Genomic DNA, 72,089 nt, shown 5'->3' with positions numbered 1-72,089 from the left:
AAATTGTTAATTATCTACTTGCAGCGTATGCCCTAGCCATTCACTTTTGTCATTATTGCAATAGGATTCCTATTTAAAATTTCCACCGTCACCCCCATTACCACCTTAGGATCATTCTCATCATTCTCTTATTCCTAATTTAGGTCCCATCACAGTCATTTAATTAGGTCAGCCCTCATTAGTACTTAACAATTCAGTCCACTCCTTTCTTAGTCACATGTTTCCTCCCATTTTGTCCTTTATTTAGCACAATTAGAACATTCAAGAACTTTTTAATTTCTTATTTTTCTTATGATAGTTATAGGGTTATCTTTAGCTTACTAATCTTTTCCAAGTCGATTCTTACATAGATTTTTAGAGTTTTGCTTTGAATGTGTTAATTAGTTATTCTATTTGCTTATTTTTAGTGTTTTCTCGTGATAGATCAATTAATTTCTTTCATTTTTTAGCCCAAAAATAATAAAATCTTCATTAGAACATTAGTGAATAGAGGCCGGTTTAACCAGACATGTGTGAGGTGCCTAACACCTTCCCACACTATACCTTGGTCCCTAGACCATAAGAATCTCATCCACATTGGGCAATGAGTCACCAAGAAAACAAAAATGTTTTTCAAGAAAATCTTGGGTTTTCCTAAATTCCTACATCTAAAAAGTTTAGGTGGCGACTCCACCCACTCCATACTCCATATCGTGCCCCTTTGGGTCGGGTAACCACACGGACCAACACACTATCAGCCCTACATATTTAATTTGTTAAATTTTTGTTTATTTTCTAATATGATTATGAATCATAATTGAGAATTATCAGATCATAATGTATGTGGATCGATGCATGTTTTGGACACCAAACCCTAGGCTGATTTGACCTAATTTTGGTCAAACTTGCATGGGCCGAACCTATGGTTGGTTGGGAATTGATAACAGCCCCTTGGATCATTGATTAAGTGATCCATGATGGATCTAAGCCAGGGGTTTGATGGACCATTACATGGACCAATTGGGCCCATGCTTGTAACACCTAATTGGAATTAGATTAAAGCTAGATAAGCCCATTTCAGCATAGGTAACTATATGGGTCAAATTGCCTTTTGTAGTTGGACTCATACCGAGATAAATATTATTAGATAATTGGATCCATTTATGGGTTGATCATGTGTTAAGCTAAATGGATTTGGGTTTTACAACATTTAATTTGATTTTGGTCAATTATGTATGTGATGTGCTATGTGAATGTGATTCGTGTATGGGCCATAAGTGCTTGGCACATGAAAAGACTAATCTGGCTCTTCAAGCCCATCATGACTGAATTCACATCATTGCTACGATGTCTATGGATCATTGAATGATCTCAATTTTATGGGCCCTTCTCTTGTTTCCTCTCAAAAGAGGAACCTTGCGTGAATCCTAGTCCTTTTACGGTCTATTCAAATATGACTTTATGAAAGTCAATGGGAGCCACTATGGTAAGACCTAAAGCTGACCTAGGGACTGATATATTTGTTCCCTCATGAATAATATAAGTGCTATAAGATAGTGAATATCATAAGATGATATCTCTAAAGGCCTTCTGTCATTAGCATTAAAATGGGCTAAATTAGTGGTCAGAGATGCACCATAAAATTGGGCTATCCATTTCAGTAAGACAGTTAGTTAGATTGCTTCATGAGATGATATGCGCATCATAGACTAGTGGGAAGGGCCTATTCTAAAATTAAAGACTCTCTTGTAGTACCTTGGGGCTCTTGATATGATGGGTCAACACTTATATGATAATGAACCTTGTCTAATAGAGGCCAAAGGGAAAGGTCATGAGATATGAGTGGATTCACGATCCTTCACAGAAAGTGATGGGGTTATGCAATTGAAACATTTGACCCTATGCATCTATGTGATTTTCCACATTTCTAGAGATATAAATAATATCTCCATCCCTGAGATAGATGGAAATCTCAAAGATGAACATATGTAAATGAAACGTAGATAAAAGTTCTTTCTATGGTATGTAACAAGAAACAATAATAAGGTTGTGGATTAATTTACTCATACAATTTGTCAGAAATTTTACACAAATAGTTTGTTAAATTGTTAGATGACAACAAACTCAAGGGATCAAACTATATAGACCGGTTTTGTAACTTTAACTTAGTACTCACATCCGATAAATAGAACAAAATTGCCACTAACCCAGCACCAGAATGAACAAGCCTCACTGGACAACTTTATCTGATAAATAGAACAAACTTGGTACTCACAAACACAAGAGAAAAACTCTCTTGCCCGATGTTACATCATTGCCTCACTAGACAACTTGGCCATATAAACAAATGTAACTGAAACAACATCGAAACACATCCCCATGAAAAGAACATGAGAAATGATTAATCCTACATGCCTATGGCACTACCGACTTGGCCATACAAATAAATATCGTATCACAAGATTGGTGAAGGATGATCCTCTAGATTTTCTCACAGTAGAAGATCTACCAACCTGTGAATCTTGCCTTAAAGTAGATGGCAAAGATGCCATTTACAGGTAAGTTTGAAAGAAGTACGTCCACACATGACCTTATATCAAAGCCCTTCAATTAGATTATATCAAAGCCCTTCAATTAGATTGAGGAGGCTCTCTGACAAATTCAGGGACTACCTTAGGACAGCAAGATTATATCACAGTTCTCTCTTCCTGTTACACCACAATTAAACAATATGTTAGAGAGAAGAAATCAAACTTTATTAGATATGGTCCAATCACTCCTCGTCCATCCAAAGTTACCTATATCCTTTTGGGGAGACGGATTAGAGACTGCGATTTACGTGCTGAACTGGGTTCCAACCAAGTCAGATTATAAGACACCATATGAGCTTTGGACTAGAAAGAAACTAAGTGTCAAACATTTGAAAATATGGGATTTCCAACACACGTCAAAAAGATAAGTGTAAACAAATTGGAATAAAAAACTAGACACTACCTATTTGTGGGCTACCTTAAAGACTCTATTGGATATTTTTTTTTATGACCCATGAGAACAAAAGGTTTTTGTTAGTTGAAATGCCCACTTCTTAGAAGAGGGTTACATCCTAAGCAATCATCGTCAGGAAGTCATTATTGATGAGGAGGGCTCAAGGGTAGTGGGAGATAGTCTACAATTTCTAGATAGCAATACCCAGCGCGGAAGATCTAGTCGGATATCTAAACCTCCTATACATTTTGGCTATGATCAAGAAAGTTACTTGATGGAAGCAATGGACAACGAGAAAGATCCCATGACTTATATGGAAGATGTGTTAGATATAGACTCCTTGAAGTGGGTATATGCCATGAAAGTCAAGATTAACTCAATGAAATCCAACGGAGTCTGGACTCTTGTTGACCCGCCCCATGGGGTGAATATAATTGGTTGCAAGTAATGAAGAAATGAAGGGAAGGGAGATCCATCATATGGATGGCCAATTCATGCAGGGTGGCTGGGCGAAATTTTGAAAATTTGTTTTCTTCCTTCTAGGAATCATATTCCCAGTTTTAGAAAAACTACATTTTTCAAGAATCGTTCTTGAAACAAACTGGACCAAATCTGGAACCAAAATAAAGGGAGGGATATACATGATATAGAATCTACAAATGTAGCTCCCAAAGTAGGTGTTCACGCCCAAAAAGGGTACCAAATCCTGTCTCCACTGAATATGGCATAGCTTGAGATGAAGCAGGATCAACAATGTAGTCCTTTAGCAAGAACTGCAATCCTTCAACAAAGATTAAGCAAGGGAGGTGAGCATGAATTCAGACGTGCTTTTTCTTGCAAAATCTGAATCAAGATCCAATCTTGATTAGTCCAAGAATGGAGATCGAATAGGGTATATGGCAGCAAGAGCAGAAGGAGAGGGGGAACTAAAAGTAGTGTGTAACTTTTTAACAATTCGCCCTCCTCTATTTAAATAGAACTTAAAGAGCTTATCTCCTAATCTGATTAGGAGTTTCCTAATCCAAATATCTATTTGGATCTTGATTCTTTAAGTGGATAAGACTTATGCTCTTATTCTTATCTGCTGATCCTAACCCATATTTATACCTAGATTCGCCCATACTGATTAATCATATTAATCTTGGGCCCTATGCCCATCAAGTAAGTGGGCTCACTTCCTTTTCAATTGTTGGCTAGCTTGGCTCTCTTTGTATGGCGTGGGACCCTAACATTGATCTTCACAAAATCTATATAGGTTAAGCCTAGCCTCTATTATAAGGCTTGGCCAAATTCACTACTGAATACAGTGAACCCCTGAACCCATTAGTATGGGCTCTTAACATGCCCATCATTTACACTAAATGGTCATTGAATCCAGCTACCTTATGAAGGCTCAAGGACAATGGTCTTAAGTGAGATTAGCCCATCAGGTATATATGCCCTAAATGGTCTTACACTTAACCTCTAAGCCCATAATGATCAAACACTTCCCGACAAGAGAGGACCTCTCCCTTGGCTACAAGGTACAGTGTCGCACTCTCTGCTCAGGATGGATCCCGAGAATTAAAACCTTTGCAAACCTTTGTCAAAGAAACAATATATATATATATATATATATATATATATATATATATATATATATATATATTGCAAAACAAATCTCAAATAAGTTTGAAATCAACTACCGACAGTATAAGTTTTCATTAGAGAGAATGTTGTCCCCGATCATTCACTTTGTTCGATAAAGGGGTTGATTTTGTCACTATGATCACCCACTCTGGTGAATTCTCAAATTGCCCCAACATACCCTGGTTTTGACCCCCGCTAAAGATCTTATTGATTGGCATATCAAAGATAGCCCAATCCAACACCTAGTGCAATACCATAATCGAGTCTAGGGGTTTCGTGTAACTTTTTAGTTTTGCCCATCTGCGTCCATTGTCCAGGGCATAACTGGAAAATGGTCCAGTTCAGAGTTTCAAGCAAACCCACACTACATATGCCTCGGATCTAACCATAGCAGCTGAGACAAGCTGCCCCAATTGACTTGGCAACACATTAGTGTCAGCCTTGGCAGGATAAACCTCCCCACGTCTATCCAATGGTTGTGTACATTCTAAACTAACACGAGTCTCATAAGTGTCCAGTTTAAGGGTAATTACACAGAAACATACCAGATATAACTTGAATCAATTGTGTACTTTTTTTCATTTACATTAAATGTCAAATGTACATCAATTTGATTGGTGCTAAGGGCATACACTGTCTAACAACTCCCACTTGCACTTAGGTTCAATCGGGTACAAGCCGAAGTCCCATACTATCCACGTGTTTCTTAAACACTTTCTATATTAATGGCTTAGTCAGTGGGTCTGCCACATTCTCCGATGATGCTACCTCTGAATCTGGACGTCTCCTCTAACAACAATCTCCCGTAGATTCAGTGTTGTCACACAACAGTAGAATGGGTGGTATGGTAGGACTCCAAATTCTAGGATGAGCAACTTCATTCATTAGGCAGCCTCACTTACGACAATGTGCTTGGCCTGGGTCATGGACTATTTTTCTTACTTCATAGGACACCAACATGAAGATGTAACTAGATGTAGACTTTCTATCATTTGGGTCTGACTAGAAGTTGGCATCGGTATACCCTAGGATCTGTAGTGAACTACCATCGAATACCAGATACAACTCTTTTGTCTTTCGAAGGTATTTGAGTATGTTCTTTACAGTTGTCCAATGCTTCTATCCTGGGTTTGATTGGTATCTACTTACCACACTCACAACCTGAGAATGTCTGGCCAAGTGCACAACATGGCATACTTGATGCTCCCTATGGCTAAGGCATAAGGAACCTCTCTCATGCCTTCAATCTCCTTGGGAGTCTTGGGAGACATACCCTTGGAGAGAGTGACTCCATGTCTGAAAGGGACAAATCCCTTCTTGGAGTTCTCCATGCTGTATCTTTTGATAATCTTATCAATGTAAGTAGACTGGGATAATCCTATTATCCTTTTCGATCTATCTCTATAGAGTCGAAGTCCCAAGATATAGGAGGCTTCTCCAAGATCTTTCATAGAGAATTATTGTGAAAGCCATACCTTCGTTGTAGTTAACTTTCCAACATCTTTCCCAATGAGTAGAATGTCATCTACATACAGAACCAAGAACGTAACCTTATCTTCCACTGCCTTCCTGTAAACACAGGGCTCATCTAGATTTTGCTCAAAGTCAAACTGTTTGATGGTAGAGTCAAATCGGATGTTCCAACTTCTAGAAGGTTGCTTAAGTCCATAGATGGATCGTTTGAGTTTACACACCATGTGTTCTGACTTGCAGCAATGAAACCTTGTGGTTACTGCATGTAGATATCTTTAGTAATATCTCCATTTAGGAACATGGTTTTGACATCCATTTCCCATATCTCATAGTCATAGTGTGCTGCTACAGCTAGTAGGATCCTTATGGATTTAAGCATGGCCACAAGCGAAAATGTTTCCTCATAATCGGTTTTCTCTTTCTGAGTGTACCCCTTCGCTACAAGACGAGCTTTATAGGTCTCAATCTTCCCATCAGGGCCCTTCTTCCTCTTGTAGATCTATTTGCAACCAATTGCTTTCACCCCAAGGGGTAGGTCTACGAGAGTCCAAACCATGTTGGTTTCCATCGAGTCCATCTCGGATTTCATGGCATTGAGTCCAACATAGCTTTCATATAAGTCATGGGATCTTCCTTACTGATCGTTGCTTTCATCAAGTAACTTTCTTGATCATAGCCATAATGAGCTGGAGGCCTAGAAACCTAGGCAGATATTCTAGGTTGGGTATTATCTAGATCCTGTGGGACATCTCTCACTACACCTAAGCTCTCCTTATCAAGAATAGGCATTTCGATTGCAAAACACCTTTTGCTCTTTAGAGTCATAGAATAGGTAACCTACAGAGCTTTTGGGGTAACCTACAAATAGGCAACGACTTGTCTTGGATTCCAATTTGTCAGCACTTGTTCTTTTAACATGTGCTGAACAACCCCAAATCTTCAAGTGTCTCATACTTGGTTTCATACCGGTCCAAAGCTCATACGGAGTTTTAGGATTGGATTTGGTTGGAACCCGGTTCAGCATGTCGTAAACCACTTCGGAACACCAGTTTAATTATTTGTAATTTTTTTCATTTCTCAAACAACTACTAATGTAGTAAATGGGTGAGAACGGGTCGTATCCACAGGGAAGCAAGTGAAAAATTAATATATACTTAGATCCGGACAAGAGAATGCAATCGGGAATGGCAGAAAATATGAAAATAAAATCTATTATTGCTGAAATTAAATGTTTTGAATTTAAATAAGACAATAAATAAAATCAGAATTTAATAAAGTATGGGAATCAACAAGGGAAAAAAAAATAAAAAAAATGATCCAGAATCCGGATCCGGTAGCAGTAGCTACAGATCGGCCAGACAACTTATAGAAACCCCTCCTGACAAGAACTGGGCGTTTGTCCTTTCTACAACCCTCGAACCCCTCGAGACACCTTAGCCTTGAACTGGGCGAATTCAGATATACAAAATAGAGAAATGAACATGAATTAAATCTAAAAGATTCTAGAAATAAAAATAATAGAAAAGAAAATAAAGAAAAAAAAAGAATGGTTGATCAGATCCAGTGGTGGTAGTTGCAGAATGGTTGAACAACTTGTAGGAACCTCTCCTGACAAGATCTGGGTGTCCTCCCCTTCTACAACCCTTGAACTCCTCAAGAAACCTTACCCTTGTTAACTGGGTGAATTGATCAACCCCTTCTACAGGGCCCCTGGGACCCTTTTTATAGAGAAGGGTGGACACAACTGGGAATAGGGAGAAAGATGGGTAGCAGTAGTTGAGATTTAGTAAAGTTAGGGACACCCTAGGGTTTCTAATGGATGGCTAAGATGGTTTTGGGGTGATCCTATGGCTGAAAATAAAAGGAGAGGGTGCCCAATATTATGTAGGGCTGAGATTTGGGCACCCAGAAATGGAGGGTGTAGATTAGAACATCTAGGGTTGAAGGGTTAAGATTAAAAGAATAGGTGGTGCCCTATATTGAATGGTTGGGATATAAGATGGAGGGAGTGGCTGAGATTTGGTGGTGAGGGGCTGAGATTAAAAGAGGTGGAAGGTGGAGATTAAACACCTAGGGGCGGCTAGGGTTTGCTAAAAGTGAAAAGATTAGGTTAAAAAGGCTCCCTAGGATTTGCTAAGGAGAGGAGAGCATGGTAATACAATAGGATGGGCGCCAACTGGGTTTAGCAGATAGGAGGCGCCCTCCTGTTCTCAGTTCTTTACAAAAACACCCCATCTCTTAGCTGGTTTTCACACCAGCTTCGCAAAAACTGCACTTCAGCCTAGAAAACTTCCCAATTTTCTACATAATTTGCACAAAGACCCTCAGAGGTCACATAATTGATTTTAACTGGGAAAAGGGTACACTTTGACTAATCTAAAGCCAAAAATACCCCTGAATTGATGCCCTTAAGGCATCAAAATGCAGGGTTATCAATATGGATATAGGTAGTTCCAAGTGAGCGAGAAGTGAACGGACCATATCCAATAGAGTCTGATTTCTCCTATTCGATACACCATTTAATTATGGTGTAGCAAGTGGAACTAACTGTGATACAATCCCATTGTCCATTAAGTAGTCCCTGAATTCGTCGGAGAGATATTCACCTCCTCGATCTGATCGAAGGGCCTTGATCTGTCTCCCCAACTATTTCTCAACTTCTTGTCTGAACTCTTTGAACTTTTCAAAGGATTCAGACTTATGTCTCATTAGGTACACGTAACATTACTGAGAGAAATCATCGGTAAATGTTATAAAGTAAACGTGCTAGTTGCATGTCCTAACATTCATGGGACCACATACATCAGTATGTATTAGGTCAAGTGTGCCCGTAGATCTTTCAGGCTTTCCCGTAAATGGCCGTTTCATCATCTTACCCTGAAGGCAAGGTTCACAGGTTGGAACATCTTTTGCAGTTAGAAAATCCAAAGGACGATCCTTTACCAACCTTGTGATACGATCTATATTGATGTGGTCAAGTTGGTAATGCCACAGGCACGTGGGATTAACCATATCATGTGATCTTTTCTTGGGGATAATTTCCGACGTAGTTTTGGTTATGTTTGTTTCTAGAGTAGGATGGAGGACATAGAGACCATTCCTAAGTTCTCCGTAAGTGGGGAATTTGTTATTTAGTTTAATAGTAATCATATTACTAAACAAAATAGAATGACCATCCATTCACAATTTTGAAATAGAAATTAAATTTCTTCTCAAAGTAGGTACATAAAGACAATCTTTAAGTGTAACAATTCCTTCTCTGAAAAATAAATATACATGCATGAGTTGAAGTCCCTAGAGTCAATACACTAGGATGTAGAAGTGACCAACAAATTGGTTTCTATGACAAAAGAATCGAAATTACCTTCTTTCTTCTTGGTCTCTAAATACTGAGGACAATTCCTCTTCCAGTGACTAGTCTGTGTGCAGAAATGACATGCATCCGATGCCTTGTCCTTTTTATTTTTTATTTTTTAAGTTGCCAGCTTTCTTCTAAGGTTTCTTCTTTGCCTTCCTTTTTTTCTTGCCTGACTTGCCATCTTCAACAAGCACAGCTATCAGCCTGTCCTTCTTTATTAGTTCTTCAACCTTTTACAACATATTGTTGAGTTCCTGAAGGCTAACCTTTAGCTTATTCATGTTATAGTTCATGATAAACTGATTGAAGAAGGGAGGTAGAGAGTTTAAGATGGCATCAATTTTGGAGTCATCATCTAGCCCAGAGCCGAGAGCCTCCAGTTCATTAATGTAGCCCATCATCTTAAGACAATGGTCATGAACTTGTTGGTTCTCAGACTATCCATGATATCCTTGGACACTTTGATCTTATTGATTTTTCTCTGTATTGGAATGTCTATGGAGGCTATGATATAAAACCGGGAAAGAGAGTTCTCTCCCATTCTTAATATTCCTTCTTATGGGCCTCGGAAGCCCTATCACCCAGATGTTCCGGTGCAGGGTTTTTGGCTACCTTGTCCAATTTCTCGGATGTTAGAACCAGCATAAGGTTATGAAACTAGTCAGCGTAATTAGGTCCCTTAAGCTTGTTATCTTCCAATAGTTTGGTGAATTGTCCGTTTGCCATTTCTGATAAAAGGAAACATATTAGTCCACGACCTAAAATGATTCATGTTATTTACATAGAAAGGGCTTTTATCTATGTTTCATTTCCATTTCTTATGTCTGAGATTTCCCTCCCATCTCAGTGACGGAGACGCTGTGATGTCTCTAGAAATGTGGGAAATCACATAGGTGCATGGAGCCAACTGTTTCAGCTGCAAAACCCCACCACTTTCTGTGAATGATCATATCCGTTCATCTTATGAGCTTTTCCTTTGGCCTTTGTTAGACAAGGTTCATTGCCATTTTAGGTTAAACCTTTCTGTCCAGTAAGTTCTTTCCCGTTATATTGTGAACCCCAAGGTATAGTGAGAGAGTCTTCCATTTTAGGATAGGCCCCTCCCACATCGGTCTATGACACCCCTATCATCTCATGAAGCAATCCAACAAACTGGACCAACAAATGGATAGCCCAATTTTATGGTGCATCTCCTCATTGCTATTATAGCCCATCTTCATGCTAATGACAGAAGGCCTTTAGAGAATTTATCATATGAATTTCCCTATCACATGCACTTATAAAACTGGAGGGAACAAGTTGAAATGTCCCTAGATCTGATTTAGGTCAAACCAAAGTGCCTTCCACTGACTTTCATAAAGTCAGATTCAAATGGGCCCAAAACGGGCTAAGCTTCCGCACGGTTCCTCTTGGGGAGTAAGTTGATCTGGAGCCCATTGCGAAGGGAGATCATCCAATGATCTTTAGGGCACCATGGCAATGATGTGCATTCATCCATGGTGTTCATAAAGAGCCACTAACGATTAAACATGGGGCAAGTACTTATGGCCCATGTACGAATCACATTCAACACATCACATACATCCACATGCACATAATTGATCCAATCAATTAAATAAACTGTAAAACCCTAATTAATTCAAGTTAACACATTACCAGACCGTTAAGGCCCATGTATTATCAAATAATATCATCTAGGTATATGGCCTGAACTGCAAAAAGCAGTTCAATCCATATAATTGTTATGATGTAAATGGGTTGATTCTACTTTAACTTAGAAAAATAGGGTTTTAAAGGGGTGGGCCGAATTGCATCATGTGATGGGCCACCAAACCTCTGGCCCATAACCGAATTTGGGTCACCTAAAACGTGAGCCATGGGTCAGAGAATGGACCCCATTGAACCATAGGTTTGGTCCAACCAATTTGGACCAAACTAGGTCAAATTTGGCCTAGGGTTTGGTGTCCAATACATGATGTAATTATCAAGACTATGATCTGAAATTAATTGCAGCTGAAATCGACAATCAAGAACAACAAGTAAACATAATCATGGGGCTGTAAGTGTGATGATCTGGACAAGCTGCAGACCTGCAAGAAAAGAGTTAATCGCAGATAACATAAAGGTTTTCTGCAAATCGCAGATTGCAGATTTCTTTTTTGCAAAATTTCTTCTTCTCCTTTGCGTACTCTAGCAGGTCTTTCAATGTAAAAAAAAAAATAGAAAACCCAAATTTTCTATTAACATCAGATTGAATCCTATACATTTTGTCTAAAAAAAAATTATTTACAGACCAAAATAATTGAATAAAGAATGTAGGGTGCACAGATCTTTACGCCATAAAATAATTTGATCTCCATCACACAAACAACCCAGATATAACATGAATCAGTTATGTACTTTTATTCATTTACAATAAATGTCAATTGTACATTAATCTGATTAGAGTTAAGGGCATACACTATCTAACAAGAAGGGCCCTGATGGATTGGTTGAAACTTATAAAGCTCGGCTTGTTGCAAAATGTTACACTTAGAAAGAAGGAATTGATTATGAGGAGACCTTCTCCCCTGTGGCCATGCTTAAATCCATTAGGATACTTTTGGCTATAGCTGCATAGTACAATTTTGAGATCTTGGGGAAGCCTCTTACATCATTGGACTTAAACTCCATAGAGATAGATTGAAGAGGTTAATTTGATTGTCCCTATAGGTACATAGTGGTCACTCAAACCATCAGAGCACAAAGGGTGTCAAAATGAAATTTGGCCAATGCAAATCTGCGATGAACTTTAGACACGTGCAGGTCTGCAATGAGTTTTAAAGCTATTGCAAAACTGTGATAAGCATTGAACCACTACGGACTTGGATTAAATGTTAGAAACACATATGACTTTAATTTATGCACATGACGAGACATTCTATAGGCCTAATAAGGGCGCATAAGCTAAATAATGACGCCATTCACGCCATGTCGGTTAGTGGGGTTACGAAAGGAAGTAGCACATGCTGATTATGTTAGACACTTGTATGCCCTTAGCTTCAATCAGAAATATGTACATTATGAATTTATTGTAAATGAATAAAGTACACTTTTGATTCATGTTCCTGGGGTGTGTTTCTGTGTAATACCCTTAAACTGGGCACTTAATGAGACTTGTGTTAGTTTAGAAATGTTCACAGCCATTGGGTAAGTCTGGGGAGATTTATCCTGCCAAGGCTAACACTGGTGTGCTGCCAACTGTTGGGGTGGCTTGTCTCAGCTACCACGGTGAGACTCGAAGCACATGCAGTGTAGGATTAATAGAACCCTTGAACCGGACCAGATTTCTAGTATTGCCCTAGACCTTGGAGATAGATGGGCAAAACTGGAAAGTTAAACCTAACCCCTAGACTCGATTATGATACTACACTAGGTGTCGGATTGGGCTGTCTATGATGTACCAATCAGTGAGATCCTTAGCGGGGGTCAAAACCTGGGAATGTTGGGACAGTCCGAGAATTCATCTGAGTGGGTGATCATAGTGACAGGATCAGCCCCTTTGTCGGACAAAGGTAATAATTGGGGATACACTCTCTCTGATGGAAACCAAGACTGTCGGCAGCCGTTTTCAATTGTTGAGATTTTGTTTTGCAAAATATATTTATATAAAGATATATATATATATATATATATATATATATATATATGTTATGGTTTCAAAATGATTTGCAAAAGGTTTTAATTCCCGGGATCCATGTAAGCAGAGAGTGCAACACTGTTCCTTGCAGTCGAGGGAGAGGTCCTCCCTTGTCGGGCAGTGTTTGATCATTATGGGCTGAGAGGTTAAGTGTAAGACCAGTGAGAATAATACCTGATGGGCTAATCTTGCATCTGCCCATAGTCCCTGGGTGTTACAAGGTGGCTTGGCCCAGGGACCACTTAGGGTAAGTGTTGGGCCCATAAAGCCCATGAGATGGGTTTCAGGGGGTGCACTGTCCATAACAGTGTATTCGGCCAAGCCTTGTAACAAAGGCTGGGCTGAACCCATGTGGCTGACGTATAGATCAATGTTTGGGTCCCATGCCATACAAGGAAGCCCAACTAGGTAGCAGTTTGGAAGGCTAAGTGAGTACATAACCTTAAATGGGCCTTAAGCCCATTTCGAACTGGGCTGATTTGACCAGTCAATTAAAAGGGGTGAATTCTGAGATGGATCAGCTGATAGGATTGGGCCTAGACCCTATCCACTTAGAGAGTCCAAGATTTAAATGAGATTTAGATCTGGAAGCCTTCTAATTAGATTAGGAGATGGCTGATCTGATCTGCAGATTAGATAAGGGTTATCCCTTATCACTTAAAGGGACTTCTAATCCAAATATGATTTGGATTAGCAACTCCCAATGGGATTAGGAGCTGATCCCTTTAAGATTATGAAAGGAGAAAGGGGCGGCAACTGTTAATGATTGATGTTCAATTCTCTTCATAGTTGAAAATCACAAGAAGAGAGAATTCTGCACCCTGCGAATACTCTCTTGTCGCCTCCTTACTGCCACCGCCATTACCTTCAGTTCGATCTCCAGTTCTTGGGAGAAATCAAGATCTGATCTTGATTCCAATCTTTTTGGAAAAGATTGATTGGAGCTGTACTCACAAGCCATCCATTTGATTCTTGCGAAGGGTCAAGTTCTTTTGGAAGAACATTGCTGATTCAGTTCCATCTTGCACTGCGCCATCTTCAGTGGGAGCAGATTTTGGATCCTTCCTTGGGCGTGAACACCTCCATTGGGAGATATTGTTTCTCCATATCAGGTACATCCTCCCTCCTCCTCCTTTTGGTTCAGATCTGGTTTGATTCATGATTCAAGATTGATCCTTGAAAAACATGTTTTTCTAAAAATAGGGAATTCGATTCCCTGCAAACATGGGAGAAAATTTTGAAATTCACCTAGTCCATTCCGCAATACTTGGGCGTCCATGTGATGGATATCCCATCCCTTCAGTGGTATCAGAGCTAGGTTCACATCTTGAATCAATTTAATTCAGATCTGAACCTGCGCAAATGGGAAGAAGGTGTTCTACCCGATTTGCGCAGATATGGGTTTTGGGAATTTGCTCCCAAAATTTATGGGCGAATAATCTGAAATTAAATTTTATATAAATCTGATTATTGTTTACAATAGTTTTTGATTTTCTTGATTTATGGGTTGTTCGTACAAGAGGAGATCGAATTCTTGGTTTGCGTAGGGAATCTGCAAGATTTGCAGTTTCTTGATTTATTCATTACATTTGGTTTGTAAATAATTTTTTTTTATTTTAGACTCAATGTATTAGGTATTCGATCTGATGTAATTTTAATAGAAATTATGTTTTCTATTTATTTTATTTTTGGATCGAAAATGGTGGCGCAAGGAAGGAGATTTCGCAAATGGGACATTCGCTACCTACGATTTGTAGTTTGTGAAACTGCATTTTGTGATCTAACCTCTGTTTTGCATGATGGATTGTACGAACAGCCCTGGATTGACTGATTCTTGTTTTCTTTTATCAGTTCTTTAATTTCAAATTATTTTCTTGAATTAAAGATTTAATTAAAAATCAAACCCTAGACCCATTCGAACCAAGATTGGTTCAAATTGTTTGGACCGAATCTGGGGTTGGATCAAGGCTGAATATCAGCCCCAATTTTTTTTGTTTAATGGGCCTAAGGATTGATAATTAATTGGATATTTAATTCGGCCCAACCTGTAAGGCCCAGTTTTAAATTGTTAAAACTGCCAAACACCCACTTCAAGGATAAAGCTATATGGGCCGAACTGGGTAACCCTAATTCAGCCCATATACCTAGATGATATTAATTGTTAATATTATGGATTAAAATGGGCTTCAAATGGGATTTTACAGATAATTAATTGATTGGATCAATTCCTCCCTGCATGTGATGTATGGATGTGTGATGTGCTACGTTCATGGGCCATAAGTGCTTGGCCCATGTAGATTTGATAGTGGCTCTTGCGCACACCATGGCTGAATGCACATCATTGCCATGGTGTCCCTCCTGGTCATTGGATGACCTCCCTCTCAATGGTGGGCTCCACACCTCCTGAAGAGGTTATGTGCGGACCCCTAGCCGATTTAGGCCCACCGAAATCTGGCTTTATGAAAGTCAGTGGGAGCCACTTTGGTTTAACCTAAAATAAAATAGGACTTAATTCTTGTTCCCTCTAGTAAATATGAGTGCACATGATAGGGAGATTCATATGATGAACTCTCTAAAGGCCTTCCATCATTAGCATGAGGATGGGTCCTTCAGTAATGAGGAAACACACCAGAAAATGGGCTATCCATTTGCTGATGGGCTTGTCCAAGTGTTTCATAAGATGATAGCGGCGTCATTGACCGATGTGGGAGGGGCTTCACCAGAAAATGGGAACTCTCTCATGGTACCTTGGCGTTCACGAATATGATGGGTGAGCACTCACTGAACAGAAAGGTTTACCTGAAAACGGCTCTGAACCTTGTCTGACTGAGGCCAAAGGGAAAACTCATATGATGAGTGGATATGATCCTTCACAGAATGGTGGGTGGGGTTTTGCAGCTGAAACAGTTGGCTCCATCTATGTGGTTTCCCACATTTCCAGAGACAAGTCGCTGTCTCCGTCCCTAAGAAGGAGGGAAAACTTAGAGATGAACAAATGGGAATGGAACATAGATTAAAATCCATATCTGTGATTTGAACATGAATCAAATAAGGTTGTGGACTGATATTTGTTGTTTTACCAGAAAATGGCAAACGGACAATTTGCAAAGCTTCTTGACGACAACAAGCTTAAGGGCCCAAACTATGCCGACTGGTACCGTAACCTAATGCTGGTTTTAACATCTGAAAAATTGGACAAGGTAGTCAAGTATCCTGCCCCGGAACATCCGGGTGATAGGGCTTCTGAAGCCCATAGGAGAGAATTCCAAGATTGGGAGGATAAAAACTCCCTAGCCCGCTGCTATGTCGTTGCTTCTTTGGACAACTCAATACAGAGGCAGTTCGATCAGATTGAACTCGCTAAGGACATATTGGACAGTCTGAAAACAATGTACAAAGAGCAGAACCGTTCTACTCGGCAGAAGGTCTTGAAAATGTTCATGACCGCTCAGATGTCCAAGGGGCAGAAAGTTCACGACCATTGTCTTCGGATGATGGGATACGTTAACGAGCTAGAAGCCCTTGGATCCGGGCTAGATCTTGGCACTCAAGTAGAAGCCATTCTGAACTCCTTGCCCTCTTCCTTCAATGGGTTCATATTAAACTACAATATGAACAAGCTGAATGTCAGCGTCCAAGAGCTGAGCAATATGTTGCAAAAGGATGAGGACTTACTTAAGAAGGATGAGCCTGTGGTGATGCTTGTTGAAGCTAACAAAACGGGCAAGAAAAAGAGGAAGGCAAAGAAGCCTCAGAAGAAGACTACCAACCCCAAGAAGCAGAAGAAGGACAGGACAGCAGATGCATGTCACTTCTGCAAACAAATCGGCCACTAGAAGAGGAACTATCCTCAATACTTGGAATTCAAGAAAGGTAATTTTGAATCTTGTGTCATAGAAAATAACTTATTGCTGGCTTCTGCGTCCTGGTGTATTGATTCAGGGGCTTCAACTCAAGCGTGTAATTCACTGCAGGGGTTCAAGGTAAGCAGAAGGCTGAATGATGGAGAAGTGATGCTCTACTTGGGGACTTCTGCAAGCGTTGCAGCTACGGCAATAGGCACCGTAGAATTAAAATTTAGAGAAGGAAATATTGTACTTAAAGATTGTCTTTTTGTGCAAAATCTAAGAAGAAATTTGATTTCTGTCTCAAAACTGTGTGTGGATGGATATTCTGTCTTTTTCAGTGATATGATTACTATTAAAAGAAACAATAAATTCATCGCATATGGGGAACTGGAGAATGGTCTCTATGTTCTACATCCTTCTCTAGAAACTAACATAGCCGAAACTACGTCGGCTGAATTCCCCAAGAAAAGAGCACGTGATACAGTTAATCCCACGTGCCTGTGGCATTACCGACTTGGCCATATCGGTATTGACCGAATCACAAGACTGGTAAAGGATGGTCCTTTGGATTTTCTAACTGTAGAAGATCTTCCCACTTGTGAGCCTTGCCTTTAGGGTAAGATGACAAAGAGGCCATTTAACGGTAAGCCTGAAAGATGTACAGGCACGCTTGACCTTATACATACTGATGTATGTGGTCCCCTGAGTGTTAGGACCCGTAACCAACACGTGTATTTCATTACTTTCACCGATGACTATTCTCGGTATGGTTACGTGTACCTATGAGACATAAGTCTAAATCCTTTGAAAAGTTCAAAGATTTCAGACAAGAGGTCGAGAAACAGTTAGGGAGAGAAATTAAGTCCCTTCGATCAGATCGAGGAGGCGAATATCTCTCTGACGAATTCAGGGACTACGTAAAGGTAAACGGGATAGTATTACAGTTAGCTCCTCCTGCTACACCACAACTTAACGGTGTTTCAGAGAGGAGGAATAGGACCCTATTAGATATGGTCCGGTCACTTCTCATCCATCCAGAGTTACCCACATCCTTTTGGGGATACGCATTAGAGACTGCGATATACGTGCTGAACCGGGTTCCAACCAAATCGGTTCCTAAGACTCCCTATGAGCTTTGGACCAGAAAGAAACCAAGTGTACGACACTTGAAGATTTGGGGTTGTCCGGCTGACGTTAAAAGAACGAATCTGGAAAATTGGAATCCAAGACTAGTCGTTGCCTATTCGTAGGCTACCCAAAGGGCTCAGTGGGCTACCTATTCTATGATCCAAGTGAGCAGAAGGTGTTCTGTAGTCGGAATGAACAATTCTTGGAAAATGACTACATCCTAGACAATCTTCGCCAGGAAATTGTTCTTGATGAGGAGAATTCAGATGCTGTGGGAGGTGTCCCACAAGTTCCAGGTAGTGACCAACCTAGAAGATCTCCCTGGGTGTCCAGGCCACCGGTCCGTTTTGGTTATGATCAGGATAGTTATCTGGTCGAAACCTTGACTAGTGAAGAGGATCCCGTAACTTATACGGAAGCTATGTTGGATATAGACTCCCTTAAATGGGTAGATGCCATGAGAGCTGAGATGGACTCAATGGAGACCAATGGAGTCTGGACTCTGGTGGATCCACCCTCCGGGGTAAAAGCAATTGGTTGCAAGTGGATCTACAAGAGGAAGAAGGGCCCCGATGGTAGGGTTGAGACCTACAAAGCTCGTCTGGTGGCAAAAGGATACACTCAAAAAGAAGGCATTATGAGGAAACCTTTTCGCCCGTGGCCATGCTTAAATCCATTAGGATCTTGCTAGCTGTAGCAGCTTACTATGACTATGAGATTTGGTAGATGGATGTCAAAACTGCGTTCCTGAATGGAGATCTTTCTGAAGATATCTATATGCAGCAACCGCAAGGTTTTGTAGCTGCGGGTCAGGAACACATGGTCTGTAAGTTGAATAGATCCATATATGGACTCAAGCAAGGTTCTAGAAGTTGGAACATCCGATTTGACTCTACGGTCAAAAAGTTTGATTTTGAGCAGAATCCGGATGAACCCTGTGTTTATAGGAAGACCAGTGGTGACAAGGTTACGTTTCTGGTTCTGTATGTAGATGACATTCTACTCATTGGGAATGATATAGGAATGTTAACTACGATAAAAGTATGGCTATCACAGCAATTCTCCATGAAAGACCTTGGAGAAGCCTCCTATATACTGGGTCTTCGACTCTATAGAGATAGATCGAAGCGGATAATAGGATTGTCCCAATCTGCTTATATTGACAAAATAGTCAAGAGATACAGCATGGAAAACTCCAAGAAAGGAAATGTTCCTTTCAGGCATGGAGTCAATCTCTCCAAGAAGATGTCTCCAAAGACCCCTGAGGAGATCGAGAGCATGAAAGTCGTTCCCTATGCCTCAGCCGTAGGGAGCATCATGTATGCCATGCTGTGCACTCATCCTGACATCGCCCAGGCAGTGAGTGTAGTAAGCAGATTCCAGGCCAACCCAGGGTAGGAGCATTGGACTGCTGTGAAATGCATACTTAAGTACCTTCGAAGGACAAAAGAGTTTTGTCTGGTATTCGATGGTAGTTCACTACAGATCCAAGGGTATACAGATGCGGATTTCCAGTCGGATCCGGATGATAGAAAGTCTACATCTGGATATGTTTTCACGATAGGATCGTGTGCTGTTTGCTGGAAAAGCAGCAAACAGGGGTCCACAGCAGACTCCACAACCGAGGCTGAATACATTGCTGCCAGTGAAGCTGCCAAGGAAGCCGTGTGGATGAAGAAGTTTGTTCACGAATTGGGAGTAGTACCGACCAGCACATCACCCATCCCTTTGTTGTGTGACAACAATGGAGCGATTGCTCAGGCTAAGGAGCCACGAGCCCACTCGAAGTCGAAGCACATCGAGAGGAAGTACCACGTACTCCGGGAGATTGTTGGTAGAGGGGACATCTTGATTCAAAAGGTAGCATCAGCAGAGAATGTAGCAGACCCATTGACTAAGCCACTGCACAGAAAGTGTTCGAGAAACACGTGGAAAGTATGGGACTCCGGCTTATACCAGATTGGACCTAAGTGCAAGTGGGAGCTGTTAGACAGTTGTATACCCTTAGCTTCAATCAAAAATATGTACATTATGAATTTATTGTAAATGAATAAAGTACATTTTTGATTCATGTTCCTATGGTGTGTTTCTGTGTAATACCCTTAAACTGGACACTTAATGAGACTTGTGTTAGTTTAGAATGTTCACAGCCATTGGGTAAGTCTGGGGAGATTTATCCTGCCAAGGCTGACACTGGTGTGCTGCCAACTGTTGGGGTGGCTTGTCTCAGCTACCAGGGTGAGACCCGAAGCACATGCAGTGTAGGATTAATAGAACCCTTGAACCGGACAAGATTTCCAGTATTGCCCTGGACCTTGGAGATAGATGGGCAAAACTGGAAAGTTACACCTAACCCCTAGACTCGATTATGATACTACACTAGGTGTCGGATTGAGCTGTCTTTGATGTACTAATCAATGAGATCCTTAGCGGGGGTCAAAACCTGGGTATGTTGGGACAGTCCGAGAATTCATCTGAGTGGGTGATCATAGTGATAGGATCAGCCCCTTTGTCGGACAAAGGTAATAATCGGGGATGCACTCTCTCTGATGGAAACCAAGACTGCCGGTAGCCGTTTTCAATTGTTGAGATTTTGTTTTGCAAAATATATTTATATAAAGATATATATATATATGTTATGGTTTCAAAATGATTTGCATAAGGTTTTAATTCCCAGGATCCATGTAAGCAGAGAGTGCAACACTATTCCTTGCAGTCGAGGGAGAGGTCCTCCCTTGTCGGGCAGTGTTTCATCATTATGGGCTGAGAGGTTAAGTGTAAGACCATTGAGGATAATACTTGATGGGCTAATCTTGCATCTGCCCACAGTCCCTGGGTGTTACAAGGTGGCTTGGCCCAGGGACCACTTAGGGTAAGTGTTGGGCCCATAGAGCCCATGAGATGGGTTTCAGGGGGTGCATTGTCCATAACAGTGTATTCGGCCAGGCCTTGTAACAAAGGCTGGGCTGAACCCATGTGGCTGATGTGTAGATCAATGTTTGGGTCCCACGCCATACAAGGAAGCCCAACTGGGTAGCAGTTTGGAAGGCTAAGTGAGTACATAACCTTAAATGGGCCTTAAGCCCATTTCGAACTGGGCTGATTTGACCAGTCAATTAAAAGGGGCGAATTCTGAGATGGATCAGCTGATAGGATTGGGCCTAGACCCTATCCACTTAGAGAGTCCAAGATCTAAATGAGATTTAGATTTGGAAGCCTCCTAATTAGATTAGGAGATGGCTGATCTGATCTGCAGATTAGATAAGGGTTATCCCTTATCACTTAAAGGGACTTCTAATCCAAATATGATTTGGATTAGCAACTCCCAATGGGATTAGGAGCTGATCCCTTTAAGATTATGAAAGGAGAAAGGGGCGGCAACTGTTAATGATTGATGTTCAAATCTCTTCAGAGCTGAAAATCACAAGAAGAGAGAATTCTGCACCCTACGAATACTCTCTTGTCGCCTCCTTACTGCCACCGCCATTACCTTCAATTCGATCTCCAGTTCTTGGGAGAAATCAAGATCTGATCTTGATTCCAATCTTTTAGGAAAAGATTGATTGGAGCTGTACTCACAAGCCATCCAGTTGATTGTTGCGAAGGGTCAAGTTCTTTTGGAAGAACATTGTTGATTCTGTTCCATTCTACACTGCGCCATCTTCAGTGGGAGTAGATTTTGGATCCTTCCTTGGGCGTGAACACCTCCATTGGGAGATATTGTTTCTCCGTATTAGGTACATCCTCCCTCCTTCTCCTTTTGGTTCAGATATGGTTTGATTCATGATTCAAGATTGATCCTTGAAAAACATGTTTTTCTAAAAATAGGGAATTCGATTCCCTACAAAGATGGGAGAAATTTTTGAAATTCGCCCAGTCCATTCTGCAATACTTGGGCGTCCATGTGATGGATATCCCATCCCTTCAGATTATGAGAATCCTCAAATGAAAGGAAACTTCATCCCTGAGATATCTCGTGAGACACGTGGCAACACCCTAGCAATGCTCCTTGACAACTGACAGTGAATCCAATATTCCCTTTCCTAGTGGGAATCAAATGCTTTTGGCTCCTTCTTTTTAAGACCTTAGGATCTCTCCCTATAAATGGGGGTCCATCTCATAACAAAAGGATCATCTTATCATTCTCATTCTGCCCTAGCCTTTATCCTACCTCCTACACCCGGACTTCCTTTGTCCTTCAAGGATACCCTCGTACATAGCCTCACCACCACACTTACATTAGAATCTTTGGTTCGCACAAAATAATGACATGATTTCTTATAGTGTATCAAACATCTTGTCCCACTGGTTTACACAAAGTAATGACCCATCTTTGGGTGCGATCACCATTTTGAAGCAACACAATGCAACTTGTCAATGGGTAATTAGCGACCACTTGAACACCATACAAATTTTCAAAATCTGACCACTTTGGTGGTTGCAAGATTTATCCAATTTGAATGGTTTTGAATTGATTTGGCACATGATAATTCAAAGGTATAGTGAAGCAAAATATCGTGCAATAATCATAATTTGGATTTGCAGTTTAAAAATGGCCCCTCCTAGGTGAAAACCTTGTGGAGTCAGGGAAATTCTGCGAAAACTAGATAACTTTTTGAAAAATGGCCCCTCCTAGGTGAAAACCTTGTAGAGTCGGGATAAATCTACACAAACTGGATATTTTTGAAAAATGGCCTCTCCTAGGTGAAAACCTTGTAGAGTCAGGGTAAATCTGTTAAAATTGGATATTTTTGAAAAATGACCCCTCTTAGGTGAAAACCTTGTAGGGTTAGGGTACATTTGCAAAAACTAGATATCTTTGAAAAACATCCCCTACTAGGTGAAAAGCTTATAGAGTCAAGGTAAATTCGCAAAAACTGGATATCCTTGAAAAAATGACCCTTCCTACGTAAAAACCTTGCGGAGTCAAGGTGCAAACTAGATATTTTTTTTTAAAATGGTCCCTCCTAGGTGAAACCTTGTAGAGTTAGGGTAAATTTGTGAAAACTGGATACCTTTTTGAAAAACGGCCCCTCTTAGGTGAGAACCTTAAAGAGTCAGGGTAAAAGGCACAAAGAAAAACAAGTGACAAAAAATGGACCAATCATCAAGACTAGTTAAAAACAAACATGCTCAAATTTCCTTAAAAACATAAATAATGAATCATTAACAAATATCCTTCAGTTCTCATTTCATTCATTTCATCATCATTTTTTTTCATTCATTTTTCTTTTATTATCATTATTTTTACTACAGTGTTTCTAGTCTTTTCCCCTTTGTTTACCATGGTTCATCCACTGGCTAAAACTCCCAAACACCACTGGGACCCCTAGTTCTTTGCTATCCATACAACATGCTTATGCAATTGACCTTGATGACGTGTTTCGAAAAATCTACCTTGCGCCTGGAAGGCATCCTGAGTCTACCGTAGGCTTTCTTTGTAATGCCAAACTAAGTGGAAACCAATATGTATATTATCAATGAAATTAGGATTTAGATACTTTAATTGATAAAAAAACTTCAATCAAATTATGAGCTTAAAAGCCAGAACACTGAAGTGTGAGATAAACAACTGAAGGGATTTTTAGAGAATAAGGAAATTATTTGCATAAAAAAACTTAGAATAACCAATATATAAGAAAATAGAAGGATATGATGTGAAGGTAAAGCCAAAGGTCGAGTACGCACTAAAAATGTCAAAACATCTTCTCAAACTATAGTACAAGGAAGTATTCAATTATTAAGCAATGCACAAGGGACATGTAATATCAGAATGATAAAAAGGAAAAAACTTTAAGACTCAAGGGTAAAAGTGCCTTCAACCTTAACTCATATTATAGTAATTACATCCAAATGGGCTATGCCTAGTTTGCATCAGATGAGAGTGTGTATCCTCTCTTCAAGGTTATTACTAAAAACTCATTGAATTCAAAAGTGTGAACAATAGAATTATAAGTTGTTGAACAAGGGATTCATTGTAAGAAAAGCCTTTATCATAGGGGGTCTGCCCCAATTTCTTTTCTTTTTTTTCTCTTTTATTTGAAGCGGGCTCTAGCTGCCGAGGACTCGGCTTGCGCAGCCCATGCCGATCTGAGGGCAGCTCATGACCAAATCTACCGGCTGGAGAGCGAAGCTTCAGCTCGGAAGAATGTCATCGAGGTGCTGATGGCAGAGAAGGAGGAGCTGGCCCAGGAGAGGGATGAGTTGAAGAGCCAGGTGAGCGCCCTCCAGGCAGACAAGGGGGCTTTAGAGCTCGAAGCGAAAGGTCTTAAGGAAGATAAGGGGTCCTGAAGCATGAGGTGGAGTTCCTCAAGGCCGATATTGAGGAGAAAACCGAGATCTTCAACCAGGCCATAGAGGAGACCAAGGTTAAGGCCGTTCTAGACTATGTCGGATCGGACATGTTTGACGCCGTGCTGACGGAGGCCTATCGTAAGGCCTTCAAACTTAGTAGGTGGTTGATAAGGCACACATACCCCGAGCTCGATACGAGCGCCCTCACCACTTCGCAGATCACGGACGAGATAGCCCACCAGGCCACAGAGGACCCGGATTCTGAAGAGGAGAGCGGCGACAAAGAGGCAGATGCCACCGACCTGGCAGAAGCTCCTGAGGAGGTCCTGAGTAAAGATGAGTCCCCCAAATAGTGTAGTCCTTGTATCTTGAGCCTGTGAGCTCAGTTTTAGTTTCCTTCTTCTCCTTTTTCTTCTTTTTTTTTTTACTGAGTTCATTGTATGAAATTCTCAATCAATGAATTTCACTTTTTTCTAAGTACTACGCACTTGATACTTTGCCAGAGTGACTGCTTTATCCGATTTGTTAAGTGTCCAAAGTAGGATTTTTTGTCTGTCACCTCCCCGAACTGTCTCCCAATACTTTGTAGGGGTGGTCTTTATAATGTACACCGAGGTGAGCGACATAGTAAGGCATATGCCCGACCTGTCTACTCCTAGGTTACTTGAATTGATGGTTGTCCTTAGCGGGTCCAACCTGTTGTATGCCGAGGTGGGCTATGTACCGTAGGGTCCACACCTGAGCTGCTTGCGTCCTTGGCATACTAAGCCAACGCTGATGAGGTAGTTAGGTCATATGTAGTGCCGAGGCCCTTAGTTAGCTCAGCGTTTTAGCCCTTTGGCTGGAGTGACTTAGTCACACCCCTCCTAGAGTCTGCCCATGCCGAAGAGGTGACTGGGTCTTATAGTGCCGAGGTCGTCGTTAGCTTGGCATTTTGGCCCTTAGGCTCTGGGAGCGACTACGGTCTACCCCCTCCTGGAGTTTGCCCATGCCGAAGAGGCGATTGGGTCTTATAGTGCCGAGGTTGTCGTTAGCTCGGCAATTTGGCCCTTAGACTCAGAGAGCGACTTGTAGTTCACTCGGCTCGGCGATTATGGGTAATATCACCTTAAGTTGACAATGTTCCATGCCCGAGTTACTTGTTTCCCTTCTAGGGTTTCGAGCTCGTATATACCTTCCCCGAGCACTCGCTTTACTCGGTAGGGTCCTTCCCAATTAGGCCTGAGCTTACCAACGCCGGGCTCAGGCACCATAACTTTATGAAGAACCAAGTCTCCAACGCGGAAGTTCCACTTTTTGACCTTGTCGTTATAGTACCGAGCTACTCTCTGCTGGTAGGCCGTGGTCCTGATATATGCGAGTTCCCGTACCTCATCAAGTAGGCCAAGGTTGTTACGTAGCTCGTCTTCATTTGCCTTGTCATCATATGCTTCTAGTCGTAGCATGGGGACCTTGATCTCGGCTGGGATGACTGCTTCAGTGCCGTAAGTGAGGTTGAAGGGAGTCTCGCCTGTTGCAGTCTTTACTGTGGTCCAATAAGCCCATAATACACTGGGCAGCTCGTCTGCCCATAGTCCTTTAGCTCTGTCTAGGCGTGCCTTCAGCTCGCGAAGGATAGCTCTGTTCAAGACTTCCGCTTGACCGTTTGCTTGGGGGTGTGCTACCGAGGTGAAGTTCTGTTGAATTCCCATGTCTTGGCACCAGTTCTGGAATTTGATGCCCTTGAACTGCTTACCATTGTCAGAGATTAGTACTTGAGGTAGTCCGAAATGGCACACTATGCTCTTCCAAAAGAAGTTCTGCACATTCCGAGTTGTGATTGTTGTGAGGGGTTCGGCCTCAACCCACTTAGTGAAATAATTGACTGCTACGACTAGGAATCTTCTTTGCCCTGTTGCTGGTGGGAATGGCCCGAGTATGTCGATCCCCCATTGCGCGAATGGCCACGAGATAGTAAGGTACTTTAGGTCGACGACAGGCTAGTGGTGGATGTTGGCGTGCTTCTGACACTTGTCACATCTTTTGACGAGCTCGGTTGCGTCTGCCTTCATCGTTGGCCAGTAGTACCCCTGTCACAGTGCTTTCTGGGCGAGGGCCCTGCCCCCCAAGTGTCCGTTGCACAGGCCCTCATGATTATTGTGGAGGACCAGCTCGGCCTCAGAGGGTCGCAAGCAGCGAAGATAGGGGAGCATATAGGATCTTCGGTACAGTCACTCGTCTTTCATGATGTATTTGGCTGCCTATCGTTCTACCCTTCTAGCGGCATTACGATCTGCAGGGAGGGTTCCGTGTAGCAGGAAGCTCGCGAGCGGATCGATCTAGCTCGACTCTACTTCAACGACTGGAGCGACCTCCTCTGCCCCCCCGAGAATGCTAGGCCGAGGTAAGTTCTCTATATACACGATTCTCATGGTGTTATCGCTAGTGCTGGCTAACCGGGATAGGGCATTGGCCTCAGCGTTCTCTGATCTTGGGATCTGCTGGATGAAGTGTGATTGAAAGTTGAGCAGAACCCCTCTTACTTTGGCTAAGTAAGCTATCATGGTTGGCTTGCGAGCTTCGTACTCACCCGTAACCTGGTTGACCACGAGTTGAGAATCACTGCAGACAACAATGTGTTTGGCTTTCACCTTGTTCGCTAGATCCAGCTCGGCTAGTAACGCCTCATACTCTACTTCGTTGTTGGATGCCGCGAACTTGAAGCGTAGTGCGTACTCCAGTTTCACACCACTCGGCCCGTACAGAACGATCCCAGCTCCGCTGCCCTGCTGGTTTGACGAGTCATCTACGTGAAGGATCCAGGGCTCCTCATCCCAGTTCGCGGTTGGTCTGAGTAGGAGAGATGCCGCGTTGGTTGCTACTTCACGATGCTTGAGCTCAACCAGCCTGGGAACCTCGGGCTCGCCCGAGCTGGGGGCCTCGTGTTCGACCGACCTGGGGACTTCGGAGCTGAAGGTGCATTCTGCAACAAAATCTGCCAAGGCTTGGGCCTTGATAGCAGTTCGCGGTTTGTACTAGAGCTCGTACTCTTTGAGTTCAATGGCCCACTTCGTTAACCTTCCGGAGACCTCGGGTTTGAGCAGGACTTGCCTTAGAGGTTTTTTGGTAAGGATAACGACGGTGTGAATTTGGAAGTACGGACGAAGCTTCCAAGTTGCAATGACTAGTGCATAGGCTAGCTTTTCTATCTCTGGGTACCTCGTCTCTTCTTCCTGCAACACTTTACTAACATAGTAGACGGGCCGTTGGACCCGATCTACTTCCCTTATTAGTACCGAGCTGACCACCTTGTCACTTGCCGAGAGGTACAGCTCTAAAACATCACCCTCTATGGGTCGGGTTAAGACAGGAATGGTGGCGAGGTACTTTTTGAGCTCGTCGAACGTGAGCTGACATTCTTTAGTCCATTCGAAGCCTTTGCTTTTTATTGCCTTAAAGAAAGGCAAGCAACGGTCTGCCGACTTGGACATGAAACGGCTCAGAGCGGCTAAACGGCCGTTCAACTTCTGAACCTCTTTCAATTTCCGGGGCGGTCTCATTTCTAGGATAGCCTTAATTTTGTCCGGGTTGGCCTCAATGCTGCGCCGGTTAACTATGTACCCTAGGAATTTGCCCGAGGTGACACCGAAGACACACTTATTCGGGTTCAACTTCATGTTAAACTTACGCAGAATTTCAAAAACCGAATGCAAATCTTGTATTAAGTCATATGAAAATTGTGTTTTGACGACCATATCGTCTACATAACATTCTATCTTCCTGCCAATTAACGGCTCAAATAATTTATTTACAAGTCTCTGAAAGGTTGCCCTAGCATTTTTCAACCCAAAGGGCATGACCTTGTAGCAGTACAGGCCGAGCTCGGTTATGAAGGCAGTCTTTTCTTCATCATCTGGATCATCTTGATCCGGTTATAGCCCGAATAAGCATCTAAGAAGCTCAACAACTCATACCCTGAGGTCGCATCCACCAAACAATCGATCCTGGGGAGTGGGAAGCAGTCCTTTGGGCAAGCTCGGTTCAAGTCGGTGTAGTCGATGTACATGTGCCATTTACCATTAGCATTCTTTACCAGAACGGGGTTGGCCACCCAGCTCGGGTAATGGACTTCCTTGATAAAGTCGGCTGCAAGGAGCTTCCCGACCTCCTCGTCGACTGCTCTTCATCACTCTGGGGCTAAGTTGTGTTTCTTCTATCTAACGGGCCTAACTATAGGATCAATATTTAGCTTGTGAGTCATAATGCTAGGGTCAATGCTGGGCATCTCTGCCACGGACCATGCAAAAATATCTAAATTTTTAAGTAAAAAACTTACCAGTTGGGATCGCCAAGGCTCCTCAATAGAAGCGCTGATCTGAAGAATCTGAGCTGGGTCCTCTGTCGATGCTGGGATGGAGACAGTCTCTTTTGTGGGTGCAGCTCGTTCCTCGCATTGCTACGTGGGTTGTTCCAGCTCGAGCTCGTCGGCCACCTTAGCTTTCCCTTTGAGAGTGGCGACGTAGCACTTGCGAGACTCAAGCTGGTCACCCGGCGCTATCCCGATTCCAAAGTCTGTGGGGAACTTCATTGTCAGATAATAAGTGGAGACCACAGCACGTAGGGCATGGGTGATCGGCTGACCTACTATGGCATTGTACGGGGAGGGGGTCGCGACCACTAAGAAATCCTGGTTGAGTCTCACTATGCTAGATCAAGTGCCGACTTCCACAGGTACTGTAATCCTACCCAAAGGCCTGACTTCCTCTCCGCTGAAGCCTACCAGAGGAGTGTTTGTGGGCTTCATGTCACTTTCTTGGAGCTGGAGCTGGTCGAATGCTGCCTTGAAAAGGATATCCGCCGAGCTGCCCGAGTCGACGAGGACACTCCTAACTTCAAAGTCGTTAATCTTTACCTTTATGACGAGCGCATCATCATGGAGGTAGTGGACCCTGCGCGTGTCGTCCTCTGTGAAGAAGGTCGGGTCTTTCATCCTTGGCCACTTCTGGGGATTCTGCTCTTCCCTAGCGGCCTCGCGAGCTGATGCCTGAGCTGCTGCCGAAGTGCAGCCCGCAACAATTGAACCTCCAATGATCACCTGGATAGTCCCCCGAACTGGTCTCTCTTCCGGGGGCTGCCTCGGCGGTTGCTCTGCCTGCCTGCTGGATTCAGGAACATCTCTACTCTGCTCCCTCTGTCAACCTACTTTATTATTATTATTTTGTACAAAGTTTCTCAAGTATCCGCGATGGATGAGCTCCTCTATCTTGTCGCGGAGGTTTTTACAGTTTTCGGTACTATGACCATGGTCTTTATGGAAATTACAATACAAATTTTTATTCCTTGCGTTAGGGTCTGCCTTCAACCGAGGTGGCCATTTCACATACGGGGCGGGGCGTCCTTAATGGCCATAAGGATCTCGACCCGCTTCGCGTTTAGGGGTGTGTAGTCCACCCTTTTTTCTATCGGAGCTCGGAAAGGCTGTCCTGGCCTTGCCCCCCAAGCTTGGTCCTTCTTCTTCTTGCTATCGCCCTGGGTTGGGGGCTCTATCTCCCTCTTTCTTTTCTCAAGAGCCTGTTCACCTTTCTGGTAGATCTCCTCCTCCGTCCCTATAAACTGATCCGTGAGCTTGAGGAACTTGGTCACAGTCTTGGGCTGATTAACGACCACATGCCACTTGAATTCTTTATGGGTGATGCTGTGCTTGGCCGTAGTGAGCCAAACTACGGGGTCCAGGTTGGGCATTTGTAAACAAGCGTCGTTGAATCACTTGATATAGCTTTGGATGGACTCCCCTTCCTTCTGGACTATGCCAAGGAGGCTTTCTTGAGTTCTAGGACATCTCTTGCTGGTGACAAAGTGGGAAACAAAGACTTGTACAAACTGCGCCTAGCTCCTTATTGATCCGGGTGCAAGGTTTCGGTACCACGTACGGCCTACCCCTTTGAAGGTGGTGGAGAAAGCCACGCACATACAAGATTCACTGGCCCATGCCAGGTGCATCTGGGACTGAAAGGCGTCCACATGGTCGTTCGGGTCAAAAGATCCGTCATACTTATCCAGTGGGGGAAGCTTGAAATCCTTCAGCATAGGAACGACAAGAAGTTCTGGTGACAGAGGAGAAGGAACTAAAAGAAGTGGAGTAACTTTTACTTTGCCCGAGCTTACCTCTTCCTTACCCCGGAGCTCGGGCAGATCGTGAGTGGGAGGTCGGCGAACTCGGCGGTGCCTCTGTTGCTTCCTTGCTGGCTCGACGTTGGTGCTGTTGGCTTCGGTATGACCGAGCTCGATGGGCCCAGGGAGGGGCTCGAACTGCTGTTGGTAGCTGCGAATTGAGGGCCCTTGCCTCAAGTCTACAGCTAGCACCTCAAACAGGTTCTCAGCAAGTGGGAGTCCGAACTGCGAATGCTGAGGCGATGCAGGCCTAACTAGATGGGAGACCCCCAACCTGACTGCAGGTTGCGAGGTAGGGGTAGCTGGTCTGTCTTTTCCGCCACGAGACGATGCCGAGGTCTCTCCTCGGTGAGAAGGAGGTTCTTTCCGGCGGCGGGGCTTGGCATGGTGCGTGGCCGGATGCCGAGGAGGAAGTGGCTACTGAGGCTGAGGCAGTGGAATAAACTGTTGTTGATACTGATACTGGGAGACTTGGTGCAACACTTGCTGCTGATAAAGTTGAAGCTGCTGAAATTGGTGCATTTGAGCTTGCGTAGCTTGCATGCATTGCATCAGGTCCTCGAGCTGGCTTTGGTTGGCCACCGGAGGGATGATTGAGGGTTCAACAAAAGTTGTTCCGATCGTAGAGGGAAGTGGAACATTCACTGGTGCCACTGTTTAAGGCACATTCAGACTGGGAGCTCTGTCCGTAGAGAGGGGGACGGTGAACTGTCAAGGCAGACAGTGGGAAGCTGGGGTTGTTCCTCAGAGGTGTTTCGGTTTGCACCTCGTCTGACATTGCTGGAAGAAGCCATGGATGCTGAGTTCTGAGAGTTGTTGTGGTTGGAGGAAGGCTTTTTGCAACGTTTCCCACAGACAGCGCCAAATGATGCTGTGCAATCCGGGCACTCTTAGCTGGCAGAAACCTGGCTCCTAGCTGGTGACGGATAGTACCTGAGACGATGAAGAAGGTGAGGAATTCCCAGGGAGCTCACCCGGTGGGAACACTTTGATGCTTAAGTTAGAACTCTGAGAAAGCTGAAGAATGCAGATAAAGAGTTGAGAGTGCAGATGGCGCAAGTTCAATACCTCTCTCTTCCAGGGTCGGGGTCTTTTTATACTGAAGATTTCACAAATCAGGTGTAACCGACTCTGTCACAGCTGTTATTGCCAGAGCCGAGGTGGTAGATGTGGGCAGTCGTTGCAGGGTACAGACCTATCAGGCGTGCCACATCTGGCAGAAGTAGCAGGCACGACGCCGCCTGACAAGAGACGTGGGCGCAGCCTTCAGATTCGGCAAGAACTATTGTCAGTCAGATCTTTTCTGTAGGTTGCCGAGCTACTTTGCACCGAGCTACCTTGGTCCGAGCTACCCTACACCGAGGTGCCGGGGTAGCCGCGGCGCGAGGGCTCGAGCCTTAGGCAAATATGGGCAGGAGCGTTAATGGGACTATCCCAAAGTGTCCCCACTTCGGGATACTTCCCGTAGACCGGGGTGTTCCCTTCTTAGGAAGGAAGAGTTCGGGGCCCACCGGGAGGAGCCCGGGTCTCGGGAGGAGCTCGGAAGTCCTCCTCCCTTATGGAGAATTCGAAGTACGCTAGATGTTTCTTCTCGGCGAACTATTGCGTCTGCCGAGTTGCATTGCTGGGCTCCGACGAGTTTAGTATGTCGAGTTATGGCCAGGCTGCTACGCTGACTTGTTACTTATGCCAAGTTGTACCCACGTGTCCCCATGCTACGAGATCGGGCCAAATCACCCTCCATCAAAATGCAATGAATAAGTGGTTGTGCATCATATAAATATAAGCAAAACAACATACTATCAAAGCATGTAAACATGACTGGTATTATTTACCTTATTTAACGAAATGAGCAACATGAAACCAAAAGAAAAACCATCTAATAAGAGAGAGAGGTTGCACAATTAGATACATTGAGCAAGGGCAAGACAATAAAGTGCATAATTGCTGATTTGAAGAAGGCAATCAGAAGTTATTGATACTATGAGAATGCAAGTTATTAAGCAATTTTAAAGTAAACTTGGAAGATTCTTTCTAAATGAGATCTGCAAATTAAATTTACATGAAGCCCCTAAAGCTAACAATGACATAGACCCCCTCCTCTTGGGCAGAGACTGAACCCTAAGTCTACGACCTTTTCAGTTCTGACACACCACCCAACTCAGGATTAGCATCTTGAAGGGCTTAAACACGTAACTACCTGCTAAATCCACTCACTCAGGTCTGCCTATGAGAGACTAAATCAAAGTACTGTAAAAACTGTTTGAAATGCTGGATGGAGCTTGATCAGGGCAACTAAGCACCAATCAATTCTAAAGTAGAGTTCTATACTAGGCCTAAAGTCAACTTCTATTCAGCAAAGGACACTTAGCACAAGTCTGAACCAGTTTAAGTCAAAAGAGACACTTGCTCCCAAGGAAACGAGGTTAACTGGATCCTCATATGAAAGTTATTTGTACAAGAAGACACCTCTGTGAAATGCTGTGTACTGGTACCCCACTTAACACTAAGGGAGTCCGAACCTTAAGTAGAAAATTGAAGCAGACTAAGCGGGCTCCTAGTTGTTTGGTACAAACACTAGATTAGAACTGTAGCTGTCTAAAGCTAATTCACTGAATTAATCCAACAACTGTAACAAGGAACTAGCCTCAAAATAGGTCAGACTAGAAACAAACTCCCATGTTTGATTAACCTCTACCTGTAGTTCCTAGAGCCACTTACCCAAGCTGCCTCTCAACAACTCAATCGAGTAGGCCAAGGTCCTTATGACATTATGATACAAGTTTAATCAGCTTTAACACAGCTATTGAAGGTCTGTCTAACAAGATTCTGGCTTCCCCTCATTCTAGGTAACACCCTTGCTTTCAACCCAGCAAGCCTACTTTACCTGCACCACTTCAAATTTAGTCAAAATTTTCAACTTGTATCTAGTGTGGCTGGTATGGCCATGCCCCTTTCATCCTTATATGCAGTTACCACTCCATCTAATGATTAGCCGCAAAACAACATTAAAACCCTTACCCTATACCCACCTAATTAAGAGTTAAATCCAACAAGAATTCTGCATTTTCCTGAGAAATTAAACAATAGCCTGTGTGATAGAGAGTATTTCTACCAAGCCAAACGCTGGGTAACCACCCATGGTCATAAATCAACTTCACAACCTTCTCTTGATGTTGAAACTTTAGTGCTGGAAAGTAACCCTTAGGCCTACAACCAATGGCAAGGAACAGAATCTGAAAGGCCCCCCATTCAGATGCTTTGAGGGACGGATTACCTCTGGCTCATGTTTATCTTCATGTCACAAGGAAAGAGAGTCACAACTAAGTATGGGAAGTTAGCCAGGGTAGTAATTGCAGCCACACAGAAAGTGCAAAATTGTTTTCACCATAAATCTTGTGTATTTAGCCCAAAAATGAGGGACGTTGGCTTTATCAAGCTTGGGATTAAAGATTTATTCAACCAGGACTGTCATGCAATTCACTTACTCGAACGGATATTAGAAGCAACAAGCATGCCAAACATCATAGAAAACCATCAAACTTAGATAAGTTAGCCTTACCCAATAATCACATAATTAAATCATCAATAGAAAAAGGCTACTGAAGCTTACTTCCTAATGCTCTGATGTCCGAGGCAAACTGGTGCCTAAGGTTAGGACAGGACGGTTCTCCATCAGATGGGATCTTTCTCATAGTGCTCTCGAATGACTATATGTGTGAATCACCCATTTACAACAGAGCCTACCCATTGTTTAGGCAAAGGTTCAAGGTCTCTAAGAAAACTCACACCTGAGATCACCTATCTTAGTCTGGGAGCAAACTTTGGACAGTCTGAGATGCAGGTGAGAAATTGACATCCATCAGCAATCTCATAACCGAGTCTCAACCAGAGATAATTACTCCCAATGAATATCCAGCTTATAAGGCCAATGAACCCCCAACCATAAGTTCATTCACGGGGAGGGGCAAGGCAAAGCTTAAATCTGAGCCGTTATTTGGAAGAAAAGGTACGATCAAGAGTTAAGAAATTCTGTAGTTCCAGATAACATTAACATCTGTCCAATCTTCCTATGGGATAGGACTTAGAAAGATGTTCTCTGCACTTAGACCATTCAACAGATTCAAAGCAAGACCTGGCTCCTTACATTCATCTTATTCAAAACAAGAACTTAGGGGATCATACTACTTATTCTTAATCCAGCACTTTAAAAACAGATGCAATGTTCGAATAGCTCAACCTCACTGTTTTTTAACTTTATTTTTTGCTTGCCTAGAGTCAAACTAAATAAGGGAACCCCCAAGTTAAGCCCTGCTGTTCTTGTCATTCCATCAATGCAAACCTCATAACCACCCAAGCACCTAGGGTATGTCAAAACTGTATGTCCTAAAGCCGAAAACAGCAGTCCCTTAGCCCTTTCTCCTACAGTCATGTCCCTCTGACAACTGAGTTAGAAAACCCAGCAATGGGAAATTCACCCTTAGGGTCAGCTACAGAATCAAGGATTTAGGAAAATTTTGAGGGTAAGAACTCAAAGTCAGCAGCGGTTGAATTATGATGATGGACCAAATATAATACTGCTTACTGCCAAGGAAATCTGGGCATCATAATCGGTAATAAACTTATTCAAATTTAAAAGGATCTAAGGGATGATGGGCTAAGGTCACTATGAGAGTCAACATACTAATGTAAATTCTAGAATAATAAACATGAAGTGGGTAAGCAGATACTAAACCATAATTATCCAGCATTAAATAACACAAGTCATGGATTTATTCAAACTAAAAAAACAAAGAGAAAGAAACTAAACTACGACTATCTATGGGTTAGTTATTTCTGACAAAAAACAGGGGGAGCATGCTATGCAAAGTCCTAGAACTGTACCTATGAATTCTAAGGGCTTTGGTCCATATCCCCAAGCAGTGGGTTATTAACAAGTAACTCCAGCCCAAGGTCAACACCTCTGATTTCTCCCAATCCTAAATCACAGCTATCTCAAAGGCTTGGCTAACAAGTTTCTAGTGTCTTGCTTTTGGCCCAACAGTTCTACCTTATCTGTGCCACAATAGATTTAGTCAGAATGGTCAACCTATATCTGGTATGGGTGGCATTGGCATGCGTCCCTCATCTTCATATGCATTTACTACTCCCTCTCATCCCTGGCCACAGAGCGACATTAGAACCCCTACCTTGAACCAACCCAAGTGAGAATTAACTGGCGTTTGATAAATCTGAAATCTGAAATCTGTAGGGTTAAAAAGATATTAAAAGTCTTTGAAATCTGAAAAGAGATATTGATTCTTTTCTACTTTTTGAGGGTCTGAATTATTAAACTTATTTGTGTTGGACCAAACTTTTAACATCTGAAATATCCTGATTTTACTATTTTACCCCTAGAATAGACTAATTGTATCGAAATCATACAAAAAATTTAATAAAATAAATAATAATTACGAAAAATAATTAATAAATAAAAAATAACACAATTAAATTAATAAAAATAATTAATCACTATTAAAAAATATTAAAGCGATTAAAATTTAATAAAAAATAAAATAATCAATAAAAATTAATGGTTACTAATTAATAATTAATAATATTCAATTAACACAAATAAAAAATATTGAAATAAATAATAATTGATAATAATTACTAAAAATAAATAATAAATAACACAATTAAATTAATAAAAATAACTAATCATTGTTAAAAATATTAAAGTGATTAAAATTTAATAAAAACTAAAATAATCAAAAAAAGTTAATAGCTACTAACTAATAATTAATAATACTGAACTAACACAAATAAAAAATAATTGAATACATAATAATTGATCATAATTACTAAAAATAATTAATAAATAATAAATAAAATAATTAAATTAATAAAAAATAATTAATCACTATTAAAAAGTAATAACATGATTAAAATTTAATAAAAATTAAAATAATCAATAAAAATTAAGTGTTACTAATTAATAATTTATAATATTCAAATAACAACATTGCTTTAGTTAACGAAAAAGAAGAGGAGGAGTCGAAATTCAATAAACAACCTAGGCATCATACAAAATAGTTAAGAGATTCAATAAACAAACTGTAAATAGAAAAGAGAAGGTACCTTCAAAGAAGACGATATTGTCGCTACTAGGAGCCTGGTGCAACTATAATCCCTGAAAAAAATGAAGATTTTACGGTGAGAAATCCGATGAAGAATTAAACATGAGAGAAACGTTCTTACGGCCATGCCTTCTGCAATGTTCACGAGCGGAGAGTTCTTTCGCGTTCGAAACAAAATGCTCTAGGTTTTTTTTTGGGTTTAGGGGTAATCAAGGGCATATGCGTGACATTTAGAAAATTATAGGGGGTAGTATCGACCTTTTACTAGCTCTAAAACACGTCTGAGCGCATTAAGAGCCGGACCGCACGATTAAAGTTTCAAATCTGAAAACGAGATTTAGATCTGTTTTCAGATGCATCACCAAACGCATCTGATGTCTGAAAAGCAAGTTTTTCATATACCAGACGTTTGAAAAGAGTTATCAAACGCGCCCTTAGTTTCGCCAGAATTCTGCATTTTCCTAAGTAATTAAGCAATAGCCTCTGTGATAGAGAGCACCCCTACTAAGCCAAACACTAGGCAACCATCTCTGATCCTAAATCAAATTTACCACCCAATCTTGGTGTTTTCTGTATTGGAGAATGACCCTTAGACTGATAGCTAGAAGTCAAACAACATAATATGAAGGTCACCACTCAAGAGTCTTGGAGGATTGTATGAAGCTTCACTGCTTCCTTCTATTTGTTCTCAATGACCTACTAAGCCATGATGCACATAGGTCACCCAACCCCCTCAATGACCTACTAAGCCATGATGCACATAGCTTCACTGCTTAGCAACCTTTTAAATCAGCAGCCCATTTACCTTCTCCCTTGATTTCCTACTGTCAGGTGTGAGTGTGGTGGTAAGGCTACGTGTGGAGGTCTCCTTGAAGGACGAAGGAAGGTTGAGGGCAAAGGATAGGGTAAAGGCTCTGAGTGATAGGAAGGTAGAGTGATAGAATGATGTTCTAGTTATGATTTAGACCTCTACTTATAGGAAGAGATCCCGAGGTCCTGACAGGAAGAAGCTAAAAGCGTTTGACTCTCACTAGGAAAGGGAATCTTTGATTTGGTATTAATTGTCAGGGAACACCACTAGAATTCCGCCACGTTTCTTATAAGATATCTCAAGGATGAGATTTCCTTTCGTCCAAGGATTCTCATAATACATATATGCTACTTCCTTTTGCGAGTCTCTTAGACTGACGTGGCGCGAATGATGTCAATACTTGTCTCACATGTCTTTTCTAATCTTACTAGGTGTTCTATCATGCACGTATTTCTTTGGTTCTCGTCTCTGACCTATGATGGACTTAGGCTCATCACAGGTTTGTGAAGGCTTTGAGCTCATCGCAGACCCACATTGGCTCATGCTTATCGCACATATGTAACGGATCTAAGCTCATCGCAAGCTCACGATGCCTCTGAGATTGTCTTTGGTATTTTGGCTTTGGGTCCATTGTATGTCTGCAGTAGCCTTGAGCTCATCGCAAGCTTGTGTAGACTCAAGCTCACCATGCCCCTGAACTCGTCATGGGTACCTTCGTGGCGTTGGTTTAGCATCTTCTGTGTTACTACGTTTGTGGTTATCAACATGTACCTACATTAGCCTCCCTGCTTATTGGTAAGTGGGAACTTACTGATAAGCATTTGTGTTGTTGGGTTTGCTTTGGCGGTTTGCGACAGAGTGATGAGTACGGGGGACCATGGGTGTCGGGGCTCTTCGATTTTGTACGTTCATTGTGTTGGATTTGGTGATCGTTCCTGATTGAGATGCATGGCAGTGTGTGTGGGTAAAATTTTTAATTTGGGTAGGTTGTTTAGCCCCTTGCAATATTGGTAAGTGGGAGATTACCAATAAGCATTCTTGTTTTGTTATATTTTGGTGTTATTTGGGCGACAAGCGGGGCTGGTTGCTTTGAGTTCGTATCTCATCTTCTTTGTAATTTGGTAGTGGTTACGTTGATATATTCAGTCCCCTTATCTTTTGATAGGGTGCTTACTTTCGAGGGGCAATTCGATATAAGTTCTCAGCCCCCTTGCATCTCGATAGAAAGTAGCTAGTTAGAGGACAACTATTGGTTAGTAAATTGCTTTCAAGCCCCCTATTAAAGATAGGGTATTCTTTGTCGGGGCAATTTGTTGTGTTGATTTTAAATTTAGCCCCACTATTTTTTGATAAAAAATGATTTGCTAAAGACAATTAAAGTTGTGGTTTTGATTTCTAGCTCCCATCTTTGGTAGAGTATTTTTTGTCCTGAAATACTTTCAGGAGTTCGGTTATCTAGGCAAGGCTTTCATCCCACTTTTGTGTTGGTGGGCATTCCTAACTTGTGGCGCTTTGTTTTCTACAGGGATTCATTAATGTGTGGAATGACTTTCCTTATTCCTCTGCTATTTGATGGTGGTGAGACTGACCGTCATGCGTGTGATGAGGTTTTTGTCATGTATCAAGCATAATTGTCGACTTGCGTTAATTCCTCTGCTATTTAATGTGGTTATCGTCATGTAGGCATTAACTTTTACGAAGTGGCGGCTTACTGATGTGACAGTCCTTTTTAATTGATCTACCAATTCTCACTTTTCTGGGGGTAATTTCGTAATTTTCGTAGGTCTTTTTTTTCTACTGAGCGATTGCGGGAAACTGGTAATCATTTCCTTTAGTCTTCTGTGGTGTCGCTTGGGCTTCTAGACTCGTGTAAGGTCTATAAGAGGTAAATGCTCCGGAGGCCTTGTGCTTTTTTCTACATTTCTGTTATCAGTTTGTTCGTGCTCATTGTGTCTCTTTGATACCCCCTTCTAATTTATCTTCCCTTTCAATTTCTTCGGACCTTTTTATACTCAGCAATAGCGCCTCGTGCTCAAAAGAAGTTTGAATGTCCATTTGTTGAATTTATCAGAATCGTGGACACTACAGATATGCTTTCTGAGCGCAAGCCCGCTAAAACTGATGGTGGTGGGAAGGGTTTTTGGCCCCTATGCCAGTGTCAAGGGGCAAGGGTGGGGAATTTGATGCAATGGAGGGAAGGAGTTAATGTGCTTATACGGTCGTTTGGACCGTTCTATGTCATTTCGGTGCCATGAGCCGAGAACTGATGATTTGAAGTCGCCGGTAACTACTCAAGCTGGGTACGCTTCATATTGGAAAACCCTATGTTCTGCCAACTGTTCCATGATGTTGGGCTTCTTCGTTTCATCGTTTGTTTCATGGATCTTCCCGACAAGGAAGGGGTCAGCTATGTGAAGCCTCTTCTGGAGCATTGGTGGTGTTGTACTCACACCTTCGTGGGTGATTTTGGTGAATTTGGTATCATCGTTGAAGATGTTGCTACTCTGTTGGCTCTTCTGGTGATTTTGTAGAATCGCTTCCTGCCAATCTGTCTGACTTGCGCACGGAGCTGATGGAGGAGATACGCATTTTCAAGTCTCAAGTGGGTGAATCTGCGACCCATGGGAGGTGGCCGCTGGAGGCATGGGTAGCGTACTGGTTCGAGAGCAAGGGCATAGATGATATCATGATTTGAAAGGGGGACAACCAGTGCCATCTTGCAACATTCATCCTGTATGTTGCATCTTGGTTCCTGTTTCCTGATAACCAGATTATGGTCTTCGCACGATGTTGGTTCCCCTCTCCATTCTTGCAGTCGGTAGATATCAATTTCCATTGGCCTCGATGTTTGGGCTACCTATTTGACCAAATGGACGACACTATTCATCAAATAATGGATCCAAGCTACAAACGACACTGCTCATACATGTTCTCTCCATTTTTGTTCATGTTTGTTTGTGAATGGTTCCAACTCAGTGTTATTCCCCATCGGTTGTCTCCTTTGAATGTTGCTATTGCGACTCTGGAAGGGGGATCAAACCGAAGAACAAGCTTTGGGTCTTTGCCTGAGGGAAGTGGTGGCTCAGTGCCAAGAGGCTTAAGCAATTTGGGGTTACCGAGATCGAGCTGAAGCTGTCTTCTCTTGAAGGCTTTGTTTTGAGGTCGTACATTCAGGCCATTCACCACTCCATGCCGTTCTATATTGGTGCAAATGTCCCTGAGGATGGTGACCAACAGTGTGCTGTCGATGCCACCCATCCTCTCGCTCGTATGGCATGCCTCATTCTCTAGCCTGGGGTTCTTGCATATCTTGATCATGATGGAGAGGCGCAAGTGGCACCAACAGTGTCCTAATGGTTTTCTTCCTCATTTCGGTTATAATGATATGGGATCGCAATTTTTGCGGTCAACATGTGAGGATATTTTCTGGAATCATCGGAACGACATGGCATTTCCTGGTTTTTCTCATTTCCCTCGGGCTGGTTTCAAGAGGATTAAGGTTTGCAAGTCTCTGCAGTGGAGTTATTTGTACTCCCTTCTTGGCGGACTGCAACTATTCATGGTTGTTGATCCCCACCCTCGTCACGTGATGGCCCCACCACCGGGTCATGCAGCTGAATAGGGGGAGGGGGAAGCCCTTTCCCAATCCGGTGTCCCTCTGGTGGTGGTTCAAATTGATGCGGAGGAGCAGTAGTTCTTGGGTGTTGTTCGTAAGGGTAAGCACCCTACTGTTGAAGAGGGTGAAGGCAGTCGTCCCACTACCCAAAAGAGGCACAGGGCAGCAAGGGTTTCCCGGTCTTTCTGGCCATCAATGTGGGGGCCAGTTGATGAATCAGTCTCTTTCTAACGTCCTGGCACCCTAGGTAGACGAGCAACTGGTTGGAAAATGCTCCGCAAGAGCGTTTTGAGGGAGCTGTACAAGATCTTCCAGTTCCTTCTCCTGAGGTTGGGGAGGGAGTAGATACAGAATTGATGCAATCAGCGGTCCCGGTTCCTCTTGCTTTTGTAGTCACCATTACAGTTACCGGTGGGCGAGTGAAGAAGATGGCTCCCCGTCCTTGGAGGAAGGAGTTGGAGAGTTCTGGATTGGTAAGTTTGTATGGTTCTTGTTCGATTTATGTTTGGATTATTGCTTCTTCTATTTTTTTGTACCGACTGTGTTGTTGCAGTCATTTGTGTTGAAGCGGGTAGATGCTAGTGAGGCTGACCTTGAAGCTAAAATCCTACAAGTTCTACCTAAGGGCATTGTGGGTAAAGAGGTATGCGTGATTCGGTTGTTTATTTGATTCTTTAATATGTCCTGCTTACTTGTTCTGATCGTATCTTGTTTGCTTTGTTGCAGGAATTTTGCGATGTAAGTTTTACAGATGTTTTAGTGGCGCCTGTGACTAGGCACTTAGTATAAGACTTGAAGTCTTTGCAGCCCCCTATCAAGGGGTAGGAATTACTTGAGAAGCATTCCATCGACTTGGAGGGTGCAGGGGTTGATGGAGAGGGCGTTGTTGGCGATTTTGTGGCTGTCGAGCCTATGCGAGAGCAAGAGCCTCCCGTGATTGTGCAGGAGCAGCCCCCAGGAGTCTGGTGGACCAGACCAACGGCAGTTAGGAGGACCATCCAGCAGTTACAATGCTGGAGTATCCCTCCAGGAGTCCAGTAGATGAAACTGGTTGTGCCCAAAGGCCATCTGTTTTGGTATCAAAGCAACCCACTGGGGAAGAACACGAGTAGAGGGTTGCTGCCGTATTGCCTGAGCAGTCTCACGATGGTGACTGAATCTCGATGCGAGCAAGAGTCTGCACCTGTTGACCATGAGGAGCTTGCAACCTGTGGGTAGGTCTCAGTTATGCCACTCTAGTCTTCCAATGCTTTGATGGAGCAACATGTGTACCTAGAGACTCAATCCGAACCTGATCTGGTGGATGTTGAGATGGTTTCACCATCCGAGTCTTTGTCGTTTTCTGAGGAGCTTGCCTTAGTGCATCAAGAGTTAAAGGACTACTGCGAGAAGCATGAGCTCATGCCCATTGGTTACTCCATCTCTAATCTGGTCACCGTTTAGGGCATCCATAACCATGAGAAGTACATTGTTTCATGCTCTGTGGTGAAAACCGTGTCGCTCATTATTCAGAAGGGGTGGCTGTTGACTAGTGACCTTCCACCAGTGGTCATGGGAGCATCTTTGAACACAATAGTGGCAGTGATGAACTGCATTATGGATCAGTCAATTGATGAGCTCTCGTGGTCTCTTTTTTCCCATTGAATGAAGATGTACGCATTATTCGTCTCGATGGGCTTTAAAATGGATCGGATAAAGGAGAATGTTGTTCTCTTGGCATGTATTTTCTAGAAGGCTGGCTATAAGGGATCCAATCCTCTGACTACTCAAGCTTCCGATGAACTCTACCACTGGCAAAAGGTTGTCCAGGCCAATCTCTCAAAGGCTAAGGAGAAGATGAACACTTTGCTCGATGAAGCTTCTCACCAACAGAATATAATATGGCAATTCGAAGAGGAAGACAAGGAGATGTCAGAGATTCGAGCGCAATGCCGGAACTTGGAAGAGATAACCCGTATGAGGGAGTTGTACAAGGAGTAGAAATTTTGTTGTACTTTTATTTTATGTTAAGAAGTATGTCACTTTAATGAAAAGAAATGTTCATATTTTGTGTATGTTGTCTGCTATCTCTTTTGCCACTAATTCCTTGACGATTGTAGCCCTATGAATTTCTGCCGAAGTATTTGTGTTGAACTTAGTGTTAGTAGGCCCATTGGGCTGAGCGTAGTGCTAGTAGGCTCATTGGGCTGAACGTAGTGCTAGTAGGCCTCATTAGACCGAGTGTGTTCTTAGTAGCCCGGGCTCCAATTGGTTTGCTTGTGCTATTATTAGGGCCATTTATCAAATTGTGAAAACGGAAACATTAACTTTTGTAGTGGATGGGTAACTGTCGAGCTTAATAGTTCGTCATATATGTATATCTGGAAGGTGGCATCTTTGCGATGAACAGAATGTGCACCGTTACTGATAACCCTATGGATGGCTGATTGTGACTTTGTTACTGATAACCCTGCATTTTGATGCCTTAAGGGCATCAATTCAGGGGTATTTTCAGCCTTAAGGTAGTCAAAGTGCAACATTTTTCCAATTAAAATCAATTGTGTGACCTCTGAGAGTTTCTATGCAAATTATGTAGAAAATTGGGAAGTTTTTCATGGTTGAAGTGCAAACTTTGGGAAATTGGTGTGAAATCCAGTTGAGAGAGGGGGTATTTTTGTGAAAAACAGAAAGCAGGAGGGCGCCTCCTAGCTACTAAACCCAGTTTGGCGCCCCTCCTACTGTACTAGCATGCTCCCCACGCCTTAGCAAACCCTAGGGCGCCTTTTAACCAATTCTTTTCACTCTTAGCAAACCCTAACCACTCCTAACTACTAAATCCTCACCTTCCATCCATTCTAATCTCCACCATCCATTCTAGGGCACTCTCTTTTTAGCATTCTAACCCTAGGAGCCACCTAACTTCTAATCTTCACCATTCAGCCTTTAGCCATTAAATCTCAACCTTACATAATATTGGATGCCTTTTCCTTTTCTTCTTAGCCTTAGGATCACCCTAGAACCGTCCTAACCCTTCGTTCTAAACCCTAGGGCACCCATATTTTTGCTAAACCCAACTGTCGCCCCCCTCTTTCTCTCTATTCCTAGTTGTGTCCACCATTCTCTATAAAAAGGATCCCAGGGGCCCTGTAGAAGTGGTTGGTTAATTCACCCAAGTAAGAAGGAAGGCTAATCTTGAGAAGTTCAAGGGTAGAGGAAGAGGAGGACGCCTAGGCAAGAGGAGGGGTTCGTACTTGTAGTTCGCCAACAACACTACTGTAACCTCTGGATTTGAATCCCAACCATTTTTTCTTCAGTTTTAGAATTACTTTCTATTCTTTAATTTCCAGTTCATTTTTCCTTCCTGCAAATTTTACTTTTATTAGATTTAATTTGTACTTTATTTCTTTTCTACAGATCTGAAATTTGGCCAAGTAAGACGGAAGGCCTAGCTCGAGAAGTTCGAGGGTCAACGGCGAGATTCGGAGACAGCTACCTCTGATCAGATTACAGATTTTTGTTTCATTTCTTTCGTTTATTTATTTCTGTATTTATTTATGTTTCTGCACTTTCAACTTTTAGTATTGTTCGAATTCTATATTTTTCTAGTTTAATTAATTAATTCTTATATTTTTACAGCTCCCTCTTGTGTTCTCTTGTCCGGATTTGAGTACATATTATTTTTTCCCTCGCTTCCCTGTGGATTTGAGTACATATTAATTTTTCTAGTTTAAAATTAGAAATGTTTAAACTGGTGTTCCGAAGTGTTTAATGACGCGCTTCCGGACACACAAAGTTTTTGGCGATGGTGTCGGGGAAGCAACGGAGAAAATTTTTATTTGCTTTATCTGGATCTGTTTCATTATTTTTTTTTTTGTTTTCGTTTGATTACTTGATCCGTTATCTCAGTTTAATTCTTGTTTTTCTTTGATTCTACAGGACGAAATAGTGAAAGGTGGGGTACCAGAGCATTGCGGGATTGCGGGACAGAAGAGAAGAGAAGAGAAATTGGATTGCGTTTCAGGTATAGTCGTCCCGTTTTATTTTTAATTTTTTTGTTTTTATTTTCAAACTCTTTTTTTTATAGAATAGTGATTTTTGAATTTTTAATTATTTTTTTATTATTTTTCTTCATTTTTGTTTCTAGATCTATTCTTCTTTTCTATTTAATTTTAATTTCTTGTTTGAATTTCTATCTTCTTAGGTTTGTGTTTTTCTTTTATTTAAAAAAAAAATCCTTTTTCGTTTATTTTATTTTATTTATTGCCACATAATTTTATTTTTGTTTATTTTATTTTCGATTTAATTTTTAGAATAGCAATTTTCTTGTTAGAGTTTATTTTGGTAGTTGTTAATCTTTTTAGCATAATTATTTATGTTATTTTTGTTTGTTATAATTATTTGTTGCCTTATTTAATTTCCTTTTTATTGGTGCATTAATTGAATAATCAATTGTTAAAAAAAAGAAATTGTCAAAATTTTCAAATTTTGAATTTAAATTTCAAATTTTGAATTTAAATTTCAAATTTTGAAGTTTAAATTTAAAATTTCGAATTAAAAAAAATAAAAAAAAAATTTAAAAATTAAAAGATAAATAAATAAATAAATAAAAAATAAAATAAAATAAAATAAAATAAAATAAAATAAATTTAATTTTTGCATTCCAACCTTTAGGGTTTCATATTCTAGAGCATGCATCATATAGGTTTATTTAATTGATTATCATAGCTAGTTGTGAATGTGTTAGGTTTTCCTTCTTTTTATTATTTTAATTGCTTCTCTTGCTTAGTTTATTTTATTCTTTTATGTTATATTGCTGAATTGCATCTTAGAAATAATTGTTCATGCATTGTAGTTAGTTGCATTTTGTTGTGTTTATTTTGTCTTTCCGTTAATTCATTTAAGGGCATCCAACCTAAATAAGATAAGGTGGGGATTTCATCACCCTTCCTTGGCCCAAAAATCACCACCATTCACGTGCGGTTCACCCTAACCCTAATTTAAAATTTGGATAGAAAGATCCTTTAGGGAAGCCTCACATTTGGTTCAAAGGTGTGTTGGATTTTAGGAGAGCTTGAAATTATTTTCCATAACTAGCCGTTGGTGTCTAAGGAAAGAGGTTAAATGGCTAAGCCTAAGTGGGTTTTGTGGTTACTTAATTTGGTCCTTGCAAGAGCAAGGGGAGCCTCCCACATCCCCACCTCTTACATGGCTAACCAAAGGAAGTGGTATAATTCCAAGTGAACAAAAGGATTCACATTAGTTGAACCACTAGTTTAGGAAACCCTAGGTCAGCCCTAGGTCGTGTGGTTGATTTGCTTGCATTTTTTTTTTAAATTTAAAAATTCAAATTTGAATTTAAATTTCAAAATCCAAATTTGAATTTAAATTTCAAATTTCAAAAAAAAGCAAAAAAAAAACAAAAAAAATTAAAAAAAATCAAATTTGAATTTAAATTTCAGGAATTTAAATTTCAAACTTTAAATAAAAATTAAAAAAAAAGAAAAAGATAAAAATAATTTAAAAATTCAAATTTGAGTTTAAATTTTAGAATTAAATTTCAAAATTTAAATTTGAAATTAAAATTCAAAATTTAAATTTCAAATTTCAAAAAAAGGGGGTTAAAAGAAAATGAATTCAATGGCTGGAGTTTGTGGAATGAGAAACTACTTCCAATTTGAGGCACACATAGATTGGAACCATGTGTCTCGACAATTGGACAAGACTAATGGGATGGCCCACAGAATTCACCACGTCCTTGCATATCGTCAACAAAGTGGCCCATACCCAACCTTGTCATCCAAATCAACATGTTCCATCTGTTCAAGCCTGACCCATCATGTGAGTCAAAGCCCTGTGGCGGGCCCATGTCAACCGATCATTCCAGAGCAAATACATGCAGCTAACGGATTTCTCCAACCCAATGTTACCCCATCCTTTAGTCCATATAACCCTGGGTGGAAAAATCAACCCAATTTCTCCTATTGGGCCCAAGCCCAAGAAACCACCCTACCAGATGTGCAGTTTCAATGGTCTGCAGCTCAGGCTCACTGTGAGTATAGTGATTACCCTGGGACCCCAGCCGGTTCAACCTTATCAAACCGATTCATTTGATGATAGGTTTTTGCAGCTCCAATAGCTGATCTTAGCTCATCAACAATCAATCCTAAAATTAGAGAGCCAAGTAATTCAGCTTAGGGAAGGTAACCTACAATGGAAAAATAATTCAATGCTCAGTCAACCGGTTGTAAACCCCAGAGACGAATCCTTAGGTCTTCCCCAATACCAAGATCCTACAACCTTTAATACCCCAGAATTAGAAAATGCTGAAGAAACCTCAGCTTTTCAAAGGAGGAAAAGTGTGAAGACCTGTATGAGTCTAGAAGTCCTTCTGCCTACCCAGAAAAGAATAAGAATTGTTGTATGATAGATGTAAAAAGAAACCCTGGAGAAACCAATCTAGTCATAGTAGATGACCCGATGGAGGAAGCTAATGCCATAATGAAGTCTCCTCACCCATTTCAATCTTGGCCTACTCTTGAACCTCTACCAAAACTAAAGGGTGAACCACCTGTGCCTTCTCTGGAATCTCCCCCACAACTGAAACTAAAACCCTTATCAGACTCCCTTAAGTATGTGTTTTTAGGACCCGACCAAACACTGCCGGTGATCATAGCCGCAGACTTAACCCCTAGACAGGAAGAGAAACTGATTGATGTATTAAAGAAGTATAGGGGTGCAATTGGTTGGTCAGTAGCTGATCTGAAGGGTATCAGTCCGTCCATCTGTATGCACCATATTTACACAGAGGAAGGTGCCAAACCTAGTAGGGAGATGCAAAGAAGTTTAAATCCAAATATGAGGGAGGTGGTCAAACAAGAAGTAGTTAAGTGGTTAGATGCAGGTATTATCTACCCGATATTGGATAGCAGTTGGGTAAGTCCTACGCAAGTGGTGCCTAAGAAAGCTGGACTCACCATGGTCACTAATGATCAAGGTGAAATCATCCCTACCCGACTACGGGATGGCGTGTGCATCAACTTTAGGAAACTCAATGCAGTCACAAAAAAGGACCACTTCCCTTTGCCCTTCGTTGACCAAATTTTAGAAAAACTCACTAGGCAAAAATATTTCTACTTCTTAGATGGGTATTCTAGGTACAACCAAGTGGCCATTTACCCTGAAGACCAAGAGAAAATAACTTTTACCTGCCCTTATGGAACATTCGCCTTCTGACGAATGCCATTTGGATTATGTAATGCACCAACAACCTTTCAGATGTGTATGACGGAAATTTTCTCGAAAATGGTGGGTGATTTCTTGGAAATATTTATGGATGATTTCTCGTTCTTTGGGGATTCATTCGAATCATGTCTCGAACACTTACAAAATGTTCTTCAACGATGTATCGAGACAAACTTGGTCCTCAATTGGGAGAAGAGTCATTTTATGGTCAAAGAAGGCATTGTTTTAGGCCATATAGTTTCTAAACGGGGTATTGAGGTGAATAAAGCAAAAATTGACCTAATCTCTAAATTCCCACCTCCTACCTCTGTCAAACAAATCCGCTCATTTCTTGGACATGCTGGTTTCTATTGTAGGTTCATTAAGGACTTCTCCTAGATTTCAGGCCATTGTGCAACCTTCTAGCAAAAGATGTCCCATTCAGCTTTGATGACGCATGTCCCGACTGGTCTTTGCCCTTTGAAATCATGTGTGATGCCTCCGACTATGCTATTTGAGCTGTTTTGGGACAAAGGGTGGATAAATGTCATGTGGTGATCTATTATGCAAGTCGTACCCTCTCGGAAGCCCAATTGAATTATACCATCACAGAGAAAGAATTGTTAGCTGTAGTGTTTGCTCTGGAAAAATTTCGCCCATACTTATTAGGCACCAAAGTAGTTGTCTACTCTAATCACTCGGCCCTAAGACATTTGTTGTCTAAGAAAGAAGCCAAACCTAGGCTCATCAGATGGATCCTTTTGTTGCAAGAATTTGACCTTGAGATTCAGGATAAAAAGGGCTCAGAAAATGTAGTAGCTGATCATCTGTCCCGAATTCAAATTGAAAAGAGCAAGCCCATCCATGACTATTCCTTCCCAGATGAGCACCTTTTAGCTGTCTCTCATTGTGCTTCCCTGTGGATATGACCCGTTCTCACCCATTTACTACGTTAGTAGTTGTTTGAGAATCGGAAAAAAAATTATAAATGTTTAAACTGGTGTTCTGAAGTGTTTAACGACGCTCTTCTGGAAACACCAAGTTTTTGCAACAATTTCCTATTTAACAATTAATTATTCAATTAAACAACTAAAAGAAAAGAAGTTAAATAAAGCAACAAATACTAATTGCAAACAGAAAATAAAACAAAAATTAATTGTGCTCCCCTGTGATATGCCCATATTGTCAATTACTAAGAATGAAAAAGACAAGTTCTTTTCCTAACTCAAATACTACTTCTGGGAAGAACCCGAGCTTTTTCGTATCTGTTCGGATGAAGTGGTCCGATGATGTGTCCCCGAGTCTGAACACCAAATCATTCTTAACTTTTGTCATACTCTAGCTTGTAGGGGAACTTTTCGGGAAAGAAAATTGCGGCCAAAGTTCTGCAGAGTGGGTTTTACTGGCCGAGTTTATTTAAGGATGCTCATGTCTTTAGCCAAAATTGCCTGAGATGCCAATCTGTCGGGAATATGTCCTGAAGAGACATGATGGCACTTAACCCTATTCTAGCTGTAGAAATTTTTTATGTTTGGGGTATTGATTTCATGGGACCGTTTCTGCCATCATCTGGTCACGAATACATCCTTGTGGCCGTTGATTATGTGTCAAAATGGATTGAGGCAGTAGCAACCTGGACCAATGATCACAAAGTTGTAATGAAATTTCTTCAAAAGAACATTTTCTCTAGGTTTGGATGTCCGCGAGCAATCATCAGTGATGGGGGGTCGCACTTTACTAACGCGCAATTCCGTGCTTTGCTCCGTAAGTATGGAATCACCCACAAGATAGCCACCCCCTACCATCCCCAAACAAATGGTCAAGTGGAAGTGTCCAATAGGGAAATTAAAAGTATTATGCAAAAGTCCATTAAGCCCGACTAAAAAGATTGGTCCGACAGACTGGATGATGCACTTTGGGCTTATCGGACTGCATACAGAACTCCCATTGGAATGTCTCCTTATAGGCTGGTTTTTGGTAAAGCATGTCACCTTCCCGTCGAATTAGAATATTGATCTTATTGGGCCATCAAGAAGTTCAATCTTGACCTAGGCCAAGTTGGATCCCACCGGGCCCTGCAATTAAGTGAACTAGAGGAATTGCGCAATGAGGCTTACGAAAGCTCACGCATTTGTAAAGGCAAAACAAAAGCCTTCCATGATAAGTACATTTCAGGAAAAACTTTTGAACCAAATCAAAAGGTTTGGCTTTTTAATTTTAGGCTGCGCTTGTTCCCTGGTAAATTAAGGTCTAGGTGGGATGGGCCGTTTATTGTGGAAAAAGTGTTTCCATATGGTGCAATTAAAATCGTTGATTCAAAGAATGGAAGCACATTCAAAGTCAATGGTCAAAGACTTAAACCATATGTAGAAGGAGTCTCTGAGAGCGGAAAGGTTAAGAAGACAGGTTTAAGTGATCCAAAAGGAAGTGAGTAAATGTGTCTCGCTGAAGACGTTAAACTTAGCGCTGATTGGGAGGCAACCAAACATAATTTTTTCAGTTAATTTTAGGATTAAAGTTTTTTTCTTGATTCAAGACCAGGTGGCATACCTTGAACCCCTCAGGAAAACCCTACTCGTTGTTCCCTTTGGTCCAAATCTTTTTTGCATCATTCTAGTCATGCCATTAGGGACAATGGCATTTCAGTTGCAGGGTGAGGAAAGAGAGAGAAAAAAATGAAAAAAAAATCATGAAGATAAGCCTTTAAATATGTAGAACTAAAATTTCACTAAAATTTTTAAAATTTTCCATTAAAAGAGATTCCCAAACATAAAAATTTAAGGAAACTGATAAAAGAACATTGAATTCTGTAGAAATTGGTAGCAAGTGATAGGAGTCAAAATTGGTCTTGTTTGAATATTGTCAAAACTGTTAGACAAAATTCTTCAAATTGTTAAGAGACAGTGGACTACCCTGAACAGTGTTGTAAAAAAAAGGAAAAAAAAAGGGGGATAAAAGGTCAATGGATACCCTAGACTTAGTAACCGGGTCTCTTCACCTAAGTCAAGTGTCGAGATTCGTGTCAAACGGAAAAGGGAATGCCAAAGACACTTACCTAACACTTACTAACTGGGTCTCTTCACCTAAGGCAAGTGTCGGGATTCGCGTAAAAGGGTGAAAGGTAACAATAAAAATAAGTTTAGGGGTAGAAATCTGCTGTCAGAAATAATAAGAAGAATACCTATCTGATTTTAAAATCAATCTCATCTTATCAAGATAGTTTGCAAATGGAAGGGTAAATAAGACTTTTTAAGCCATGTTTCTGTAATATTCAAAACAAGACAATTTTACCCCAAAAGCTTAATTCCGATCTATACAGAGTTTGAGAATGCTAGAATCAGGATGCTTGATTCATTCTGTTAGGGATGATCTTGAGATGGGAAGGATCTATGCTCAGTGTAATTTTAAGGCTGCATTGCTAAGGGACTAGCAATGGTTAAGTTGGGGGATGTGATAACCCTGCATTTTGATGACTTAAGGGCATCAATTCAGGGTTATTTTCGGCCTTAGGGTAGTCAAAGTGCACCCTTTTTCCTGTTAAAATCAATTGTATTACCACTGAGGGTTTTTGTGCAAATTATGTAGAAAATTGGGAAGTTTTCATGGCTGAAGTGTAAATTTTGGGAAGCTGGTGTGAAGTCCAGCTGAGAGAGGGGGTGTTTTTGTGAAAAACTGAAAGCAGGAGGGCGCCTCCTAGCTACTAAACCCAGTTTAACGCCCCTCCTACTGTATTAGCATGCTCCCCACGCCTTTAGCAAACTTTAGGGCGCCCTTTAACCCATTCTTTTCACTCTTAACAAACCCTAACCGCCCCTAACTGCTAAATCCTCACCATCCATCCCTTCTAATCGCCACCATCCATTCTAGGGCACTCTCTTTTTAGCATTCTAACCCTAGGAGCCACCTAACTTCTAATCTTCACCATTCAACCTTTAGCCATTAAATCCCAACCTTACATAATATTGGGTGCCTTTTCCTTTTCTTCTCAGCCTTAGGATCACCCTAGAACCATCCTAACCCTTCATTCTAAATCCTAGGGCACCCATATTTTTTCTAAAACCCAGCTGCCGCCCCCCTCTTTCTCTCTATTCCTAGTTGTGTCCACCATTCTCTATAAAAAGGACCCCAGGGGCCTTGTAGAAGGGGTTGGTCAACTCACCCAGGTAAGATGGAAGGCTGATCTTGAGAAGTTCAAGGGAAGAGGAAGAGGAGGATGCCCTGGCAAGAGGAGGGGTTCCTACTTGTAGTTTGCCAACAACATTACTGCCACCTCTAGATTTGAATCCCAACCATTTTTTCTTCAGTTTTAGAATTACTTTCTATTCTTTAATTTCCAGTTCCTTTTTCCTTTTGCAAATTTTACTTCTATTAGATTTAATTTGTACTTTATTCCTTTTCTGCGGATCTAAAATTTGGCCAGGTAAGACAGAAGGCCTAGCTCGAGAAGTTCGAGGGTCAACGGTGAAATCTGGAGACTACTACCTTTGATCGGATTACAGATTTTTATTTCATTTATTTCGTTTATTTATTTCTGTATTTATTTATGTTTCTACACTTTCAACTTTCAGTACTATTCGAATTCATTATTTTTCTAGTTTAATTAATTAATTCGTATATTTCTGCAACTCCTTGTGTTCTCTTATCCGAATTTGAGTAGATATTAATTTTCCCCTCGCTTCCCTGTGGATACGAGTCGTTCTCATCACTTTACTGCGTTAGTAGTTGTTTGAGAATCGGAATAAAATTAGAAATGTTTAAACTGGTGTTCCGAAGTGTTTAACGATGCGCTTCCGGACACACCAGTTACCACCTGGATTTATGTCACTTAGATACGATGGTATGTATTGCTCATTGCAATTACAAGCTTTTTCTAATTGTAGTTAGGCCACTACCATTTTGTTAGTGGCATGCTATGCTATGTTTTATAAAATATCTCATCGCATGTGTGGTCCTTTTGAACCGTTGCAGAATGGCTTGTTCATTTCAACATGCCTCAAAATACTGAATGTTTGTAGTATTTCATCTCGCTTGAGTGTGCTAAGTAATAAGATTCATTGCTATGCTTGTTGTTGCTACAACTTTTTGTTTCCATTGTCACTCATAGACCTTGGGGTTTCCACGATCTTCCTGGGTTTGGCAAGGCATGTTACCACATTTGGGAAGACTAAGTCTTGGGAATTATCATCGCACCTGGTGATTCCAAGGCTTTCCTGGGTTTGTTGGTGTAAGTTGTCGCACTTTAGATGGATAAGTGTTGGGAATTTTCATCATGCCTGATGTTGTGAAGGCTTTCCTGGGGTTGCCAGAGTACATGTCATTATGCCTAGGGTTAACAGGGTAATTTATCGTCTCTTGGAAAGTTTAGTATTAAGGTTTGTCATCACACCTAGGTTACCAAGGCCTTCCTAGGTGGACCAGGGAATATGTCATTGCATTTTATATAAATCGGTGATGGGATTTTGTCATCGCACTTGGTATTACCATTGCTTTCCTGGGTGTTGCCCTGGTACATGTTATTACTTGTTAGGAAGCTCAATGTTTGGACCTATCATCACACCTAGTGTAGCCAGGGACTTCTTAGGGATGCTAGGGTATATTTATTATCGCACTTGAGGTTGCCAAGGCCATCCTGGGTGGATCGGGGAATATGTCATTGCGCTTGGGGTTGCCAGGGCCTTCCTGGCCGACCAGGGTATATGTCATCGCGCCTGGGGTTTCCAAGGTCTTCCTGGCAGACCAGGGTATATGTCATCATGCCTGGGGTTGCCAGGGCCTTCCTAGCGGACCAAGCTATATGTCATTGCGCCTGGGGTTGCTAGGGCCTTCCTGGAGGACCAGGGTATATGTTATCGTGCCTGGGATTTCCAAGGCCTTCTTGGTGGACTAGGGTATATGTCATCACTCCTAGGGTTTCTAGGACCTTCCTAGCGACCAGGGTTTATGTCATTCTCTTGGGGTTTCCAAGGTGTTCCTAGCAAACCAGGGTGTATGTCATCGCTCCTAGGGTTTCCAGGGCTTTCCTAGAGAACAAGGGTATATGTCATTGCACCTAGGGTTGCCAGAGCCTTCCTGGTGAACCAGGGTATAGATAATAGGCACAATTGTAAAAGAGAACTTTGATTAATTTATTCAAGATTGATGATATGTATAAAAGAAACATGACATGTTTTATTCAAGATTGATACTATGTACAAAATAGACAACCATGCTATGTTCAAGAATTCACATGTAAATTTGATAAAGTTTACATCATTACTCATTATACAACTTCAACTAGTGACCATTCACTATCTCATCTTGTTCATCTATAGCTATATCTTTTAGTACATAACACCCTATTGGATGAGCTTCTTGAATGATGTAAGGACCAACCTAGTTAGGTCCAAACTTGCCAGCTGATTTACCTTGTCTGACACCCTATTGGTTTGGGGCTTTAATAGTTTATTGAAGTTGAAGGCCATGACTATTTGTATGTAATTTTCTTCTTCAATGATTTTTCTCTAGCCTCCTCTATGCATTCTAGTTTATCGCTAAGCAATTGGTCCATGTCATCTATCTGGAAGTGTTTTCCCATTACATAGGCTACTCTTGTGGACACTATTTCTATCTCCACCAGTAGAATTGCTTCCTGGCCATATACCAAAGAATAAGGTGTTGCCTGTGTACTCTTTCTGATTGTTGTGTGATATTCCCAAAGTGTTTTAGACAACTTATCTACCCAATCCTTTTGGTTCTTGGACACCATCTTGCTTAGCATCTTCAACAGGGTTTTGTTGGTTGCCTCTGCTTGTCCATTCCCTTGTGGGTAATAGGTTATGGATGTGCCCAATCGTGCCCCGTATTGACCCAATAGGTCCTAGACTTCTTGGTTTTTGATTGATAACCCATTGTCCATCAGAATCCTCATCGGGACCCAAACCAATGGACTATATGCTACCTTAAAAAGTTTGCAATGTTCTCTGCACAAATTCTCCTTAGTGGTATGGCCTCTGCCCACTTTGTGAAGTAGTCCGTAGCTACTATGATGAAGCAATATCCCCATGAAGGTGGGTGTATTTTTCCTATCAAATCTACCCCCAGGTATGGAAAGGCCACGATGTGATGATGGGGTAGAGGTCATTGGCTGGACAGTGTATCCTTTCGCCATGTACTTGGCATTTGTGGCACCATCATAAATGCTTTTGGGTATCTTCTAGCAATGTAGGCCAATACAAGCCTAAGTGTAGGATGTGTTTGTGTAAGGCCATTTGTCCTTGGTGTAGGGCTGGTTTAGAACTATGGGTTTCATCTAGTGCTTCTTCTATTTCCTCACTAGCTAAGCACCACAGAGGTTTCCCTATGCAAGATTTTTTGTACAACACTCCATCATGCAGATAGAATCTTTTGGCTTTGGCTAAGAGTTTTCTTCTCATAACTGGGTCGACTGGTGTGGTGTTGTTTTCAATATATTCTATGTACATGTTTCTCCAATCTGCATCACCTACTTTGAGGCACTCATTCTTGTCTGCCTCAGGTAAACATTTTTCATAATCATTTTGAGCCTTAGCCGCATATGTTTTCATCTTTGGCGAGTAATACCCAACCTCTGTAATCTCCTGTAAAATGTTGCAGTAACATCTCCATAGTAAGTTCTGAGTTTCATTCAAGACTACTTCTGCCTCTTTGGGACCTAAGCATCTTGCCCTGACTCCATCTGCCATTTTGTGGTATAACACTCCACTCACCAGTTGGAACCTTAGTAAGACTTTTCCATCATGCATTGCCTTTATCGGGTTACTCAACTTCTGTATTATTTTGTGTCTCCAATCATCCTCTTTTATGTCATCTTTTGTTTCAACCTAGTGTCCTAGTCTTTCTGTCGATGGTTCATAATGCATCTGGATTGTTATGTTGATTGGGTTCACACTCGGCTGTATTTTGGATCCCAGTGTGGCTAATGCATCGGCTTATCTATTTTTTACTCTATTCTAGTGCTCATAGGTTACTTCAAGTCTCTAGTTAACCTCTGGATCTGTGTTGTATATGGCAAGATCGTCTACTCCTTCACTGTTGTGCTACCATCCATCTGCCCAATTACTAATTTAGAGTCCCCTATTACTTTTACTTTCTTTGCTCTGGAGTCCCTGGCTATATTGTTAGACTCAATACTAGTGCCTCATAGTCTGCTATGTTGTGTGAATAGGGGAACTGTAATTTGAAGGACTAAGATGAAGTATCTCTGGTAGGTGAAGTCAATGTGACTTCGGCTCCTGTGGAGGTGTTTGTATTGCTCCCATCAAAGGTCAGGGTCCACTCTCCATCTTCCACTACTGCTATGATGGGTAGTTCTTCAAGTACCTCTTCAGAGATGGGAAGTTATCATCGGTTGGGAAGGCAGCTAGGAGGTTTGTGACCGCTTGGCACTGAATTGCCTTTGGCTAGGTGTACTCAATGCTATACTCATTTAGTTGCATCATCCACTTCATAAGTCTCCCTGAGAGTGGAGGTCTCTCTATGAAGTACTTGATTGGATCGCTCCTTGCAATCAACTTCACCTTTTGGCCTAGGATGTAGTGTGTGAATTTCTGTGTGGTGGAAACTAATGCCAAATCTGCCGCTCCATATGGGAGTAGTTCTTTTCTGCTGGCTTTAGGGTTCTATTGACATATATTGGACACTCAATACCCTCATCATTTTCATGGGTTAACAGACACCCGACGACCTTTGAATTTGATGCTATGTACACCTTGAAGTCTCAACCACTCTTCGGAGGTGACATGGTTTGGGCTTTGAACAAATTTTGTTTCAACTGGTTGAAGGAATTTTGATGTTCGTTGACCATTTGTACTCTATCGACTTCTTGGTCAACTTCAGTAGGGGCATTGCTGCAAGTCCCAAGCCGAGGTTAAACCTTCTAAGGTAGGAGGATTTCCCTAGGAAGGTTATTAGTTGTGACTTAGTGTTTGGGGGGGGGGTAGGTCTAGGACTACTTTTACCTTTACCTCATCTAGGTGGATCCCAGTTTGGCCAACTGTACACTAAACACACACTTCATTGGGTTAAGCCTTAGGTTAAAGGCCTGCATCTAGTGGACACCTTTCTAAGTACGTTAGAGTGGTCTTTTCTTTTCTTTGCTTTCACTACTACGTCACCTACATAGCACTCAATCTCCTTATGCATCATGTCATGGAATGCACTCATCATTGCTTTCTGGTATGTGGCTCCAACATTCTTCAAGCCTAAGGGCATCATCTTGTAGTAGAAATTCCCGATTAGCATTCTAAATGCTTTGTGTGGTGCATCTACAAGGTCCATGTATATCTAATTATATCCACTGTAGGCATCTAGGAAAGAGAACAACTAGTTCCTAACTTTTGAATCAATGAGGATATCCATATTCGACAACAAGAACTCGTCTTTAGGGTAGGCCCTGTTCAGGTCCCTGAAGTCAACACAACACCTAGGGTAGGGGAGGGAAAAGTTAGTATACTAATTTCTTTTTGATGACTGTAAGCTAATGTGCCAGGATCTGGGCACTAACCTTAGTTGTCCATTCTTCTTTTTGGCTGGAACTACATTAGCTAACCACGGTGGGTGAGTGATGGGCTAGATGAAGCCTACTTTTAGAAATCATTCAACCTCCTCTTTGATTTTTAGTTCTATTTCCAACTTGAAGATCCTCTGTGGTTGTTTCATAAGTTTAAATTTAGGATCGATGCATAGTGAGTGTTTGACTAGTTCCACATCCAATCTGGAAATCTGTCAGGCAAAAATTTCATGGAATTCTATTGATATGAGAGAAAACATAGTTCAGTTTCGTTTTAACATGCGTCCTAATTTTGTGATGGGGGAAAGAAAGGATTTTGTACCTTTCAAAAGATCTAGTAGACTCTGTTTTTCCTTAAGTTCTAATATGTTTGAGATATATAATGACCTTCTCTCTGCTCCTTCTGCGGCCATATTGACCTCTTCTAGTGGTTCTTCCACAGCATCAATGGAATCCTACATGTGCTAGGTGGCGTGTGGAATTCATAGTAGTACTCTACAATTTCTTTATATTTCCCCTTTTATTTAAGTGGTCTTTAGTATTTCTTTATGTTTCTAATTGTATGCACAAACATTTTTGTGTTGTACCTTTGGTTCTAGTGGGTTTTGTTTTGTTTGTTCACAATCCTTTTGCGACCAGATCATCGCGATGTCCTTTTGCGAAGATGGTACGAAAAAATAATTCTGATTGAGGAAACTTTTAGAATGCATGCATATATTTATTTATTTGTGGAGACATGTAGTTTACAATAATCATTTGATTTTAGTGAGCATGGTATATGTGACAAATAATAATAATAAAGTCATACCTCAGGGCCTTGTTAATGGCTGGCATATCGGCATCCTCATACTCTTCCATGATCATGTAATAACTCTACCCATTTTCGTTGGAGACCTGCACACACCTAGACCGCTTCTTTCTCTTGGGCGTTGGAGGAGGCTCACTTACTAGGCTTGGCATCTGTATGCTTTCCACCTTGGCCACTCTAGTCTCACCTTCTTCAGCCAGCTATTTGTTGTATATCATGTCCTGGAGGTGAGTCTCAGTTATGTCAAACGAGACGCGGGTTGCTGGGATCCTCACTACATGACCTCTGTATTTGGCCTTGATGCATTTATGATACGTTGATGGAACTAGGGCCAAGCCATGTATCAATGGCCACCCCAACAGAGTGTGATATATTGTCCATCCCAAGATCACCTGGAACTCTTGGTTGATGGTGAATGGCCCAATGGCAACTGATAGCTCAATGGACCCCTCTATGACAGATGCATTACCATTGAAGTCTGTAACCTCCATAGGCAATCCCTTAACTGTCTCCTTTTGAATGTTCATCAATTATAGAGTGTGGATAGATATCAATGATGTGGTTCATTGTGACATTAGCAAGTGCACTAGCCGTTCAAGTAGTAAAGTTGTGAATAGAGTATCATTCCCACGAGGATTTAGGAAACAATTACTAATACTAATTTGGTCAATTCTTATTTGATTAACAAAAAGTATAACTTTATTCAAAAACTAAAATCCTAAGCTAAAATCTATCTAAAACATTGGCTCAAATGCCTTCAATTCAAGTTAGAAGAGTAAGCAATAAAACCCAATTTCAAGATTCAGCAATCAATCAACTTGAGTCATTCGAATAGGCCATGATTAAGCCTTGGTTTGGTAAAACCCCAAGGTGATGAACAGCCTCTCTCAAGCGCATGTTCATCCTATGGTTATGGGCTATCGGGCAGTGTATGATCATTATGGGCTGAGAGGTTAAGTGTAAGACCTGATACTTGAGATTCCATTTGACTCATAGCAGTTGCCAATTGGCTGACTTGATTCTCCAAGTTTCGGATGCTTGTCCTTGTCTCCTGTTGAAATTGTTGAGTGTCAGTTGCAAGTGCTTTAACAATTTCATCTAGAGACATACTTGGGTTAGACGATGAATATTGTGGAGCCGGTGGTCTAGACTGATATTGTTGGTGGAAGCCAAAGGGCTTGGCTCCGTAGCTAAGGTTAGGATGATCCCTCCATCCTGCATTGTAGGTATTTGAGTAGGGATCGTATCTCTTCTGTGGGAAGCCTCCAACAGCATTGGCTTGTTCATAGGGTTCATCTTGAAGTGTAGGGCACATGTCGGTTGGATGTCCCGTAGATGAACAAATCCCGTAAACTTTCACCGTTTGCATGTTATCTACAGCCATTCGACGGACAAGAAAGGTCAGACTTGCAATTTGTTGTTCTAGGGAAGAGATGTTTACCTCATTATCATGGTTTGCTGGAGGGTTGAGCCTATAGCCGAACTATTGAGAGTTGGCCACCATGTTTTCAATCTCGGGATCATATTTGAGCTCACCTACATGAGAAGAATGAGGCATAAACCAAGAAAAATGAAATAAATCTACTTAGGACACCAATCCCCGGCAACGGCACCAAAATTTGGTGGGTGCCAAACCCAACCAAAGATAAATAGTCTTGCTCTGGGTTAATAATTTGCAGATAGTGATGAGCAAGGTCGTTCTCCACAGGGATTGGGTGGATTTATTTCCAAGTAGATGGATTAAGGGGGGTTTGTAAAGCTAAGGAAAACAAGTAAATAGTAGAAAATAACAGAAAACAAAAAATCAAATCGATGGGAGAAAACTTCCGGTTGAAGGGACAAGTTCAGCTTTGATTCGTAGCATTGATCCTTGATGCAAAGATAGATTCATATGTCTATGAATAAATTGGTTATAGCTGTTAACAAGCTCTAACAGCCAGCCTCTACTCTTATTATTCGACAACCAAAACAAGTTCTTTGATTGCTTCCCTTATTAATAGGCAGTCCTAAACAAGCTCTTTGGATTTAACCTATTAATAGCATTAAGAGGGGAGAGACCCAATTCTGGTCAGCGATCTCACAAGATCAGACCGTTTAAACCAGATCATACATTTTCCTAACATAAATCGAAAACTTTTTTGCAATCAATTTATGTTAGTTGCCAACATAATCGAACCTACCAATCATATACGAAACTGGAGGTTCAATCGTCCATGGATTATTTCCATTGAATGAGCAAGGGGCCCTTCTTGCTTAATCAACAAAAATAATCCTCACAGTTAATTCGCAGAAAATATATGAGTACACATAAACAATGAACTGAAATAAAAATCAATTAGATCTCACAATGCTTACAGAATCAAGGTTTCCATAACCCTTCAACCAGAAATAAAAACTTACAGACACCTCATGATGAAATCGCAGCTTCCAGATGAGAAAGGGGGGCGAACTCTTGCTTCTTCCTCCTTGGTTGCTGATTTCTCTCTCTGAAGACTGAAGCTCTCTTGGAGGAAATTGATGCCTTGGGTGCTGGTCTACCCCCCCTTTATATAGATTTGGGGAGAGGGCTGCTCTCCAACTCCCTTAAGGAGATTATCCTCAAACTGGAAAGTCCTAGTCTAAATTGAACTTATCCTACCTAACTCTTATCCCTTATCTTTCTAGGATTACAACTTGAGAATTTAAATATGATAAAACTCTTTTATTGAGATCACATTCAACTTCTATTCTAATGGGACTCTTGGATCTTGAATTCCAACTGGGCTTCTCTAACAATTCGGGCTTGCTTCAAGACTCTTCTGCGAAATGGGCTTCAGCTTGTGAAATGGGCCTTGCTGCGAAATTGCTCCGACTTTAGGCCCGAATTCGTCTTCGATGCAGATCGATTCTGTGAAAACCCAAAACATAAAAGTTGTGGGCTTTCCCTTATCTTTCCAGTGCTTCTTGAAATATCCAAATCGGAGTCCGGAATTGAGAGTTATGCCCATATCACTGATCGGTGCCGAAACTGTGCAAAAACATCCGATTAGCCTTGTTTTCTTCCAATCGCCTTCTTGCTTGCCCTGAATCGAAATACAAGAGTAATGAGTCCAATTAGGTACCAATTAAGTGTAAAATACTGAATATTGAGGGATAAAGATATGACAAATTTTATTCTCATCAAAGGTCTCACCTAATAGCTTAAGATTTTAGGTTGAATGGTTCTTTGAGTGTAGGGCCTGGCATTATTAAAAGAATTTGAGGCAAAAGGAGTTAGGGGTAATTTGGGTGGGGCCTAGCCTCAGTCCTATCCAGTTCAACCAAAGCTTTTTTATAGGTTAGGCTTGAGTTTTAAACATCAAATTGGGTTTGGGTCAAAAAGCTCAAACTTGACCTAAATTGATCAGGTTGCACTTGGATTGAAGCCTGGCCACCTGGCCCTGGCGACCGGCAGCTTAGGTTTCCATCAGAGTGCATTCCCCGATCATTCACTTTGTCTAACAAAGGGGCTGAGTCTATCACTATGATCACCCACTCAAGTGAATTCTCAGATTGCCCCAACATACCTAGGTTTTGACCCTCTGTAGGGATCTCACTGATTGGCACACTAAACATTAAGACACTAAGCAACTCCCTCCTATACGCACACTACTATACCATCCATTTACAGCAACCCTTCATACGACAGAGTCACATCGCCAACGCTGCGATAAGGCTTCCTATGCCCTAACAACCCTAGGCACCACCAATGCCCTGGCAGCCCCAGACACAACCATACCTCAATGTAACCATTAGGGGGATTCGTTGATAGCAGGTATGACTCCTATTCAATTTCTAAATACATATACTTTGTCTAACTACGATGAGCTAAGGGAAGACAAACCCCACCCATCTCGCACAATTGACAACAATACTTTTCTTAAGAACAATACTAATTCCGACCATCGATATCTCACTCCCACATGAAGGTTCAGGTTTCCCTCTCATACGCTAACCAAAATCTCACCCCAAAAAGCAACAAAGGCCTGATGCTCATAATCAACCTTTGGGGTAGTCGCTTCCAAAATAGGGTTACGACAAAACCCTAACTTCTGTTAACTATTTATATTTATATTAACCGAACTCCAACTATATCGCCCATGGAGAGCCCCTGTTGACCTCAGACACAACAATGTTGTAATATCGGGATAACTCCTCTCTATGAACACATTAAATATTTACTCATTTTTCGTAACTTTATCATACATAATAGTACCTCCTATATTGGAATAACACTTCTCAATCTACGATAAAGCTCACTATGTACATGCTAATACTTAATTATGATAGAGACCAATGGGCTCTCAACCCAGAAATACTTAATCCTGTCACCTTGACGTTTCCTACAAACCCGCGAAGCATTTTCCAATATTTGCGAATGCCTGCAACTTTCTTTCTCAACAACGTTTAACACTTGCACTGAGCCTCCAAACTAAGAAGCATGCACGATTTCTTGTTATTAGTTCGCAATTAATTGTTGATTACACTCACAATGATGTTCAATTGCGATTAACTTCTATAATACTTATGAAAAGTACTTATTTGCGACGGACTGCACAAAGCGACCAACTTTAAATGATTTGATTACCAATCGACATTTGCAAATCATGATGAAAATTCACAAACCACGTGACTTTCTCGATAGAAGACATTCTATCAAGATATAGGGGGGCTGCGCCCACCAAAGCAGCAACGAGGTCAACCCTAGCCACTCCCTCTCTTCCTACCAATAGTCAGGGGGCCAAAAATCCAACAAACACCACTCGACCATTGCCACGAAAAAGGCAATACATATTGCAATCCCATACACTCCCTCGCTATTCCCCTCCCTTGTCAATGGCCATGGGGGGGCTGAAATATGGAAACTCAGCACTAGCTTGCCCATTGCCAGGAAGGAGCATCATACACAGTAATTCCCAGTGTCTTTTGCTAATTTCCTTCCCGTCAATGGTCAGGGAAGCTAAAACACACAAATAAGAAGTAGCATTGACCATTGATAAGAAGGAAATCACCAAAAGACAGGGGGGCTAAACCATGGAATGTAAGGAGTCCCCATCACAAACACAAGATGCGTCCCACCAACACAAAATCACAAAATGGGGCAAAATCCCAGACCCGATGAGTTCATCGCAGATCCGCAATTGCGGTGAAATCATACCCAGGATAGGTCACGATGAATTTCGACTAGCACAAATCTATGGTAAAACGAAGACACACATGGGTTTGCAATGAACCCCAAACGCACATGGATTTCCGATGAACCCGAACATGCGTAAAGCTGCGATGAACCTGGCACCATTATGGGACCACGAAATCATAACAGATCGGGAATAAATGCTGGTTATACGTGCGTCTTTTAATTATGCATGTGGGTTTAATACGCCCACCAAATGATGATATTTCCCACACCATGTCAGTATAATAGGTCGTATACGGAGAGAATTTGAAAGGGATAGGATTCTCCAATAATGATCCCTTAATAGTCAAACAAAAGGAAAGATCTCATTTCCTAATAGAATAGATCCTCTTTCCTAATAGGAAAAAACTTCTTCCTGGATAGCCTTAACTTCCTCTCTATAAAAGGGGGAGAACAATTCTTCCCTAGGAGATCATAACTCTGACCTAGGGCTTCTCACACAGGGATTCTCCCCTCTCTCTCTTCTTCTCCACTCTTCCCCACATCCTCTCCTTCTCTATCTCACCGCCATCTTCGGACCTTTGAAGACTAACCAACTACCAGAAGTCCATGGTGTTTACACACACTACATGTGCTTCGGGTCTCACCCTGGTAGCTGAGACAAGCCACCCCAACCGACTTGGCAGCACATTAGTGTCAGCCTTAGTAGGATAAACCTCCCTAGGTCTATCCAATGGGTATGAGGATTCTAAACTAACACGAGTCTCATAAGTGTCCAGTTTAAGGGTAATTACACAGAAACACACTAGATATAACATGAATCAATTATATACTTTTATTCATTAACAATAAATGTCAAAAGTACATCAATCTAATTGGAGCTAAGGGCATACACTGCCTAACAAATCCCACTTGTACTTAGGTTCAATCTAGTACAAGCCGGAGTCCCAAACTATCCACGTGTTTCTCAAACACTATCTATGTCAGTGGCTTAGTCAATGGGTTTGCCACATTCTCCGCTGATGCTACCTTCTGAATCTGGATGTCCCCTCTAGCAACAATCTCCCGTAGATCTAGTGTTGTCACACAATAGTGGAATGGGTGATATGGTAGGATTCCAAATTCTAGAATGAACAACTTCATCCATTAGGCAGCCTCACTTATGGAATTGTACTTAGCTTGGGTCGTGGACTATTTTTCTTACAATACAGGACCACATCATGAAGATGTTAATAGATGTAAACTTTCTATCATCGAGGTCTGACTGGAAGTCGGTATCAGTATACCCTAGGATCTATAGTGAACTACCATCGAATACTAGACAAAACTCTTTTGTCCTTCGAAGGTATTTAAGTATGTTTTTCACAACTGTCCAATGCTCTTGTCCTGGGTTTGATTGGTATCTAATTACCAAACTCACGGCCTAAGAAATGTCTGGTGCACAACATGGCAAAAATGATGCTCCCTACGGCTAAGGCATAGGGAACCTCTCTCATGCCCTCATGGGAGTCTTGGGAGACATACCCTTAGAGAGAGTGATTCCGTGCTTGAAAGGGACAAATCCCTTCTTCGAGTTCCCCATGCTATATCTTTTGACAATCTTATCAATGTAATTAGACTGGGATAATTCTATTATCCTTTTCGTTCTATCTCTATAGAGTTGAAGTCCCAAGATATAGGAGGCTTCTCCATGATCTTTCCTGGAGAATTGCTGCGAAAGGCATACCTTCACCGTAGTTAACATTCCTACATCATTCGCAATGAGTAAAATGTCATCTACATACAAAACTAAGAATGTAACCTTATCTCCCACTATCTTCTTGTAAAAACAGGGCTTAGCTAGATTTTGTTCAAAGTCAAACTGTTTGACGGTAGAGTCAAACCGGATGTTCCAACTTCTAGAAGCTTGCTTAAGTCCATAAATGGATCAGTTAAGTTTACATACCATGTTTCTTGACCTATAGCAATGAAACATTGCGGTTGCTGCATGTAGATATCTTCAGTAAGATCTCCATTCAAGAACGCGGTTTTGACATCCATTTGCCAAATCTCATTATCATAGTGTGCTGCTACAGCTAGCTAGATTCTTATGGACTTGAGCATGGCCACTGGTGAAAAGGTTTCCTCATAATCGATTTCCTCTTTCTGAGTGAATCCTATCACCACAAGACGAACTTTATAGGTCTCAATATTCCCATCAAATCCCTTCTTCCTCTTGTAGATTCATTTGCAACCAATTGCTTTCACCCCAGGGGGTGGGTCTATAAGAGTCCAAACCTTGTTGGTCTCCGTCGAGTCAATCTCGGCTTTCATGGCATCTACCCAGTTTAAGGAATCTATATCCAACATAGCTTCCATATAAGTTATGTAATCTTCCTCACTGATCATGGCTTCCCATGGCTTCCATCAAGTAACTTTCTTAATCATAGTCATAATGAACTAGAGGCCTATAAACCTGGGTAGACCTTCTAAGTTGGTTATTTTCTGGAGCCAATGGGACAGTTTAGGTTTCCATCAGAGAGAGTGTAAACCCTATCATTCACTTTGTCCGACAAAGGGGCTGATCCCATCACTATGATCACCCACTTAAGTGAATTCTCAGATTGCCTCAACATACCTAGGTTTTGACACTCAATGGATCTCACCGATTGGCATATCAAAGACAGCCCAATCTGACACCCAGTGCAGTATCGTAATCAAGTCTAGGGGTTATGTGTAACTTTCTGGTTTTGCCCATCAAGCTGCAAGGTCTAGGGCATAACTAGAAAATGGTTCGGGTTCAGTGTTTCAACTAGACACACACTACATGTGCTTCGGGTCTAACCCTACCAACTGAGACAAGCTGCTGCAACTTCTTTGACAGCACATCATTGTCAGCCTTGGCAGGATAAACTCCCCAAGTCTATCCAATGACTGAGAACATTCTAAACTAACACGAGTCTCATAAGTGTCCAATTTAAGGGGTAAATTCATAGAAATATACCAATATCAACATGAAACAATAATGTAGTTTTATTCATTTACAATAAATGTATTTGCACATCAATCTGATCGGAGCTAAGGGCATACACTATCTAACATTCCAATGGATGGAGGAGTGCCAAACTGCGTTTGAAGAACATAAGCTCTACCTGAGATCATTTTGTACCAGTCCGCTAGCAACGAAGTCGCCAAGTCGGTGCTGGTTAGGGCAGTTGACAAAATAAAAAGGCATGCAAGCAAACATGCAGCCGAGACCTGATATCCCAGCATTGAGAAGCTCACTTTTGTGCCTCATCATCTCAGCCAGAAAGTTGCGACCTTACTTTCAGGAACACGCCATCATTGTGCTCACCAACCAACCACTCCTTCAAGTCTTACAAGCCTAATGTATCAGGGCAGTTGAAAAATGGGCGATTCAGTTAAGTGAGTATGACATATTCTTTGAACCATGGCTAGCAATCAAAGCTCAAGTGTTGGCAAACTCGTCTCAGAATGCACGACCAGTATGCCGGTAACCGATGACCTACCCCCAAGTAAAGAAGCATCCACCAGCGTGACACCGACCGATGACCTTGGGTAGAACCCTAGATCCTCCACATAGATGGATCATCAAACTAGAGGGGTAGTAGGTCCAGACTCATTTTGCTCAGGCTGAATGAAGTAAGTCTCGAGTATGCCCTAAGATAAAGATTCCAAGCATCCAATAATAAAGTAGAGTATTAAGCATTGATAGCCGGTCTGTCCCTAGCCAAAGAGATTGGTGTGAAAGATCTATAGGTGTGTAGTGACTTGTAGCTTGCTGTCAACCATGTAAATGGACAATATGAAGCTCAAGAACCAGTGATGATGAAATATCTGGCGAAGGTCCATAATTCATTCAAAATTTTGATTTACTTTTCATCCATCACATACCGAGGTCAAAGAATGTACAGGCTAATGTGCTTTCAAAGCTAGCCGATGCCATAGATAATGCAAAGAGGATGGTACATATTGAAGACTTGCCCCGACCTAGTGTAGAGACAACAAATGAAGAAGTCGCCCCTATGCATGTCACTGAACTAAGCTGAATAGACCTAATTTTCGAGTACTTGCAGCATGTAGTTTGGAAGCTTAGACAGAAGTCGACTCACTATGTAATGATTGGTGAGCAGCTATACAGGAAATCCTTCCCTTCCTGTACTTGTGTTGCTTCCAACCTATGAAGCAGAATGCATCCTTCATGAAATCCACGGGGGAATATTTGGCAAACACTTGGGGGGCAGGGCCCTAGCATAGAAGCCCTCAAACAAGGTTACTATTGGACAATGATGAAATCTGATGCCATCAAGCTCGTCCAATGTTGTGACAGATGCTAACGCCATGCCAATATACCTTGGCAACCTTCTTCCGACCTGTAGCACCTCACCAGCCCGTGGCCTTTTGCATAGTGGGGGATAGATATCCTTGAACCATTCCCGGTGGAAACTAGGCATAGAAAGTTCCTAGACGTAGTAGTAGATTACTTCACCAAATGGGTTGAAGTTAAGTAATTGGAAACTATTACAGCTCAAAATGTGCAAAGCTTCTTCTAGAGAAACACTGTTTGCAGGTATGGACTACCTCATGCATTGATCTCAGATAATGGTAAACAATTCAAAGACATCGGGTTCTAGAACTAGTGCAATGAGCTAGGGATTAAACAACACTTCACATTCATGGCCCATCCTGAGGCAAATGGGCTGGCTGAGGTTACAAACTGAGCTATTCTCAAAGTTTTGAAGGCTCGACTAGCCCAAGCGATGGGGTTATGGATAGACGAGCTCCCTAGCATCCTCTAGGTGTATCGAATGACCTATAGAATGGCCACTGGAAATACCCCTTTCAACTTCACTTATGGGATATACCACTCAAAATCGAAGTACCAACACTAAGGATAAAAGCATATGACGAGGAGGGTAATGATGACGAACTATGCACCAACCTCGATGATAACTCTGCAGTTTGATGCCTTAAGGGCATCATTTCAGGGGTATTTTAGGCCTTAGAATGTTCAAAATGTCACCTTTTCCCAATTAAATTCAAGATTATGACCTCTGAGGGTCTTTGTGCAAATCCTAGGAAAACTAGGGAAGTTTCAAGGCTGAAATGTAGTTTTTCGGAAGCTGGTGTGAATTCTAGCTGAGAGAGGGGGTGTTTTTGTGAAAAACTGAGCACAGGAGGGCGATAGGTCACCTCTCTACTCATTCTTTTCATCTCTAACAAACCCTAACCGCCCCTAACTACTAAGTCCTCACCTTCCATCCCTTCCTAACATGTAATCTCCACCCTCCATTCAATTGTGCAACATTGACCCGACACCCCTCCAACTGTTCTCGAAGATCCTTCACTACTCTTCCTTGTAGCTCGTGTTGACTCTCAAAGTTCGCACATCGGTTCGTAATGACCTGAGCCAAGGTATTTGACTACAAAACAAGCTTGAGTTAGAACAAAGAGTCAAAAGCTATTAAAGAAGTCTGCTTAAGTCCTTACCATTAAAACAACTCGGTAGAGTTTCCCTTCGAGCACTTGAGTGGGTTGGCTGATGAAGTCCTTGACATCCTTAGGGAGGAGAATGCCCTTGCTCATCTCGAGTGCCACCTGGGAATCCATAATCCGGTCTGATGTCATTATGGATCACTCTAGGAAAACCAAGGTGGTGGCACGGTGGTGACTTGCATAACTTCCCTGATCACATCTACTCATTGGGCTCGGAGCTCGGGTAAACTGGCTTGTAGCTCAGCCAGGTTTCCTTGACACAAGGGCAGTTAGTCTACATTGGCTCAGCTTCCTCCCCTCCCTCCAGGTCGACCATAGATGTTGGTCATTGTCCCTCCTACACATCGAGAGTAGATCGAGATGACTCTTTGGCCTTCCTGCTCTTAGCTTGGTGGAGGATTCCCATGGTATTGACACTGCCATTTCACCTATGCATGCATGAATAAATCGTCAGATAAATGGAACGAACATAACCAAGGAAAATACCTAAGTGTTGGCAGACAACCTAACCTAAGGACTTAGTTCACCTCGGATCAGTGCCTCTTCGGTCAGGTAGTCACCAACCCTTGCATTCTTCTCGAGCAAACCCTTCACCCGCTCTTGTAAGGCCTTGCTAATGGTAACCTCACTAATATCCTTAATGGCTAACCTCCACTCAGTATTGAAGGGCTATCCCTCCTCGAAGATGAGGAAGAACCTGTTTCTCCATTTTGGCAGCTTGGACAGAAAACCACCCAACAACTTGTACCCAAATCGATATACCCGTCGATGGAATTTTTCTTTATGTGATAAAGGCAGGCAAAGGTGTTGAGGTCCAAAGGAAACACAAAGTGATGAAAGAGTGAAATGGTTCCTACTAAAGTCTTCACGAAGTTCGGATGAAGTTAGAAAAGTGAGACATTGTAATAATTCTACACCGTGACTACAAAAGGTGTAGCAAAAATCTTAGTCTGACCTCTAGAGCCTGCTCGAAGATAGATACCTCATTTTTTGTCATGCTACCAAGGAATCTAGCCACCAACAGGAAGCATACATTCCAAGTGCCCCAGGATTTTGTACTGACCTATGAAGGACTGGACCTCCTCGAAAGTGAGGACGCCTCATCAGCATGGGAGGCACGATGGCCTCCCCCCTCAGACTCACTACCAGACATGAAGAAAAGACAAGAAGAGGAAGAACTTACTGAAAATTTCTATGGATGACTGAATCCTTAAAGTGACATCGACCAAACCGACGTAATTGAGCTCTCTATCACTCAACTCTCACTTAAAGATGAAGGAATGGACCCCAAAGACCAACTATTTATAGCCGAAGGGCTTAGGTCCTCAATGGCTGTGGTCAGCCTCATCCGACAGTTCAAATCTTGTGGCATTTCGGTTCCCAAGAACCCAAACCAATAAATTGCTGGCGTTTGTAGTAGCCCAATGAGGTGTACATCTACGTGTATACGCATGTGACCCTCTGGAAGCTTCTACTCAAGATACATTGTTTGAACCATGGCTTGCTTGACCTCAGCTCTGAACTGAAGAAAACAAGTAATTAGAAGCCCTCATCGACCTACTCCCTTTGCGTGAACTCTTCCACCTTGGGCTCGAAAGTGGGGAGCAATTGATGATGTGCGAAATTGACACATCAGCCACCTACCACCACATCACCTTGGAGACCTCGGGACTTGCATGAGTGACCTTGAAAAGAATCTACCATCAGGACGGGCCTGTATATCCTTAAGGGTCCGTGCAGCCTTAAGTGATCTTGGGACAAGAACCATTAAACGAAGTGAGTCTTAGGCCCATTATTAATAAGATTAATTAAGTGGTCGATATGGGTCAAATATGGGCATGAATATGGGTATGGAGCATCCATTTCTTCTAAAGAAGATAAGGCTTACCTAAACATGGATAAGTTCTAGTCGAAATCTGATTTGGATCAGCTCCTAATAGGATTGTGAGAGTGCTCCATATAAGGGATGAGAGGAAGGGGGTAAACCATCCAATTCTCCTCACTCTCTTGCACTCTTTCTCTCTTCCCCTGCACCCCAAAACCCTAGTTTGAATTATCCACTATAGAGGCTGATTCTCTTCAATCCTTAATTGAGTTTTTGGAGAAAAACATCAATCACAAAAAGGTTCTCATAGCTGCACCAATCCGAGGAGGTTGGAGTTTAGTTTTGCTGAAACTACATTGTTGAATCAATTTCACACACTATTACGCTATCTTCAACAGGAGGCTGATCTAGGTTTGAAATTGGGAGTGAAGTACTATTGGGAGTTGCTTTTGTAGATTTCATATCAAGTATGATCAACATTTAATTTAGGTTTCAAATCTAATCTGGTTCAGTACAAGATCGATTCAGAAATTCAAATTTCAAATTACCAGCAAAGTGGTTCCCAAGTTGGGTTAGAAGTTTTTTTTTTTATTTATTTATAATTTGGATAGCCATAGGCTTGGTTTGACCATCATAAATTTGATTTCTAACCTAACCAACATTTAGTTTCGGAACCAACAAATATCAAATATGACTCTTATGGAAATGAATAGTAGGATGAAATAAGCACAAGTGAACAACTAAAACCTGTTGAAGTAAACTCGATAGTGGCTTAGTTAGTAGGATGTTTGACCGTTGTAGTAGGGACCTAGGATCAAATCCTGCTGCCACTAGGATTGGGCAGTTAAGGAGATGCTGGATGGGTCACCCTCGTAGCCTCTATAAGAAAAAAAAAATATTGAAAGTGGGGCTGTCAAGGGTGATCTAAATTGAATTTGCTTATAATTGGATTAAATATGGATCCACCCCTATCCTACCCTATATATTTCGATTTATTTGATTTAAATACA

The 72,089-nt window shown here is 41.6% G+C and overlaps 1 long non-coding RNA gene across 1 annotated transcript; it reads left to right on the top strand.

Annotated features, from left to right (window-relative positions):
• The first annotated feature begins 39,376 nt into the window (after positions 1-39,376).
• On the top strand, positions 39,377-43,123 carry LOC148790813 (uncharacterized). Its single transcript, XR_016077744.1, has 3 exons — positions 39,377-41,542; positions 41,623-41,712; positions 41,796-43,123. It is a non-coding gene; the product is annotated as an uncharacterized LOC148790813 (long non-coding RNA).
• The last annotated feature ends 28,966 nt before the right edge of the window (positions 43,124-72,089 follow it).

This window comes from Nelumbo nucifera, chromosome 6 (genome assembly GCF_055504915.1).
Source record: "Nelumbo nucifera cultivar China Antique chromosome 6, China Antique-T2T, whole genome shotgun sequence".
NCBI classification, from domain to species: domain Eukaryota; kingdom Viridiplantae; phylum Streptophyta; class Magnoliopsida; order Proteales; family Nelumbonaceae; genus Nelumbo; species Nelumbo nucifera.
This window is presented reverse-complemented; position numbering and strand designations above follow the sequence as displayed.